Below are 60,948 nucleotides of genomic sequence, written 5' to 3'. Positions count from 1 at the left end.
AGAATGCGGCAGCTAGACTGGTGACTGGGAGCGGCCGTCGAGACCGCATAACACCTGTCTTGAAAGACCTACATTGGCTCCCAGTATGTTTCTGGGCACAATTCAAAGTGTTGGCGCTGACCTTTAAAGCCCTAAACAGCCTCGGTCCAGTATACCTGAAGGAGCATCTCCATCCCCATCATTCAGCCAGGACACTGAGGTCCAGCGCCGAGGGCCTTCTGGTGGTTCCCTTGCTGTGAGAAGCCAAGTTACAGGGAACCAGGCAGAGGGCCTTCTCGGTAGTGGCACCCACCCTGTGGAATGCCCTCCCACCAGATGTCAAAGAGAAAAACAACTACGGTATCAGACTTTCAGAAGACATCTGAAAGCTGCCCAGTTTAGGGAAGCTTTTAATGTTTGACACACCATTGTATTTTAATATTTTGTTGGAAGCCGCCCAGGTCAGAGTGGCTGGAACCGAGCCGCCCCTGATTTTGGTAGTCAGGGTGTGTGTTTATGGTATCTACTGGAGGGACAACCCCCCAACCTTTACATAGATTACAATATAAAACCAATCACAAATCCCAAAATCCCTCATTGTGAAGTGAAGCAAGCACCCTGATACTGTTCAAAACTTATACTTGCGTGGCTGCGACTGCGACCCTTCAATTCTGCTGACATCTCATTTGTTTACTTCAGCATATTTACTGCGTCTGCGCATCCCATAGCCTTAATACTGTTCTTTGCTAATACTGCAGATGTGGACAATGGCCCATTAACAATTGGAAACTCCTTAATAGGATATATCCATCTGCTTTAAAATGCTACACATGCACTTTCTCACTTTTGACCTCATGCTTGCAGGAGTCTTGCCAACAATACTGCCTGTGCTATATTTGTAGACAATCTTGTCAACTGGATGTTCATATCTTTAGCATTACATGTGGGAGATGAAAGCTGTTTGTGCTTTAATAGGGGGGCATGCTGGGTATATTACCTTTACCTGACACCCACTACCACAAAACCATCCCCCAAAACATTATACATATATCACAGAAGGAGGCAGTCTCTAGCATAAATTTGAGAGTGTTGCTTCTCTCCCGTCTGCCAGGATACCTGATCATGCCTTAAAGGTAAAGGGACCCCTGATCATTAGGTCCAGTCACGGACGACTCTGGGGTTGCGGTGCTCATCTCGCTTTACTGGCTGAGGGAGCCGGTGTACAGCTTCCGGATCATGTGGCCAGCATGACTAAGCCGCTTCTAGTGAACCAGAGCAGCGCACCAAAACACCGTTTACCTTCCCGCCGGAGCGGTACCTATTTATCTACTTGCACTTTGACGTGCTTTCGAGCTGCTAGGTTGGCAGGAGCAGGGACCCAACAATGGGAGCTCACCCCGTTGCGGGGATTCGAACTGGCAACCTTCTGATTGGCAAGCCCTAGGCTCTATGGTTTACCCATAGCACCATGCCGTCTCCCTGATAATGCCTTACTTGATTGCATTTTCTGGGAAGCCTGACCATTCCTTTGAGATGGTAAATACTTAGTTCCTGTATCTTTTATGCATATTGATATCAGTAGTGTGCTCAGCTTAACAGATACTTGCCAGACTTTATTTGAAAATAGAGGTGTAAGCCCCTACAGTCAAAAGACAATTGGAAAGTTTTTCCCATTTCCTTCCTCCTTGCAGTGAAATGTTTGAGGTCAAATTGGGACTGAGTTTATTTATTTTGTGGACTCCAAAGACCCTGATGTTGGGAAAGATTGAGGGCACTAGGAGAGGGGACGACAGTGGACGAGATGGTTGGACAGTGTTCTCGAAGCTACGAACATGAGTTTGACCAAACTGCAGGAGGCAGTGCAAGACAGGAGTGTTTGGCATGCTATGGTCCATGGGGTCACGAAGAGTCGGACACAACTAAACGACTAAACAACAACAACAAAAGCCCACCTTCTAGAACCCTAGATATACAAAGAGTCTTGTTACAAAAGGAGTATAAATTAGTATTTAAACTAGGAACCTTGCCTAAGGGTTTGAATACTGAGTTTGATTTGGGATGTTATGTATGAGTTTAATATGTATGTATATTAGTGGTAACAGAAAAGTGATGCTGCACCTTTAACCATGTGGCGATTGATTCTATATACCTGCATTGTATGTAACTGCTTGATACGAGTTTGAACACTAGCTGTGCCTGTTAATATCTTCTTTATCCTGAGTAAACTGTTTCGTATTATTGGGTAAGATATAGTATGAGATAGATGTTTTATAATCTCTTTGGTTTACCACACATTGTAATTGGAGTGTTATTTGTACTATGCAGCTCTTTGGACTGACGAAGCGTGTAGCAAAACCTGTAATATATCCGGAAAACAGGTCTTCTTTCACCCACCTGCGTTAGCGGCTTTGATTCGCCTTCCCATGACTGATCTACGGTATGTATTGTACAGTAGTACCTCGGTTTAAGTACACAATTGGTTCCGGAAGTCTGTACTTAACCTGAAGCTTACTTAACCTGAAGCGAACTTTCTCATTGAAAGTAATGGCTTGGCTCACAAACGCAGGAGGAGGAACAGACACAAGCGGAAAGCGTTCTCTGAAGCTGTTAACACAGGGAATGGGAAGCGGCGGCTCTCTTAAGGCGTTATTGGACTCCAACTCCCATCAGTCCCTCCCACCACGGCCACAGATGAGGCTTGATGGGAGTTGTAGTCCAGAATGTTCCACGTTCCCGGTGCAGCAGCTAAAACAAAGCAATAACACTTCCGGTTGTTAATCGAACGCGAGGGGCATCCCCTGCGGATAAAGGAATACTGTAGGACGAAGCAGCATAGAGGTTTCGGTGACGCAGCGGTTCCGGGATGCCCGCTGTGCTCCACCCAGCGGGTGAGAGTGTTCGAATGGAATCCGGAAATGAGGATTGTTATTATCACGTTTTCTTCGTCTTCGATTCCTTTGGCCAAGGCGGAGGGTAGCGTAGCTGCGGGTGCAACAGAGAAAGGCTTTAGCAAAAGCGGGGAGCCGCTTTGTTTCTGTGAGTGAAAATTGTTGTTGAACGCGAGAGATTTTGCAAACAAAGGCCACTCTAAAGTGGTGCCCCGTTTCTCTGAAGGCGGGTTACATGCTCGGATTTACTCAGTGCTTAGTCATGGATACCTTATTTTCTACTGGGATTGTCAGAGGGGGAAATAATCATTGGGAGCGATGACCCGCTTCCCAGTGGAATTAACGGGTTGTATCTTGCGTTAGACCCCTACAAATGTGTAAACCTAAGTTTTCATGTACTGTACATAAATTTCAGTGGGTCTACTCTGAGTAGCCCTAGGTTTCTCTGCTCTCAGGTTGTAAAGCATTACCTGTATATGAAAACATTTGCACCAAGCTATTTTCTTAAGCTAGGAGTTAACAAAACAAACGAAAGCTTCTTGATAAAGTAGCATATTTGATAATAGCTTGGTGTTCACGTTTGACATTCTAGAGTAGATTTTAGTGTAAAGACCGCATTTTCACGGAAAAAACTGCTGAAAGAATTCATGATGCAGTTCATTCAAAATTGAATGTAATTAGACTTCTAACACAGTTTCCAGAGATATTGCCAAATTATGAGACGATGCTATGCATGTTTGCTCAGAAGTAAGCCTCACTATGTTCAGTGGAGCTAACTCAGTAGTAAATGTGCTTAACCTTAGTCTTAGTCTGTTCCTACCAAAAACGACAAAGACTCCTGTAGCACAGTGTTTTTCAACCTTTTTTGGGCAAAGGCACACTTGTTTCATTAAAAAAATCACGAGGCACACCACCATTAAAAAAGTTAAAAAATTTAACTCTGGCCTCTTCTGGTGGCAGCCCCATTCTCATCAGCCCCATTTGTTTTTACAGGCTGCCCTTTGTTGACTTTAAGCCTGGGTGGCTCTTTTTAATTTTTTTCCCTTGCCACACAGTACAAACATTCTCAGGCGTTAAGCTTTCCTTGCCCTGACTGCCTCCTGTTCATCTGGGACTGCGTGGGAGCTAAATTTAAACTTGATTGATAGCTTTTAACCTAGGGGGAAGGTCAGGATGATATTTTCCTGTAAAAATATCCATTGGAACCCGCGCGACCCCCCCCCCCGGGAGCAACGGGCCTGCCCCTCCTCAGTCCAGGCCAGGCGCCTCACCTTCTGCAGGGCGCGCATGTGCTCCTTGCCGAAGAGGCCGCTCACGCCCTGGTAGACGCCGCTGGCTGCCCTCCAGAGGCTTGTCGGCCCTGCGGCCTCGCGCCAACCAAGCCCTGGGCGCCGCCAGCAAGAGGAGCGAGAGCGAGAAAAGGAGCAGCAGCAGCACCCGCCGGACGCCTCTCGCGTCCGAGGCCGTGGTGGTGGCTGTTCAGAGCTGCACTCGCCCCGCGTCGTGACCCGGCCGGCTTCCTTTCTGGCGGGTCAGTGCCCCCTAATGGCGGCACGTGACCAGGCAACATCTCGCCCTTCTCGTCGCGGCACACCAGGCAGCATCTCGTCTGCCGCGGAACAGTGGTTGAAAAACGCTGCTGTAGCACATTAACAACAAACATTAACAACAACAAACGACATAAGCTCTCATGGAGGTGCAGCTGTTGAATTTCTGCTTGTCCAACAACAGGAAGAGCTGCAGTTGGGAGCCCTTAAAGCTCTAGTTCTAGGATATGGTCTTAAAAAGACACATAAAGCCCCTGTTTTGCTGAAACAACTGGGGCTGGGCATTGCCTGAATGGGGTATGTGTGTTTGTGAGTATGCTTTCTGTGGCTCCATGGAGGAAAGGGGGCAGGATGTACATGTAATAAAATAAACAAACACATCCAAGCTTAAACAAGGGTATCAAAGGAAGACCTTGTGATTGGTCTTCCATGAGACTTGTGGAATCAGTTCCTCTTTAAGCAGGTTATGTGGTCTGTTTCTACCCCCTCGATTCTGAACTCTCTTTTTCAGACAACAAAGAGGAAGTTTCCACCTGCAAAGCATGTCAGGTTAACAGTGTAATTTCCTCTAAGAGCAGCTGTCAGCTAAATAGCCCATGTTCGTTGTAAGCACAGTGTGAGTGAGAAGCAATCATGGCTGCACTTGTGCCAAGAGGGCCTATCGGACCCCTACACTAGAAAGGATCCTGGGAACTGTAGTTTGTTAAGGGTGTTGAGAGTTGTTAGGAGACCCATGTTTTCCACAGAGCTGCAGTTATCAGAATGGTTTAACAGCCAATACCTCTTGCCAGGGAACTCTGGGAATTGTAGCTCTGTGAGGGAAACAGGTCTCGCAACAATTCTCAGCACCCTTAACCAGTGCTGGTTGTAGTGGTGAAGAGCAGTAGACTCGTAATCTGGGGAACCAGGTTCGCGTCTCCGCTCCTCCACATGCAGCTGCTGGGTGACCTTGGGCTAGTGACACTTCTCTGAAGTCTCTCAGCCCCACTCACCTCACAGAGTGTTTGTTGTGGGGGAGGAAGGGAAAGGAGATTGTTAGCCGCTTTGAGACTCCTTCGGGTAGTGATAAAGCGGGATATCAAATCCAAACTCCTCCCCTTCTTCTTCTTCTTCTTCTTCTTCTTCTTCTTCTTCTTCTTCTTCTTCTTCTTCTTCTTCTTCTTCTTCTTCTTCTTCTTCTTCTTCTTCTTCACAAACTGCCCTTCCCAGGGGGAAGCCATGACTTGAAAGTGGTGTGATACTGCTTCAAACATATAGTGCAGAAAGGGCCCAAGATAGGTGGAAGTTATGATTATTTAGGTATAAAATTGAGAAGGAGTGACGTGTGACTGGAGAAATGGATAAACTTGTTTGTATAATAGTTTGGAAGGAGCCAGCCAAGTATTTTTTGTATAGGGCACACAAACTATTGCAGAATAAGGAAGCAGCTCAGTGGTAGAGCACATGGGTTGCATACATAATATATCCAAGATCCAGTCTTTGGCATCTCCTGTTAAAAGGATCTCCCATGAGCTGCCACCAGCCAGAATAAGCAAGACTGGCTGGACAATGGTCTTAATATAAGGCAGAGTTATACATTAGTAGAATAATTCAAAGAGAGCTCCTAATGCAAAATACTGAAAGTAATAATAGCAACCATAGAAATCTGTGGACATGAGTAACTTTCGTCCATTAATTTTAGTGGGTCTACTCTTGAGTAGAACTAAGCTGGATACTCTAATACAAGCATCCCCAAACTGCGGCCCTCCAGATGTTTTGGCCTACAACTCCCATGATCTCTAGCTAACAGGACGAGTGGTCAGGAATGATGGGAATTGTAGCCCAAAACATCTGGAGGGCCAAAGTTTTGGGATGCCTGCTCTAATATATGGGTTCTGTCATCCTTAGTACTGATTGATACACTCAACTAATGGCATATATACAATGGAAATACCTGTTCTTTTGTTTTTTTAGGAATGACTTCCCATTGAGTCTGAAAGCTGTAGCTGATGAGTTTTTCTTACCAAACCCTATCTTGACACTTTCTTGTCCAAGGAAGCATTCCTGATGTGAACTTAAGCTGGGGAGGAGCTTGCTGAGAGCAGTAGAGGACATGATTTTCATAGGCTGGAGGCAGCTGATACGCTTATGTAGCAGACACATCTTCAGTACAAGTCTAAAGCAAAAGGATGGAAGCAGCTGTTCACTTTGGAAGTGCTACCACCAGAAGACTTCAGGGAGTCTCCTGGATCCAGAGATGAGACTGTTTTTGGAGGAGAACACAGAAGTCATCAGCAGTGGGAACCTGACACCAGAAATAACGTTAAGACTTCTGACTCCTCGCTGTCGATTTTGGCATAACAAGGCTGCCTTATGGCCATATGGGGACCCCTACTGGGCAATCTATTGGCCAGGAGGCCAAGGACTAGCCAGGTATAAAACACTTATCAGCTCTAGAAGACATACCTGCCACATGTTCACCCTGACTTAGGTTTACTAGTGTTTTGGAAACAGGGCCGTCTTAAGCACATCCAGCGCCGTGGCGCAAAGGTCCCTCCGGCGCTCCCCTCCCTTTCCCAAAATTTAGCCAGGGGCGGAGAGTGCTGTTGGGACTGCCTGACTACAGTCTGCTGCCCAGCGGCCGCGAAGAGCTGGGCTGGTCAGCGAGTTGCTCACGAGAGGCACGCGATGCAGACGCTGCCGAGAGGGAGGCGAGGAGGAGCAGGAGAAGCCGCGGTGGCGACTCTGGCGACCCCTGAGTCCGTGTCCCGGCCGTTGTTTTATTTCTTTAGCTAATCAGGGTCAGCCGGCGCATTTGTACACAGAGCCAAAAAGAGACGGCCGCATTGCCCCAGCAGCGCCGCGGCCAAGGGAGAGGAGGAGGTGGCGGCAGAGCCATAGGGCTTAGTGGCTCGTTGCACCCCACCAATGCTGGGGCGCCCCTGAGAGGTCTGCGCCCTGGCGCAACGAGCCACTAGCCCCTATGGGAAGGATGTCTCCGATTGGAAATAGGGTTTGCTAAGTGGGAGGTCAATCAACCAGACAAGAATCAGCTAAGAAACTCTTTATTCCTGAACAGGAAGGGTGTGCCCTGAACCTATTGGTCGCAGAGGCAGACACCAAACACATATAACACGTAGTCTTTTATGCATTGAAGTGTCGCAACTCCTAAAACATCATCAACTGTATGTTAGTCTTTGAGTTAGTCTGCAGAATTGCCTTACCTGTTCAGACAGTTAGCTTTCTATAACTGTTTCATGTCTTCCATGGCTCTTTTATTGTCTTCTTAGTTGTTTTCCTTTTAACTCACACCTCCTGCATTTCTCAATGCCATTTTCCTTACATCCATCTTCTGCTTGATTTGCGACGTATGCATTCCTTATACCACTAGCTAATTCATATTCAGTGCTAGGCTGATGCCGTAGACTTTGCTATGAATGTTGTTTTCTTTACTGTTCTTGATTTTCAAAATATACTCAGATACCTTCTCGATAACCCCGAGGTTGTCAGAGAGAAGAGAGTCCTCGATCTTGGAAGCGGTTGTGGAGCAACGGCCATAGCAGCCATGATGAGCGGCGCATCGCACGTTGTTGCCAACGACATTGATCCTGGTAAGATGCTCCATTGCACATGCAGTGCAGTCAGTCTCAGTGCATTGGGAAGAAGGGAGGACCATATACGGCTCCAGCATGTTCCAAGGTTACATGATACACAAAGAAGCCTTTGAAAGAATTGAGCATGTCCCATAGCCATTGATATGGAGGCAGGGCTACTTGATAGTGAAACAGTCAACAGCAGTGATGATCTTCCAGCTTTGTTAAAATGAGATACCCGTTTTGCAGAAGAGAAATGGTGTAAAACAGGTGTTAATTCACCCTCTCTTAAAGACTCCGGGATGAGCAGTTTCCCCTTGTCTGTCTGAAGGATAAAGAACCCTACACTGACTTATGTCTTCATTGGCTGACTTCCCTAAAGTAGCTGGCGTTCTTTTATAACTCCTTAAGATAAAAGGTAAAAAAGGTAAGACACCCCCCCCCCCGGATTGTTAAGTCCAGTCAAAAGCAACTATGGGGTTGTGATGCTCATATTGCTTTCAGGCCGAGGCGAGCAGGCGTTTGCCCACAGACAGCTTTCCGGGTCATGTGACCAGCATGACTAAACCGCTTCTGGCACAGTGGAACACTGTGACAGAAACCAAAGCGCACTTGTTTTTGTGTTTCTATACCTCCCAGATCAGGAAATCTGCTTGTTTTTCACTATTTGCTCTAACCACAGACTGTCTGGTTCTAACCACAACAACATCTGGCAAGTTATTTACTTTGTCTTCACTTCCTTTCCTTTACTCACTGGAAAATGTTGCCCTAGACTCACTCATGCTAAGCTTGCCAACTTTGGTGAAGATATACTTTGTCAATCGGATACACATATGAGCCAAAGCTATTATTTATCATGTATGTTGAACAAGTGGATTATGCATGTTCAACAACTGGAAACTTTAGGGTAGGATTTAATATCTGCTTTATTGACATTTGGTCCTGATCCAGTAGCCCAAAGGATAGCTTGTAAGGAGTGGCTGGGTGCAGGGATACCAAAGGAGGGTGTCAAAAACACCAGAGTGATCAGTTCCACTGTTTTATTAAAAGAATGGTGTAGACTTACAGCAACCCAGCCTGCCAGGTCTCCCAGTGTATAAAAACATCTCACACTTGAAAGGTGCACTTGTTTTGCACAGGCATTTCCATAGGAAACCTGACTGATGTTTGTTCCAATTCAACAGTAAACTTCAGCTTTTCCTGGGGAAAGCGGGGGGGGGGGGGAGAGAGAAAAACCAGTGGGGAAAAAGCTAAGTGTTCTTGCAAGGCAGAAAGCAAATGTAAAGGAAAACATAGCAGTCTTTTTATATGAGCAAAGCCAGAGATTGGTTTGGGGTTGAGCCAAAACTGAAGCCAAATTTCATAGTGTTATCTGGTAGTTGGAGGGAACATAGCCTTCAATACGAACACACTTCAGGGAGTAGATTCCACCCTGAACAGCTAGAAATGATACTCTCCAGAGTTCAAAGGACAACGAAAGGCAGCTGTTTTGGTTCATTGAAAACACTAAAGAGATTTGAACTTTCCCCCAACCATCATCCCCCACTTGGGGCTATTAACCATTCAACCTGCCTTACAGAATGAATAACCAGCCTGTTACCCAGTTTAGGATCCAATATAAGGAAGCAATACAGTGGGACCTCGACTTACGAAGTACTCAACATCCGACATTTCCGACTTACAAGCAGAAAAGTGGCCGCGCACTTATGATTTTTTCGACATCCGAATGGAAAACCCATTCGCGGCTAGATGCGGTTTCCTTGGCTTACGGATTTTTCCGTTTCCAATGCATTCCTATGGGAAACCGCCTTTCCTATGGGAAACTCGACTTACGAAGTTTTCAACCTACGAGTGTGCATTCGGAACAGATTAAATTCGTAAGTCGAGGTCCCACTGTATAAGAAATACAACACAAATTCCACAATTGAAACCAAACAATACTACTGTGGCTAAACGTCATCATAATCATTCCACATTTTAAATAACATACTTAAAGAGAATTCTCAAAACAATGTGCTTAAAACAACTAAGAAGCACAAAAACAAATCATATGCAAAACATTGAAATATATGAAAATGCAATATATCATATTGCAATCTTACACAGAACACATACTTCAATAGTTTACTGTGCAAAACACTATTTCTGCTCTCTGGCGGGGACGCCTTCCTCTTGCTTTCATGTACCACATTATTATCCCATAGCTAATTAAACATCTGGGCTCCATTGGGATTCTAATTCCACCCACACAATTCCTAGTCCTTTGATTCCTGTCCAGCAGTTAGTGCCGAGCCACCCAGATGCTGCAGAAGCAATAGATGTTGTTTCTTCTCACATATTCCCTCAAGTAATAGAGCGCACACATTAGTATAGGTCTAGACCTTAAACATGTATCCTAACACCTAACCAACTACAGTTATACCTCGGTTTAAGTACGATTCGGTTTGAGTACTTTCAGTTTAAGTACTCCATGGGCCCGTCTGGAACGGATTAATCCACTTTCCATTACTTTCAATGGGAAAGTTCGCTTCAGGTTAAGTATGTTTCAGGTTAAGTACGGACTTCCAGAACCAATTACACTCATACTTCGGGTTAAGTACGCTTCAGGTTGAGTACTCCGCGGACCCATCTGGAACGGATTAATCCACTTTCCATTACTTTCAATGAGAAAGTTCGCTTCAGGTTAAGTAAGCTTCAGGTTAAGTACAGACTTCCGGAACCAATTGTGTACTTAAACCGAGGTACTACTGTACAATACATACCGTAGATCAGTCATGGGAAGGCGAATCAAAGCCGCTAACGCAGGTGGGTGAAAGAAGACCTGTTTTCCGGATATATTACAGGTTTTGCTACACGCTTCGTCAGTCCAAAGAGCTGCATAGTACAAATAACACTCCAATTACAATGTGTGGTAAACCAAAGAAATTATAAAACATCTATCTCATACTATATCTTACCCAATAATACGAAACAGTTTACTCAGGATAAAGAAGATATTAACAGGCACAGCTAGTGTTCAAACTCGTATCAAGCAGTTACATACAATGCAGGTATATAGAATCAATCACCACATGGTTAAAGGTGCAGCATCACTTTTCTGTTACCACTAATATACATACATATTAAACTCATACATAACATCCCAAATCAAACTCAGTATTCAAACCCTTAGGCAAGGTTCCTAGTTTAAATACTAATTTATACTCCTTTTGTAACAAGACTCTTTGTATATCCAGGGTTCTAGAAGGTGGTTTGTTGTTGTTGTTGTTTAGTCGTTTAGTTGCGTCCGACTCTTCGTGACCCCATGGACCATAGCATGCCAAGCACTCCTGTCTTGCACTGCCTCCCGCAGTTTGGTCAAACTCATGTTTGTAGCTTCGAGAACACTGTCCAATCATCTCGTCCACTGTCGCCCCCTCTCCTAGTGCCCTCAATCTTTCCCAACATCAGGGTCTTTGGAGTCCACAAAATAAATAAACTCAGTCCCAATTTGACCTCAAACATTTCACTGCAAGGAGGAAGGAAATGGGAAAAGCTTTCCAATTGTCTTGACTGTAGGGGCTTACACCTCTATTTTCAAATAAAGTCTGGCAAGTATCTGTTAAGCTGAGCACACTACCATATCAATATGCATAAAAGATACAGGAACTAAGTATTTACCATCTCAAAGGAATGGTCAGGCTTCCCAGAAAATGCAATCAAGTAAGGCATTATCAGGGAGACGGCATGGTGCTATGGGTAAACCATAGAGCCTAGGGCTTGCCAATCAGAAGGTTGCCGGTTCGAATCCCCGCAACGGGGTGAGCTCCCGTTGTTGGGTCCCTGCTCCTGCCAACCTAGCAGCTCGAAAGCACGTCAAAGTGCAAGTAGATAAATAGGTACCGCTCCGGCGGGAAGGTAAACGGTGTTTTGGTGCGCTGCTCTGGTTCACTAGAAGCGGCTTAGTCATGCTGGCCACATGATCCGGAAGCTGTACACCGGCTCCCTCAGCCAGTAAAGCGAGATGAGCACCGCAACCCCAGAGTCGTCCGTGACTGGACCTAATGATCAGGGGTCCCTTTACCTTTAAGGCATGATCAGGTATCCTGGCAGACTTCCGGAACCAATTGTGTACTTAAACCGAGGTTCCACTGTATATCAACTATCCCACACAAGCTGAAGCCACTCTAGCTAATGGATGAGGGTCTTACCCAGTCAGGGATGTAGATGCTGCTGTTCTCAGTGGCATGGACTCTGGTCTGATGGAGGAAGGCCTCCCTGCATAAGCTAATATTGTGGTTTATATAGGATTATATCTAGCGGTCCATGCCAACTTTTAGGTGTAGGGTTGGGTCAGGTAGTCAGTCAATACACTCAGTTATGTAAATGATGTGACTTGAGCAGCCTTCACCAATCTGGTACCCCCAGATGTTTTGGACTACAACTCCCATCAGTCCCAGACATAGTACAAAATGTAAGGGTCTTGAATGTGATCAGCCCATGAATTGTGTCCCTAGTAATACTCTGCCCATAGAGTCTATAATATAGCTTGTTAAAAACAATTCTGGCAAGGAAAGTCTTGCCCAACAAAGGATACAAAAGACTAGAAAGTTGACCAGTCCAGGTGGCATTACCAAGTCAAAAATTTGGGCACTGATCTTTTCTTGTTTGTTTCCTTATTTCTCAGTTGCAGGAGCTGCCATGCTGCTGAACTGTGAATTGAACAACCTGAATCCTTTCCCTGTTCTCACAGAGAACCTCATTGGTACAGAGGTAGACAACTGGGATCTTATTATCCTAGGGGACATGTTTTACAGTGAAGCTCTTGCAGACAGCCTTCATCAGTGGCTGAAAAACCACATCCAGACTCACAGGACTAAAGTGTTAATTGGAGACCCCGGCAGGCCCTATTTTGTGTGCCACAAAATTCAGAAGCAGCTTCTGAAAGTCAGTGAGTACGACCTCACCAAATCAACTCAGCAAGAGAACAATGGGTCCACCAGTACTGTGGTTTGGGACTACCAGCCTTGACTCTCCATGGACCTCAAGTGCAGAAATACTGGACTATATTGCATGTCACTTGAACCACTAAAAGCCCCATTTTGTGGCAGTTCAAATTCTGACTGGTGCCAATACATACTATACTGCCTATATGCATTCTATAAGCATGCATACATTCTGTATATTTCAAGGACACAGCATGGTTTGTACCAGCTGAAGGTGGCATTTGCGCAGACTGGGACAGGAGTAATAAAAGAAAGCACTTTGCCTTACAATTCCCACTTTATTCAATGGAAATTATGTGTGCATGCCAATACGTGGCTGAGTTTTATTCTTTAGAAATATAAAGAAGAAAACTGTTTTCATTGAAGTCTTTTACTTGCAGAGGATGGGTGTATCAGTAGTTGCTGATGTTGATTAAAAATGTAAAAACCTATCTCACTTGTAAAAAATTGATAAACCACCTCTTTGTGACAGCTCATATGGAGCTTTGGTTACATTGGAAACTGCAAACAGATGTACTATCTGCAAGTGGTATGTGTTGTGTCCCACAGGCCTACATGCAGATCTTGGATGAGTGGTTTACTGAGACCTCGAAAGACCCAGTTGAGGGATTCCAAATGATCAGTTGTAAAGCTTTATTATTGAGAGACTTACAACGCAATACAGAGATTCTCGCTGTTGCAATTCGGGACAGACTCCGCACACATGGGGCAGGAGGTTTAAATTTTAATCTCCAGATTTAATCCTTGATCCATCTCCTACACTGTAGTGTAGACTATCTAAGCGTCAATATACTTATTTTAACAAACATGCTGGAAGTATTGTCAGCCACATTGTAGTCACTCTTTCAGTATTCACTTTCATGAACACTTTTGAAGTGTTGGAACGAGCAGATAGCGACCAGTTTCCAATATCAGTGACCCAATGTCCTTTAACAGAATGCATATCAACAACCAAATCTGCAACAGTGTGTGGAGAATTATAAGGCATGAAAAGACTGAAATGGTCTCTCAGATTGGGCAGCAATATCCAAGAGGCACTATTTAGTCATCACCTGACAAACTTGCATCAACATTTTATGAAGAAATCTCCAAATCTTGTTCATGTCTTCTAGCAAATTGTCACAGAACTCGGGCCCTATTTGATAACTTCTATAATTAATAAATACACACAATCAACACAACTTGGCTGGTTTGACAGTCAGTGCAAGGCAGCTAATACCGTACAAGTTCCGGCTAGGGCAGGCTTCCTCAGCCTCGGCTCTCCAGAGGTTTTTGGCCTACAACTCCCATGATCCCTGGCTAGCAGGACCAGTGCTCAGGGATGATGGGAATTGTAGTCTCAAAACATCTGGAGGGCCGAGGTTAAGGAAGCCTGGGCTAAGGCAATTCAGGATTTGTGTATGAATCTGTAAGAAGAATCCATAGAAAATTTGATCAAATGTAGATTGAAATACAAGAGTCTGCTTGAAAACAGGAAAGCTGAATATATGAAAACCCAGTGGCAGGAATTGGGACTAGGAGTAATGGACCAGAGGGTTGTCAGTAATGGAACAACAGAAAGTTATCAGACCAAACTCTCACCAGTTTGTTTAAGAAATGCCTTAATTGAGCTGCAGTTCCAAGTGATGCCCTCTGCAGCTGGATTTGTAAAGAAAAAGCAATTGATATGTGTTGTATATGTGATATAACATTGTGCCACCAGATAGCACTATGGAGTCCTGTTTTTCTCTACCCGTTTTCCCTGTTTAAATTTACAACTCATATAACTGAAACGCTTCTTTGATGTGTCCTGATTCAGTCTTGGATGGAAACTGCACAAGGTCCCATTCTCAGTCAGACTTTGTATTTGTGGAAGACATCACTCATTACCTTCTAGTTGCCCCTTAAATAGAGGTCACTTTCTGAAACCTTTGTTCTCACAAGCAAGCAGGTAGGCCCCAATAGAAATGATCTGGTTTCTTTTGAACGTCAGTAATAGCTTAGTTACAGGTAGGTAGCCGTGTTGGTCTGAGTCGAAGCAAAATAAAAAAATTCCTTCAGTAGCACCTTAAAGACCAACTAAGTTTATATTTTGGTATGAGCTTTCGTGTGCATGCACACTTCTTCAGATACACTAATAGCTTAGTAACACATTACTAAGTAATACATTACTCTACACATTAGCTGGAGAAAAAAATCAGGAAAAATGAGTCCGATAAAATCACTATAAATTGTTGTGATTTGGAGCTTTAATCTTGAAATCCAAGTTGAATTTGAGTTTGTTGGTGTCTCTGGTAACTCTTTCACCCTGGATGTTGCCTTATATTATGGGCATATGTTCTTTATTATTCTATTAATACTATTGCTACAAGTCTGCCATGGACTTTGGCCTGAATAATAAACTTGCGAACTGAACCTCATTCACCCACCTGTCAGATGGGGGAATAAGTGGGAAGCATCTAGGTTGCACGAATAACTCCCAACTCCCTAGGCCAGCAGCTAAGCTCCCAAAGCAAGCAGATAAGCATATGTGGGATGGCTCTGCATCAAGCACCAATACGTTTCAGGGTTATACTGACTACCATGATGGCCTTACAAATATGGTTCTTGGCAGTGACTGCTAAATTTACACAACACTGCTGAGTGATGCATGGAGAAACAAAAGGATACTTTTGATGCCGATTGGTTTACGTCTTATTAACTACAGGTAGGTAGCCATGTTGGTCTGCCGTAGTCAAAACAAAATAAAAATAATCCTTCCAGTAGCACCTTAGAGACCAACTAAGTTTGTTATTGGTATGAGCTTTTGTGTGCATGCACACTTCTTTCAGATACCTTCAGATACCTCTTTTATTAACTGTCACCCAGAGGAACCCAGAACCACTATAACTCATATATCTTTTTGGCTTCAGTTATTTAACTTAACATGCTATTATTATCTGCCTAATACACATAATGCCTGTATTATTTCATGTTATTCTGAATAAAAATCATCTCATAAAAAATGTAAAATCTACATCAGGGCAATAACCAGGACAACCAACCTGCCATAAAATAGCATGCAGGCTTTGACTTCTACAGAATGTTTTATCAGAGGAGGGTGTGTGGGATAGAGTTGGTTCCTGTCAAAGCCACAAGGATGTACGGTATATCTTCTCACAATCTCAAGAAAGAATGTGTGGTGTTGTTGTTTAGTCGTTCAGTCGTGTCCGACTCTTCGTAGGTTTTATATTAACAAAGCTAGATGTTAATTTTAGGTGGCATGCTAGGTAAAAAAGCAAAAAAACAAAAGTCAAATTGGGTAGTTTTACTTAGTACCGGTACTTGGAGTGTTCCATCAGAGAATAAAGTCCTATCTTTGGGTAGTATAAGTCCAGTTTGCAGCCAGGTGTTGAATGGTTGAATTCTGTATTATCCAAGTCATTAAAAAATGCTAGGTGCTTTTATTAAAAATATAGCTACCGTAAGTGGGATCTCCAGATTCAGAGACAGCATATCTCTGAAAGCCAGTTTGGGAGGGAGGGGGGGAAGGAAGGAACAGATGGGGAAATATTTTGCCTTCCTTCTCTGCTGGTGGGTCTCCCAGATACATCTGGCTGAACATTATGGGGAACAGGATGCTGTACTAGGGGCTCTTCTGCTAATTAAAAAAAATTCAAATTCCTAGACTAGATAACAGTATACCTTCTAGTTTTCATTACTACATTCCTCCCTGGGCCAGGACATGGTATCCTGGCTAGGAGGTGTTAGCGCAAAGCCATATGTTGACCTTTTCACCCAGAAACAGAAGCAATGAGTACTATAAACACATGCATTAATTCTTTGGAATGAAAGAAAATACATTCACAACTTGAAGATGGTAGGAGCATTTATTTCAAAACAAGAACCAGCATGCAGTAAACAAAACCTCATGTCTCAAATTATAATGGCTACCTTGAAACATAACTGACCCTCCCCAAAGTGATGGCTGAGCAGGTGACCTTACAAAATGCTTAGATGAAATAGTAGCTGTCAAGTCTTGCACCTGCTACATCACATTTTCCTGTTAGTTCTTCACTGCCACAGAACTTAACAGAACTTAACATTTGAACATAATGATTCCTGAATTACAGTTCTGACCTGTTGCTCTTATATGAACACTAACAACTTCCTATCTGTAATCCATCATGTGGAGTGGGAAAAAGAGCAACTTTCTCGTTAATCAAGAAAATCAACACAGCATTAGTGCCACTACCTTTGGCAGTTGAAACAGAAACGAAGCATGTCAGTGGGAGACAGTACACTCTACAACACCAGAGACATGCTGTTGTAGGAATGGTTCTTTCTTGAAAAAGAGATGCCACCAACAGCTAAAGAAAAAATCAATAAACAGTCCATGAAACCTGCTTAAACTTATTTGGTCCAACCAACTGTTCCAGGGCTTCTCGAGAACGATCTGCAAAACAAGGAAACAAGGATGATAAAATATATTGGACAATTCAATTTTCTATAGGATAGAAGGGCAATGGAAACGAATAATTTAGGGGGAAGAAGGAATGGGTTTCAGAGATCTATCTACAAGACCATTGTTTAAGAAATGGGCCTCCAGATCAGTAAATTGATGCTGCTATTTGCTAGATAAACGCTTTGCTGGCTCTTGTAATAAACTTATTCTTCTCTTCTGGTTAAGCAGGTTAAGACATGTTTGTTGCTGCTTTCGGTTTCTTATTTATATTCCAGTGTTTTCTGCAGACGTCCATTCATTGTTTTTACCTATAGCCCACCCTTCACTGAATGGTCCCATAGTGAGTTACCTCACAAATAAACAGCACACTGTATTAAAAACATAAAATAAAATGACCAAACTAACAAAGAGCAGAATTAACAAGACAACAGCAAAGAACAGCAATGCAGCACAAGGAGAGCACGTTATTCAACAAACAGAGCCAACAGAGAGAAGCACCTCTCACACACCACTGCCCATCAGACTACATAGAGCAGCAGCACTGCCAAGGGGGCCTCCCCTGCTGATCTTAACACTAGAGCAGGTCAATGTTGTTGTTTTGCTATTATTTCTGGGTTTTACTTAGTTGCTTTGAAACTGTTGTTCTTATTCTGATTCTGGTCTGTTTTAAACCACCTTTTTGAGGTGGAAAACACCCAATTTTGATTGAACAAAATTTACTAGCATCAAGGCAAAATAATTTTAGCAACATTGTATCCAGTAACCTTTTCCCCCAAGGAGTACTCAAGGATACACAGTACTGGCGCCTCTTTTTGTTGTTAAAAAGTGTGGCACTTACTGTAACAACTTCTTGGGAAAAAGCACTGATTGTATCTGATGCAGTTGAATTAAACAATTGCCCTGTTAAACAAGCATATCTGGACAGAATCCACACAGGCATACTGTCAAAACGTGAGTTATACAAGAATGTATTTGGCTCACATCGAAGCATACGAAGAGCAACTGTTTAAAATTGCATTTGCTGTGAACGTAATTTGTTTAACTAAGCTGTGAAGGTAGACTGATTAAGTCAGGACAATTCAAGGCTTTCTTTTTAGAACAGGAAGGATAAGCATATTGTTTCAAGATATGGAACAGGGAGTAGTGGTGTACCCTTCTGTCTCTGAAGGCTGTTAGAAAAATAGAAACATGCCTCTTATTCCCATTTTAACAAGTTTAATTGTTTTGCATTGTGGTAAGGAAAATCAGCAATAGGGCCTGTGCCAATGTCTCTGGAATCAGCCAAAATAGGTGAAAAAATGGGTGCAGGCATGGGAATATTTGCCACACTACTCATACTACTGCTATTATTTACTCGTCTGTTGGAGGACACTCATGATACAAGAGAATCGGTGAAATTCCAGTCCCTACTGCAACACCTAACCCTGAATCCACTCACTTTGACCTTGCCATAGGTCTCCCCTAGCTTCCTAGTATCATGTCATCAAGTCTTATTTATCCACCTTGAGTTCTGCACTACATAATGGTCAGAAGGTAGTGTATATATGGCACTGTTCTACTGCAGCTAAGCAGTAACAGGGTATTCCAAAATCTTCAATACAATAAATGAGAGACCACATGGAAACCATTATGAAAGCTGCTCACAGGACACATCTAATAACTGAATAATCTGGAGCCACTTGTTTTGTGCTAATATAGGTTTTTAAAGTTACTATATGTTTGTGGTATCACAGTAGTTTGTGATTATCTTGAGATCAGCCTCCAGGACCCTCAAGTTAACTTTATTTGTAATTTCTTTTAAATAATAGAATATTAGACACTCTTTAATGCCAGCTATGTAATTAATTACTTGCGGAGGGACCAGGCATCCCTCCACTTGCCTCTACCTCCAGTTCCTTCTCTTACTACTTAACCAAACATAGGATTACAGCAAACTTTCCCACAACAGTTACAACCCACTGTCCTCATTCTAGACCAGGGTTTCCCAAACTTGCGTCTCCAGCTGTTTTTGGACTACAATTCCCATCATCCCTGACCATTGGTCCTGCTAGCTATGGATGATGGGAGCTGTGGTCCAAAAACAGCTGGAGACCAAAGTTTAGGAAACCCTGGTTTAGATCAATCAGAGCTTATTTGGCTCATCTGACTAGCCCACCCTAATCATCTCATTTTAATAATACCGGTATGTAATTACACATAAACATTTACCTATGTATTATTTACTGCTCTATTACTGCTTGTCTACCAACATCTGCCTTTGACTGTGATATTAGCCCTCCTACTGACCTAAGGTTAAATTAAATTGCCATGCCTAGCATTCATTTCACCATTGCCTTGGTGTCATGGACATGGCATGGGAGTTATAGTATGAGCAACTCTGAATCCTTGGTTAAGAGCAATGTATGCTGGGAGACAGCAAAGCAGGCTGGGCCTTTAACAATACCTGCCAAGTCTCTCTCTGCTGCCCCAATTAGCTGCCTGTAAAGGAATGTGATAATTGCCTTTGGCTGAAGAAGAAACACCGGTGGTCCCTATTTCCTTGTGGTACGGATGGGAGGGGGTCCAATCAGACTATCCTGTCCACCTGAGGTCAGCCTGCCCTTGATGAGATGGGAAGGGATGAGAGAACTGGAGGTCGGCTTGCCCTTGCTGAGTTGGGAAGGGATAAGAGAACTGTCTTACTATCTGCCAGTATTAAATCAGGGTATGAAGTAAGACAGGTGAAGATAAATGGGTTACACCTGAAGTCATTGGTAGTTGCCCAACCCAACCTGACCCTTTTTACCATAACTTGGGAGTTCTAGTATTAGAACTTCGCATTTTGCCACTTGCAATTTCGCCAGAGCTTCTGCCAGTATGAAGCTGTGAGAGGGGAAGGGGGGGCCTGCGGGCTTCGCCTTCTGAAAGCTTTGTAACAAGATATATCATCTGCCGTATCCGTATGTATCCTTAGTTAGAGCAATTTGTATGCTTATGTTTATTATTTGCTATCTCTGTAACCTCACAAGAAATGTGCACTGCTATTTTTAAGTTGTATGTTTTACACTTTTTAATAAAGCCTTGAAAAGGTATATTTTGGTTTGGACCTTGAGTACTGTTCAGGGTGGGGCAACTAGTCCAGTCCCTTAACCATTTGGTCACATACTGAGTGTTGGGCTGCACAAGTGAGTGTGCCTGGGTTTGAGTAAAGAAACCAAACCAGATGAATTTCTGCCTGCTTTATTAAGAGTAGTCAGAGGCTTGCAGCCTAGTAACAAGGCGGAGAGCTATCCCTTTTAGACTCTCTGGCCAGGTGCAAGTGAGAAAGGGTGGTGGTAGCGAACTACTGGGGAATTGTTTTGACTATGGTTCACAAGAGAAGTGCCAAGTTGTGTGTTTCCCACAAGCTGTTCAAGTCAGGAAATTGCCTGGGAGGGGCAAGTAGGAGCCACCGACCATTACACTTGGTGATTATGTTGCATTTTTTCAGTGTACAAAGACATAAGTCCTGATTAAAACAGTTTTTTACCTACTAGGAGAGGATAGTGAAGGTAATTCAGAATTTAGAATTCTAACTGCTCAAAATGGAAGGAAGGAAAATGGACTAGAAGGAAAAGGGAGATTTCTCCTTCAGTTTGCAATAAAAAGCATATTTAAAATATAAAAGCTAAAAGAGCAGCAAGAATATATCAAACCAGCAAACGAATGCACAATTACATATACTGCAATATTTTAAAACCATTTTAAAGAGCAAAGCTAATTTAAAATCCAGTACACTCACAATATCAACAAACATAAAAAAAAACTTTAAACTCACTTAAAAAAATATGGGGCCACTGCTTAAAATACACTTTCTCTAGTGCCCACCAATGAGATGGATCCTGCTGGTGGGTCTGTGAGCAGTGCCTTTGAGACTGATTTTAAGGCTCATACAGGTTCACAAAATCTATTGTTGAACTTAGCTAGTAAGCAGCACTTTGAATCACCTGTTATCAGTGGGCATCCATGGAACAGAAAAATGTATATCCTTGGACAGCAAGTGAGAACAGCTTCCACGGCTATGTCAGTCAGATTCACACACCGTTCCATATGGATCTCCTATTAGGGATAATGAATACTAGTATAAGCAACTGTTGTGGACAATAATGCAGGGGCTCCTAACCTGAGGCCCATGGGCCAGAAGCGGCTCACAGAGGCCGTTTAACCAGCCCCCGAGCCGCCCCCGAACTAAGCTGCCCATTTGCTGAGTCCCCATGTGCTGTGCTAAACCAGCGATGGTGACTCTCTTCCGTGGTTCCGGAAATTGCTCCTGCGCATGCCCAGATGCCAGAAATCACTTCTGCGCATGTCCGTGGCACTGGAAATTGCTTCTGCGCATGCCCAGATGCCGGAAATCGGTTCTGCGCAAGGGCGATTTTCGGTGTCTGGGCATGCACAGACGTGATTTGCGGCATCGCACTGTGTGGTCTGGCCCACGGAGGATAGGATCTCCGCGGGAGTGATCCAACCCATGCCCAGTAAGCCTTGCTAATCCTTGCAATAATGGAAAAAACCCATATGAGAGTAAGAGCCACCCTGCTGAATCAGACCAAAGTCCCATCTTGTCTAGCAGCATTCTGTTTCTACAGTGGCCAGTTAGATGCCTATGGGAAACCCACAAGCAGGGCATCTAGTCATCTTTGACTAATAGCCACTGATTTAATCCCTTAATTCTATTAAGAAATTTAAATATACTATTTACTTATAATAATGTTTTGTACTAAACAAGTTGAAAAGTTACCTTTAAATTCTTTGAACACATTCCACTAACAAGTGCTATTACACCATCATCAGTAACCTGGATGGGACAAATCAGAATTTTTGTTGGTACACTGAATAAAATGTTAATCATGGATCATTAAGAATAGATGTTTGTAGACATGTAAATAATTAATATGATATTAATTAAAGTAGACCTTGAAGGATGACAAAATATTATCACATATTATTATAATGAGAAGGTTGGAGTGGGCTAGTAAAAAGAGTACTGTATAAAGGTTTCTATTTGATTTAGAATGATGACCATAAGTTGTCATTCCTATGGGGAAGTGGTTGTAATCATTTGATTGGCTGCTCAGAAATAATTTGTTTAATCTGAAAGTGTATAAGAAACTTTGCTTTGCATGAGGTTCTTGGAAGCCACCTCCTTGTTTTTTAGGCTGTCCCTATGTGCATTTGTATTTCAATCTTTCTATCTTTTCACTTAAAGCCTGCATCCTCTTCTTTTGAGTTTCTGGAAGGGATACTCCAGTCTAGGAACTCCTTTTAAATTTCTCCCAAAACTGTGATATGCTGGAGGAAGATCTGCTGTGTTTATAACTGCTTTTAACCTTTCTGCCATTAGATACCCATTTATGTAATTAGCTGGAAAAATAACTTTAGCACCAAATTCTGGGCAATATATATGTCTCATTCATGTATGTATGTATGTACTGGTATGTATGTATGTATGTATGTTGAAGAGCAGCAAAAGTCAAAAGAAAAGAAGCAAACAAGCAAAGAGAGGAACAGGAAGAATAGAACTTATCTGAAAATGGAGAGGATCAGTACAGAAGCATGGCGTGAAGGACGCCGGTTATTTAATAGGTTTTCTGCACTAATGTTATATGATGAATTGCTCCTTCTGATTATGCTTTATATTAATGTACTTGCATCGCTGATTGCACCTATATTTAATTACATTTCTGGATTTTAATTATGCCATGCCTTTGCCACATTGATTACTCCCTCCAATGAATCACTCCCCCCATCGGAATAAATCAATTGCTCCCCCTCCTGATTGAAATGGTTAATTGAGCCGCGAACCTGCAGATTGTGGGTTATATTGTGTGATTGCTTCCAAGATATGAACTTATAAATATTGGGTGCTTTCTTTTCTTTCACGGATTCACATATTGTTAAATATTAGCCTTGCTTAGTGCAGCCACACAGTGCCTGGTTTACTGGTCAATTCTCACTAATTTTGGCAGGGTTTCCCCTAGCCTGACTTATCTGCAGTTCCTCTTCTAGCTTCCTCTTTCACCTTATCTTCCTCTTCCCTCTTCTTCTTCTTCTTCTTCTTCTTCTTCTTCTTCTTCTTCTTCTTCTTCTTCTTCTTCTTCTTCTTCTTCTATTCAGTAGCACTACTCAACCCCACTATCTCCTGTTAACCCTGCATTAGCTGTGCATGCAGCAGCCCTTAAACCTCTGGCAGCCTCAGCAGTAGTGTTTCTGCTACAAATAATCACCACAAGCCCAAACTCTTCCTGTGTGATACTGCAGAATCCTTGTCTTACCAGTTATTATCTAGTTCAACGTGCCTCCAAAACAGGCAGAAACTCTGTCTTGTCAGGCCTCCCTGTCCCCATACTAGCAGACAGACCATGTGCCTACCAACTGTTGCATGGTTGGATGCCGAGGCAGGAGCCTGGAAGGAGGCCGCTGCCTGCCCTAAGGCGGTGGTAGGTAAGGGCCTCTGGGGCATTCCTCCTTCAAAAACCAGGGGGCGGACCAGGACCACCATGGACAACCAGGTTCCAGGAACATCTAGGCACCAGGTAAGCCCATCATCCTATGGCTCTTCTCCACAGTCGTCAATGGTTGGCTCTCACTGACTTCCCTTCTCCTCCTTCCTTGGTTCATATTACATAATTTTTCAATAACTATTCAAATCAGTTTCCACTTTTATCAATCAATGTTATTTACTCTGCTGAATTTATTTTAATTCTGCCAGCGTTTTAACCTGTGTGCAATTATTTTCCATATATTCAATAAATATTTTCCATTCTTCTTTAAATATACGTTCTTGCTCTCTTATTCTGTGGTTAAACCTGCAAGTTCTGCATATTCTAACATCTTAAGTTGCCAATTTTCTTTACGAGGGACTGCGCTCATTTCCCAATAGTCTATAAATATTCAATATTTTAGAAATCATTTCCCAATATTCTTTCACCTTTCTGAGTGTCCACCATATAGAAAAAGGTTCCTCCCACTTCTTTACATTTCCAACACGTATCTGATTCTGCTTTATACCTCTCAGCCAACCTACTACCGTAGGAATTAGGTACCACCTATGGATCATTTTTAAATTGTTCTCTTTCACAACCAGTAAATTTCAGATCATTTTTCCAAAGTTTCTCCCAAAGGACACTATATTGTGTCCTATATCCATTGCCCAGTGTGTCAATGATGCTTTAACTAGCTTGTCTCTCCCCCGCCCCCCATTCTAATAAGATATTACTGTATACATTTTAGACAAATTCTTATCCTTATTTTGTAACAATTCTTTTTCAAATTGTGAACTTTGGTCCAAAAACCCAAGATGGCATTATGATAATGTCTTTGGTTAGATCTCAACCTTTTTTGCCCTGGCTAATAATTCTTTTGAGGCCCAGAGAAGATCTAGTCCGCTTGAAGAATTATCAGTATTTGAGAAAAAAGTAAATTTGCATTCTAGTGGATGTTTAACAGGCCATAAATCAATTAAATTAAAATTGTACACTATGTAATTTTTTTTTTGTAATTTCCCTTCTTTTGAATCTATTTTCTGAATCATTCTGTCTAGTTCGAGGGAAACTTCCCCATTTAAGTCACCCATCATTATTATTTTATTATCACCCAAGACAAACAATTTCTCTTTCCTTTTTTTAAAAAAATCAGTTTTTCGATCATTAGGGGCACAAATTCCCACTACAATAATGGATTCTCCTAATCTCAGATCAATGGTCATATTTCTACTTTGTTCATCTTTTAAAATTAATTTTGATTCTAATTTAGGGTTAACATATATCAATACACTTTCTTTTTGGTTTTATCAGAAGAGATAAACTCTTGTCCCAGACCTTTGTTGGTTAATAATCTTCTGTATTGTCTTTTTGCAAACAAATAATACTTAATCTCTGCTGCGTCAATATAGGTGCATTTTGTTCCTTTTCATTTTATTATTTAGTCCATTAACATTCCATTAAAATATTATAAGATCCATTTTCTATTATTGCTAGTTTATCTTTAATATTATTTCACACAGTTCCTGTTTGTTTCTGCTCCCCTCCCACTTTGTTATCTACCTGTTCCTCCTCTTCTTTCTCTTCCTCCTCTTCTCCCTGCTGCATTCCCAGAATCTCACCAAAGTCTTTTTTATATCTACTCACAAAGGTATGTGCTTTTATCAGTTCCACACACCTCTGCTTTTTCCTTTTATTGATAAAGGAAATTCCTTCCAGGAATTCCCAACTGGCAGATAATTTTCTTTTTAAGGGTCTCCATCAAACATTTATAATCCTCTCTCTTCTTCAATGCAGGTGGCGCTGTGGGTTAAACCACAGAGCCTAGGGCTTGCCGATCAGAAGGTTGGCGGTTCAAATCCCTGCAACGGGGTGAGCTCCCATTTCTCAGTCCCAGCGCCTGCCAACCTAGCAGTTCAAAAGCACGTAAAAGTGCAAGTAGATAAATAGGTACCGCTCCAAGCGGGAAGGTAAACGGCGTTTCCATGCACTGCTCTGGTTCGCCAGAAGCGGCTTTGTCATGCTGGCTACATGACCTGGAAGCTGTACGCCAGCTCCCTCGACCAATAATGCAAGATGAGCGCCGCAACCCCAGACTCGGTCACGACTGGACCAATATGGTCGGTGTCCCTTTACCTTTACCTTTTCTTCAATAATCTTACTGGGATCTCTTTTAACATTACCGTACTTTTCCGTGTACAAGACTAGGTTTTTTTAACTGAAAAATTATGTGAAAAACTGTGGGTCGTCTTATATACCCCTATTTTCTTAAATTGGAGTCCCTAAAAATAGGGGACGTCTTATACATGGCAGTGTCTTATACACAGAAAAATACGGTATAATCCTTTCATCATCTATGTCTGGAGCACTTTATCTTTCATACTTCTGGAATTATAAAGAACTAGACAGTTGCCTAGAAGTTTTTTCTTTATGACATATGGAGATTTAACCCTAAATACACAATTAATAGCTTTATCCAAATCCTGTTTCTGCATCTCTAGCATGGCTACAAGAGCCTCATTTATTTTACCCCTAATTGCTTCGTCTGGTTGGTCTAAATCTCAAAAGCATCACTTTTTATATTAATACAATTAGTAGTTGCATTCATAAGTAGTGTGAAGTGATAGGGTCAATTCTACCACTGCATACTGGTGCAAGTATAGATCCAACCTGAGAGCCTATCTGAGAAGGATGGGTCAGCTTCTACCATGCATTCCACATCACTGAAGTCATCACAGCCACATTGAAGGATAACATTCCACTTCCTGCAAAACCTGCACTCTGACAATGTAAGTTACAAGTGTAAAATGGGTGGGAGGGAAAGGGAAATGGGAAACACTAGATTTACAAGCCAGATGACGATTTTGGCAACAAAGTTCACTGCAATTTATAGATAAGAGTCCACATTTCCTGTGGTAGGCTCAAAACATCATTTTATCTTATGCAACCACACTAAGCAAAATTAAGGTAATTGTGAAAGCAAAAGAGGCCAAAATGCACTTTTATCAAGACAGCATCTCAAAATACCAATAGCAATTTAGTGAAGTAAGAGTCAGTTCTCAAGAGTATCATTTTAATTATGCCATTCCTAAAGATATATATGCCAACAAGATATATATTTGCCAACAATCTTACTTGGGTAGATGAAAAATCCACACTGTGTAGGGATTGGCAGTTCTGTCCAAGAGCTTGCAGTGATGTATCTGTAATGCTGGAACATCCGCCTATGTTAACTATTTGCAAAAGTGGGCAGTGGAGGGCAAGGGCAAGGACTCCACTATCTGTAATGTTGCTACATCTTTTAAAAGAGACTTCACGTAAATAAGGGCATGACAAAGCCAGTGCTGCAACCCCTGTTGGATAAACAAAGCACGTCATTCTCATGTTCATCTCCAGACGTTTCAATAGAAGAGCATATTAGAAGAAATTAAAAACAACATATCAAAACACTTTGGGCATTAATATTACAAATTACAGTCAAACCTGAGGGATACTAACATCAAATATCAATTCTGCTTATAACTTTTGCATGCTGGCCACCTTGGGCATCATATTAGTATATTCATTGTACTCTACTAATAATGGTTGCAATCCAGTATACAGTAGTACCTTGGTTTACGAACTTAATCCGTTCCTGAAGTCCGTTCTTAAACCGAGGCACACTTTCCCTAATGAGGTCTCCTGCTGCTAGTGCCCTTCCACCATTCGGCTTCCATTTGTAGACTGAGGTAAAGTTCGCCAGCCGGAACACTACTTCCGGTTTTGCGGAGTTGGTAAACTGAATAGTTAACAGGGCTGTTCATAAACCGAGATACCACTGTAGAGTTGAGTGTCCTTAGGACCATTGATGGGAATGGGCATAAGTGCATTTAACTCATGTTAGCTTGTTCTCATCTAATCCTTCCTTTTCTATTTGTATGACCAGTACCTAAAATGACATTCACTTGCTTTATTTATATTCATATCCCACCTTTCTACTACAGTAGAACTCAAAGTGATACACATAGGATTCTGAGATGGTCTCCCAGACTTGGACTTCAGCAAGGTTGATGTATCATGTGCCTTTAGGCCAGAGTGGGGAACTTGTAGTCTTCCAGATGTTTATTAGACTATTAGTTTTGTTTTTGTTTTTTAGGAAAAATAAATATAAGAAGGTGTCTTATTTTCGGAGAAACATGGAAGATGCTAGGTTAGATGGGCCCTTGGCCTGAAGCAGCAAGACTCTCGCATCTCCAGTTAAAAGCTCCTCACAAAGCAGGGTTGCTATTTGCTGGGATGACATGGTTAGCTGCAGCCAGTAAGAGCAGATAGTGCTCTGAGCTAGATGGATCAATGCTCTGACTCAACACAAGGCAGCTTCCTGAGTCATGAAAAAGCTCAAAATTACAAAGAAAGAGCATGTGTACAGCCTTCAGAGCAGATGTATGGAAGAAAACCCAATCCTCTGGGTATTTATTTACTAAAAATGATAATGAGAATCCTATTTGGGGAAGAAGAAGAAAGCATGAATGAAACCTAATTTCTCTCACTGTCCTTTGAAATAAATATCACATAGAAAACAAACCTTCTGAAGTGACTGTTAGTCTGTTGCCTTTCCAAATGTTTAAGTTAATTTTCTTAAGCTGTTTGCAGTTACAAAGCTGTTGCAAGGCATTATCTGAAACATCACAGTCCCGAAGGTCGAGTGCCTCTACTGCAGGGTGCAAAACCTAAAATGAAAATATTTTTGTCAAGCTCTATGTGTAATTTTTTTTGTCAAGCTCTCCTCTTCGCACAGGGTGCAAAACCTAAAATGAAAATATTCTTGTCAAGCTCTACGTGTAATATTTTTGTCAAGCTCTCCTCTTTGCACAGGAATGGGGAAGCTTAGGCCTGAGGGCCAAATGTAACCTTCCATTCCTCTTTATCTGGCCCTTGGGACTCTACCAATAAATAATAAATTCATTTAATATTCATTCAGATTTTAATGAGCTTTTCTGTCCTTACTCACAAAAGACCCTGAAGTACTATCTGGAAAATGTATGTTTGTTACCACAGCTTTAACTTTTGCTCTATTACCTCAAATTTATTTAAAACAATAGCAGATATGCCTTGTCAGCAACAGATCAGTATTACATCTAATTTATTCCTTCCTGGAAGATCTAGCAGGTATCCCAAGCTTTTTAAGGGGTCAGCAAATAGAATCAATAAAATTACTGTGCCCTCTTTCCTTAGGCAAGTGGTTGATCATTTTGCCAGTTTATTTAACCTTATGGATTTTAATAGCTTTGCCATTAGAAACTGGCCTGTATATGGAAGATGAGTCAAGAGGTTTCAGCCATGGTTCACATTTGAGGCTAATGTAACAATTTGGAAGAGGGGTAAAAAGTTATACTATGCTGATGGCAAATGTTGCTAGATGCAACTCTACTTCATAATACAGTAGATTGTCCCTATCAAATCCAGATTCCTTCACATATCTGAACATTCTTCAAGGTAATATGAGATAATTAAACCCAGCACCAAAGAGAAGAGGAACTAGCCTAAATGGCAGGATTGGATGGTGCAGGTGTGGGTAAATGCAACTGAGCAAATGCAAGTTTTTTGTTTTGTTTTTTAAAGAAAAAAATGCAAGTTTGGTTAAAGGGAAACAATAATTAACTCTTCTGATGCTTAAGTTTGTTACTTGTTCCTAGCTCCTTATCTGTGTAGGAATTTGAAATATAGCTCAATCAGAAAACTAAAAAACAAAACAAAACTTGACATGTCTCTGAACTCAAAAGTAAAATTTAGAATGCCCCATATTATCCCCATGACCTGAAGAATGTCCCTTTCAAGATGCACACTACTTTTCTGCAATCAAATTATTTGTGTTTGTTCAATACTCATGAGAACATGATGACCTCAAATGACAACAGCAGATGAAGAACTACCGTAGGGGTGTACGATCAATAAGCTTTGGGACATCACAAATCACAGACCCATACATCCAGGACAGCATCCTCTAGGAACTGACATTAAATCACATCAACTCCACCACTTTATTGGGGCACAATATACTGTCATGTTGCTAAAATATGCAGAAATGAATAAGGAACTGGGGCAGTACACTCCAAAATAATGGCGAACAAAAAATCACACAGCCAGGAAATATGGCATTGAATTGCATCCAAGCCCAACGCTTTCCATAAATGAACTACATGGCTGAGTCTGGATTAGAACCCTGGTTTCCCAGGTCCTAGGAACAACACTCTATCAAATACACAGCCTTGGCGTTGACTATGGAAAAGACAGCAGGAATAGATGCAAATATAAATATGTATTGTTTGTAAGTCACAATGATGACAATGTGGTGAGTTGTGCTCAAAGTGCCACCTTACCGTATTGATATTTGAATCACTTATCCACCCTTGGACACTCAATGATTTGATCAGTTTATCTTTGATGTTGGGAGGCAAAGGCTTAATATCTTCCGCATATCTGGATATGTTCCTCGTTAAGCAATGAAGACTTCTGGAGGGGAGGAGGGGAAAGAACAAAGAGTAGTCATAAGATGACACACTTTCTTGGCAACTTGGGGAACAATTTGTAGCGTGGCACCTGGGAACCTTAGCACAATAACTTCTCACAGATACAAACTCAGAGTTGGAGAAAAAGAAAGTAAAATTTAGTAAAAGTAAAAAAAAAGTAAAAAAAAGAAAGTAAAATAAGGCACAGCAGGGGTAATTTCCCAAAGGAGGCTGGGCCCCAGACAATGGTGCCCTGGGGTTTTATACCTTTTTCTAGGTAACGTCAGACATTACATATTCATATATTGCTAACCAATAACCGTGGTCGCAGCCCTTCCTTTGTCCATATTGGTAAACCTCTCCTTTTTCCTGCAAAAATCAGCAATCTTTAGGTACAAAGCCATTTACGGAACTTCCTACCGTAGGTTACTGTGACATTCTGAGATGCCAAAAATCCCCTTCTTTATCAGTCAATATCCTGTGCACCCAAGTCAATATCCTGTGTGCAACCTGTGACCAGCACTGAGCTACACAAGCAGAACCTGGGTGCTTTCCACCCCACCCTATAAACAGCAGATATACAGTAGCTAAATATTCGCAAGTACAATCTATATACTGTATATATAAATGTAAACTGGCTATGTCCGTTGGTTTCCACTTTTCACCAAAACCGCTTGACCGATTGCGTTCAAATCTGGACACAATGTCATATGCGGATATGCGAGGGTTTGCATACCATTTGCATAGACAGATGTTTCACCTGGGCCAGGTAAAACCCCAAAAACCACGTGTTCCAGAACTCACAACTCAGATGAAAGTGCATGCTGGGAGCACAGGAGAGGTTGCAAAACAGCGCCCTCTAGTGACGGCTACACTGGTACTGCACCTAGGAAAGCTTCCCTTTCCACAGCATCTCGGCTCGGCTTTCCACACTGGGCCGAGTGGAGGTGGGGGCTTGCCTGGGTGGGGGATGGGGGGAGGAGGGGTGGGATAGCTCATGGGTCAGGACAGGGTGAGGCCAATCACAGGGATGAGCCGGAGGGTGGGGGGAGGAGGGGACGGGATAGGTCATGGGTCGGGACAGGGTATGCCCAGCCACAGGAATAAGCCGGGGGGTAGGGGAGGACGGAACGGCATACTTCATGCATGGGTCGGGACAGGGTAGGGACAACCACAGGGATGAGCCGGGGGTGGGGGGAGGAGGGGAGGGGATAGCTCATGGGTCGGGATAGGGTGGGGGGATGAGCCTGTGTAAACAGAACATGCGCAAAACATTTCAACAAAATGAAGGGGGACTCTGAAGGTGAGGGGAGTCTGAAGGGGGACTCTGAGGGTCCATTTAACAGACTGAGCTACAGCAACACGTGGCCGGGCTAGCTAGTAGAACATATAAGAATCATAGAGAGCTTTCAATCTAATGCACTGATCAATAAACATAATGATCATTACAGCTTTCAAGCATTCTCAAGAAGCACACCACTATAGAATATTGTGGATGAATATAAAAAGACATTTCCTGCAAATGCTTGTTGCGCTCTCGGTTCCTCTTCTTATCAAACTTCTGGGCGTCTTGCCAACTAGAACATTGTCCAGTCAACTTGACCTATCTGATGACTGAATGCCAAGAACATTCCTTCTAGCAGGTGGTTAACTGCGAACTTAGCAGTTCTATATTTCAAGAAGAACTAGATTTCAAGAAGCAGCTTTTTAGCAAGGCAGTGAGAGACACAAAGAAATATTGATTTCTGATACTGGCATCGATAAAGCTATATAATAATAATGAAGCAGATTACTAGGCCCACTTGCCACTAATTATGTACAGGAAGTACAATTTCTTAAGACTGTAACAACAGGGACTTCTCAGGGGAAGGGGGCTGTCCAGCACCTAGTACAAAATTAGGTAATGAAAAAAAAATAGATGTACACCAGAGGCGGGGACCCCATGTCCTTCTAGGTACAGTATTGTTCTATTCCCATGACTCCTGTCTATTGACTGTGATGGTTGGGGCTGGTGGGAGTCCAACATGTTGAAGTCCACCTGACATACACAAACAAGTCAAAAATATATTCACAAAGTTTACTCATATCAAAAAACATTTAACACAACAGCTTTAAATGAGTTCTAATCACAAATATATGTATATTCAGTTCTGAATGGCTTGGAGCACGTGTGCAGAATCTTTGTTGCTGAACTACAGCTCCCATCAACTACAGGAAGCATGGCCAATGGCCAGGGCTGATGGTAGTTGCAATTCAGCAACATCTGGAAGGTAAAAGTTTCTAAGGTTCCCCACATTAAGCTTAATTATTACCGAGACATTTAGTTTTAAACTGCACTTTGGGAACTCTGAGGTTCCTCGGATGCTCAAGGGCTTGAGTGAAAATGATAATTGGTTGAAAGACAGTTTGCTCAATGTGACTGAATTTCCCTGCAACGTGTAGCCAGAGTTAGAGAAATCTATAAATTATGACTTCAGGATTAAGGATAATGAACTTTGCTCTGATCAACAATAAGAGTGAAGGTGACATGGAATAAGGGTGAGGGTGACATTGCTGGTCCACATACTGCTTTAGTCACAAGAACAAAGTTGTGCAAAAGTGTTTTAACACTGCAAACTGCCAATAAGCAATATTATTGCTATGTAAAATAAATCTTAGGGCAAACAACTATTTATGTAACATGTTAAAATATTGCTTTGAACTCTTTGTAATATTCAACTGTATTTTAAAAAGTGAATCTCTGTACTGTGCATGACATTTACTGTATAACTACTATGCACTTTGTAATTCAGAGGACACTCTGGCAAATGTATGCTAAGACCTCTTTCAGCCACTTGGAATGAAGATGAGCATTAGGCATGAAACAAAAGTTGTCCTGTAGTTCGATTTCCACATCAATGTCGAGTGTGCTATAGGGTCCCAGTGCCCTGGATGAACGAGTGGGTACCCTTCAGCATGCCCCCAGAATCCTCTGCTAGTAGTCACTCTCAGTAATGCTATATAGGCAATTGAAAAGTGGTTGGAAATCTCTATATACCGTAAATAAAATAAATATGTTGTAGGATTTGATTATTTTATTATTGTACTTCGTTTTGTTTTTTAATAAATTTTGTGTTTTTAACATTATGTAAACTGTCCTGGAAAAAAACATTTGAAGAGCACATAAGCAAACAAACAATGAAAATGAATTCAGGGGTTACTCAGTATGTCAAGGATTCCTGAGATTAGACAAATTTCTAGAAATGTCTCCCAATGGCTAATAGCCAGTTGAAAGAAACCTCCTATTTAGAAACTGTGATGGTTATTTCCAATTTGCTCTGCCTATGAGTTTCTTAGAGGCATCTATCTGTCCACTGTTGTCAGCAGAGCTGGATCGCTATTCAGATCCATTACAGAATATTTTTATGTAAGCAACTGTAAATTTAATTGTTCAGAATACAAGTAACATGGGAGGTCAAAACTGCTTCCAGCACAATTTTTATCAAGTACTTTGTTTACTTCCTTTAACTATGTCTTTCTGAATCTGCCCTTGGGCATGTGGTTTCCTTAACAGTAGCTGTTTTGTTGCAAATGTTAAAGAATATGAAATTATCACAAGAACCAGGCACACACAGTACTAAAACAATATTTCTTCCCTGAGGGTTTGTGGTTTAACATGGGTATGGCAGAGAAGATAAAGATAAAAGATAGGTCTATGGGTATGCCAGATAATAATGTTAAACCTACGGTACTTTCTTGAAAAATCAGTCTGACATACGGTACTACTGAAACAATTCTGCTTGGATTCAGACAGGGTCTTCAGATGTTGCCATTTGAAAATGTATTCAGGTACTTTGGCAGGTAACGCAGTAACCAATGAGGGTTGCCAACTTCCCTCCAAAATTCTTCCTTTGCCTTTAGCAGCACAGGTGAATGCTTTCACCAGCAAGGAGAAAAGTATCTGCTTATGTCTGTGCAGACCAAAGCACTGTTAGCCATAGGTGACAGGGAGAGTAAAAAGTTGGCATCCCTAGTATGGATGATTACTCAAGTAAGTCCCAAAGAGCTCCATGGGATTTATTCCTTAATAAACTTGGTTAGGAAGGACAGACATTGTGATCTAAGGCAGTGATGGAAAACAAGTAGGGAGACCATTTTGAGAAGGCTCAGCACCACAGCCTGCTCAGAGCCTCCATCACTTGCCTGTCCTCCTCCTCTTAGTCCAATACTTCTTACATGCTGAGTAAACATGTCATGGAGATAGGGGGGGCAGGAAGGATGGGTGGGTGCCCTCCTCTAAGAGGAAAGGGCCATAATAGGAGTAGAAAATTAGAAAGTGAGATAAAAGGTTGATATTTATTATTAATAATAATAATAACAATAATAAATAAATTGAAAACTGGGAATAGAAAGTGGATATGAGAAGAAATATGTTACAGGAGGATACAGTGAATATTAATGTACCAGGGAGGAAGAATGAAAGAGGCAGGGGAGGGAATAAGGTACAAGCTGAGTGTGAAAGAACAGGAGAAGAAAATACAGGAAATGGGTGAAAGTACTTTGGAAGCCATGTAGGGGCAGGAAGGAGAAATAGAAATAGAAAAGAAAAAGTATTTTCCACTTAGAGCCACTGCATCAGCAAACTATGGGAGGTTGGATCGCAATACCTCCAAAGGAAAATGTCTATCCTCAGTTTAGGGGAGGCTGAGCTACGAAATTCCTTGCCACAAGGAAAATGCTTCAACAAATAATTTACCAATTTTCAAAACTGGATTACACATCAATAGAAAATGATGTCAGTAATTACCAGCTGATTATGACAGATTCTGTCTCTGTCTGCCACAATTTTATGATTGGTTCTGCCCGTGCACCACCATTTTGTGACTGGTGGGTCTTAGTAAACCAGTCATTTTCAGCCCTGGAGGAGAAAATTTAGGATCCTCAAGTATACATGATAACTCAAACATCAGGGCAGCAGGATTCAGTCCAACTTATGCCCAATTTATTCCCCATACAGACTTCTTAAGCTTCTGTTAAATTGCTTGTGCTATCAACAGACGCATTAGGCTGGTGTGAGAAATATGTTGCCTTTTCATTGTTTCCCAAGGGATAAGGATGCTTTTATTAATGTTTCTTATTATAAGAATGTTTTTATTAATGGATCCTATTAAGACACACCTACCACAATCTAACTTGGCCATTTTTTTAACAGGATGTATCTAAGCAACTCTTTGCCTTTTCATTACTTCATTTTTAAGGTATGCTTTTATCTGCTTTTTCATAAAAATCTAAAGGTCTAAAGAGCAGCTGCCTGCTAATTTGATAGTTTATAGCTGATAAGGTATGTAACCACAAGGGACTCCACAGAATAAGGAATGATGTTTTTCCTTCAATAAAATTCTACTACTTCACCAATTTTGCCCAGAGCTTATTTAAAGGATTCTGAGACCTAAGTCTTAGGAACCAGTTATTATTTTTTAATCTCTTAGGAACCAGTTATTATTTTTAAAATCTCTTAACAGCTAGAAAATCAGCTGGTGAAGTTTTTCCAGGTATGAGATAAATGCAGGGTCACTCCAGAAAGTCTTGGAGCGCAATGATTTATTTATTTTTATTAAAAGCACAGCTATAATGGTCCCACTGCGAAGCTGGTGACACTTTTCAATAGAAGAACAGCCAGGTTTGTTTATGTAATATATTTTTCTATCCCACCTTTCCTCCAAGGGGCTCAAGGTGATGTACATGGCTCTCCCTCCCTCCTCATCGGATTTGTATTGGGCTGCTCCCTAGCCCAAGGGCTCTAACCACTACTCTAGACTACCTTGTACCCAAGGCAAGGTACGGTAGAATTTCAGCAGGCTTGCTTGTCGACCAAGCCGCACCTGCTGAAACGGCCTCTTCCGCGCAGCTATTTAAAACTGCTCTCTGCACACGCTCAGGGGCACGCTTCTCCTCGTTGATTTGTTGGCACATCCCAGGGGCAGAATCCGGACAAAGGGCAGCAAATAGGTTGGCGAAGAGGCGGGGAGGATATAAAAAGGGTGACGTCGGAGATGGGGGTGAAATAAGGTGGTTTTCCTGGTGCCGGGGGAGGTTCATGGCGGGTGGGGGGACGCACGAGGGAAGACCCCGCTCGCCCCGCTGGCCACTCACAAGTCGAGGAGGGACCTAACGGCCCCGGCGCTTTCGCTGAGGTAACTCATCGCTAGGCCCCGGCAGCTCGCTCTCGCTTTTCCTCTCAGGCCGGGGGATGTCCGGCGTCAGGGACCGTCCTTCAATTCCTCGCATTGCACGAACGCAACGCCCTCTATGCTTCAGCCCTTTCCCCTGCGACGGAACTCGAATGAGCGAAGGGGGAGTTCGGAATTCGCAGAGCGACCCTAAGTTGAGAGCAGAGCACTTTGGGAAATGTAGTCTTCGGCCTGCGGTACTGAGGCCTTCTGAGGTGGTTGGGCGTCGGAAGGGAAGGAGTTGTCGTAAGTTCTAAACGGGGGTTTAGCTTAGTCTCAAGCCCAGCTGAGGTGAAGCAACGTCAAAATAGACCAAAATAATCCTATACGTATCTACTTCTTCATCATTTCATTTCGTTTCACTTTCAATTTTACTCCCATGCTGTCCGTTGTATAGTAGTTAAAACCATGCGCAAGGCGGCTTACAGCAGGCATCCCCAAACTTCGGCCCTCTAGATGTTTTGGACTACAATCCCCATCATCCCTGACCACTGGTCCTGTTAGCTAGGGATCATGGGAGTTGTAGGCCAAAACATCTGGAGGGCCACAGTTTGGGGATGCCTGGCTTACAGCATGGAAACAATTTGCATGCAGTAAGTTAATTGTAGAGTTGGAAAAGAGCCCAAGGGCAGTGTAGCTGTAGGACCTAAGTCCCACCCGGGTATTAGGAGAAATGGAACCAACACAAAGAGGCAACATGCCAGGCAGGATACAACAAGATTTATTTGTTCAGCATATGCTAACCAAATGGTGCAGTGCAATCAGCTCGCAACCTGCACACTGAATTGTGGATTTACAATACTTTTATACAGTCAAAAGCAGGCCAACACCTTATTTCCTTAACTACAAAAACACATGTATTCCAAATGCCATACACCCTTCTCCCTTATCTGGTCCTGTGAACCCAGCTTGTACTCCCCTCCTCCTTTACTGGGCGTGTAGAGAAAGGCAGGCATTTGATAACAGTTTGCAAGCTACACGCCCATGGGGCCCCCTGCCTGTGTCTCACTTCATGCCCCTCTATACAATGTGCTGTGTATTTGAATACAACTATTTTCATATCAATTATGTGTGTCTTAAATAAAAGTACTGGCCCTTCATAGCAATCAAGCCCCAGCAATGTAACCATAAAAAATAAATAAAACACATCAAGAAGTGCAACCAAATTTGAACCATTTCTACATAAATTATCGTAAGATCTTTAAAAACAATAAAATTAAATACAACAGTATTGTTACTTGGCTAAAAGGCAGGTGCAATGCAAATATTCAGGCTCACAATTAGATGTCTTGAAGTGTAATCAGTTAAGCAAGATTGAAAAGAGGAAGGGAATCCTTAATAGCTTGTAGCAGAAGGAATTTCAGCAAGTGTGGTTTGAAAGATACCTGTGTAGGAGGCATATAGGTCTACCGTCTGACTCCATCTGGCCGAGGCCGCGTGGTCACGTACAAGAAAATAATCTTGCTGAAATTGCTAAAACCCATTGCTAAACCACAGTGAATCGGCAATCACGATTCCCAGCATGACCTGACCACATGTAGACAGAACACAGCCAAGTTATGAAACATGTCTGTAAAAGAGGATATGGATAAGGGTATAAGAGGAGGCAGCAATCTCTGTGAAGGTGTGCCTGCTGTGAATATCACGCAGCACCATTTTGCTTTGCCTGGCTTTGCAAAATAAAAGCTTTTTCTCTTGAAATAACCCGGTGTCGCTTGACTCCTTCCTCCTCAGAGGCAGCTCAGTGAACTTGGTCTGAGGGCAGGAAAGAAGGCTACACCGGTACTTCTACAGGTGAAACTTGAAAAATTAGAATATCGTCAAAAAGTTCATTTATTTCCGTAATTCAACTTAAAAGGTGAAACCAATATAGGAGACATGCAAAGCGAGATATGTCAAGCCTTTATTTGTTGTAATTGTGATGATTATGGCGTACAGCTGAAGAAAAACCCAAATTCACAATCTCAGAAAATTAGAATATTAAATGAAACCAATAAAACAAGGATTGCAAATAGAACAATACTGGACCTCTGAAAAGTAGAAGCCTGCATATGTACCCAGTATATGGTTTGGGCCCCTTTTGCATCAATTACTGCCTCAATGTGCCGTGGCATGGATGCTATCAGCCTGTGGCACTGCTGAGGTGTTGTGGAAGACCAGGATGCTTCAGTAGCGGCCTTCAGCTCTTCTGCATTGCTCGGTCTCATGTCTCTCATCTTTCTCTTGGCAATGCCCCATAGATTCTCTATGGGGTTCAGGTCAGGCGAGTTCGCTGGCCAATCAAGCACAGTAATCCCATGGGCATTGAACAAGGTTTAGGTACTTTTGGCAGTGTGGGCAGATGCAAGTCCTGCTGGAAAATGAAGTCAGGATCCCCATAAAGCTCATCTGCGGAAGGAAGCACGAAGTGCTCCAAAATCTCCTGGTAGACTGCTGCGTTGACTCTGGACTTAATGAAGCACAGTGGACCAACACCAGCAGATGACATGGCTCCTCAAATCAACACAGATTGTGGCAACTTCACACTGGACTTCAAGCATCTGGCATTGTGTACCTCTCCATTCTTCCTCCAGACTCTGGGTCCTTGGATTCCAAATGAGATGCAAAAGTGGCTCTCATCAGAAAAGAGGACTTGGGACCACTGAGCAACAGACCAGTTATTTTTTTATTTAGCCCAGGTAAGATGCTACTGACGTTTCTTGTTCAGGAGCGGCTTGACAAAAGGAATACAACATTTGAAGCCCATCTCCAGGATCTGTCTGTGTGTGGTGGCTCTTGGAGATGATGGACCTTGGACCTTAGTCCACCTTGGACCTTCGGAGCAAGGACCCAACACAAAGAGGCAACACACCAGGCAGGGTACAATAGGATTTTTTTGGTTCGCATATGCAAAGCAAAGGTGCAGCGCAATAAGCCTGCAATCTGCACACCCACTGGCGGGTGCACGATCCTTTTATACACAGTTACAAACAAGCATCACCTGCTTTCCCCGAAAGCACACGATTTCCAGGAATCCGAAACTTACTGCTGCCTAGCTCAGGCACGTGATTTCCCCGAAAGCACCTGATTTCCAGGAATGCGAAACTTAAAGGAATTTGAAACTTATTGCTAACTACTGCTGATTCTAGCTCAGGGGTCCCCAAACTAAGGCCCGGGGGCTGGATGCAGCCCAATTGCCTTCTAAATCTGGCCCACAGATGGTCCGGGAATCAGCATGTTTTTATATGTGTAGAATGTGTCCTTTTATTTAAAATGCACCTCTGGGTTATTTGTGGGGCCTGCCTGGTGATTTTACATGAGTAGAATGTGTGCTTTTATTTATTTAAAATGCATCTCTGGGTTATTTGTGCAGCATAGGAATTCTCCAGAGGCGATTTCTGATCAGCGTGAACCAGCACTCTTACCTGGGAGGACAGGAAGCCTGTCACAGGAGTTATATTTTGCAGCAATTTTCCCCACCTACTCTGCACCCCTTGGAAAAGACCCTGATGTTGGGAAAGATTGAGGGCACTAGGAGAAGGGGACGACAGAGGACGAGATGGTTGGACAGTGTTCTCGAAGCTACGAACATGAGTTTGACCAAACTGCGGGAGGCAGTGCAAGACAGGAGTGCCTGGCGTGCTATGGTCCATGGGGTCACGAAGAGTCGGACACGACTAAACGACTAAACAAACAAACACTCTGCACCCCACAGCATCTTGAAATAGGACAGGAACTGTTACCTGGTGAAGGGCCAGTACTTTTATTTAAGACACACCTAATTGATATGAAAATACACAGCACATTGTATAAAGGGGCTTAAAGTGAGAAAAAGGCAGGGGCCCCATGGGCGTGTAGCTTGCAAACTGTTATCAAATGCCTGCCTTTCTCTACACGCCCAGTAAAGGAGGAGGGGAGTACAAGCTGGGTTCACAGGACCAGATAAGGGAGAAGGGTGTATGGCATTTGGAAAACATGTGTTTTTGTAGTTAAGGAAATAAGGTGTTGGCCTGTTTTTGACTGTATAAAAGTATTGTAAATCCACAATTCAGTGTGCAGGTTGCGAGCTGATTGCACTGCACCATTTGCTTAGCATATGCTGAGCAAATAAATCTTGTCGTATCCTGCCTGGCATGTTGCCTCTTTGTGTGGTTCCATTGCTCCTAATACCCGGGTGGGACTTAGGTCCTACATTTCTGGGGGCTTGTCCGGGATTTGTACAGGACATTTGGACCCACACAAGGGCAGGTCCGACCTCCCCGGTCCGGTTGGAGGCCGCGGAGCCGCTGCTTGATGTTTCAGCGCGCACCAGCTGCTTGTGGCTGGGAAACTGAAAGCAAGTATCCGTGATCGCTGCCGTGCCGTGGATGAGCGGAGTGACAAGGAATGGAGCCGGCTGAAGGAAAGAGACTGTCTCAACCCCGCAGGACGGGTGAGTAAGGGACCCCGCAGCAGAGGTAGGGGCAAGAGGCCTGATCAGCCTCGTGGAAGTGGTCTAGTAGGCACGCAGTAGAGGTAAGACGTGACCGAACCATCCTTCCATAAGGGACGGAGTAAAACGCGTAAAGGTAAACGCGTAAGGTAAAAATAAATAAATAAATAAAAATAAAAATAAAGAAATGAATTAAAAAAAAGGGAAGGTAAAAGGGAACCAGGTTAGGTTGGGAGGCTGTTTGTGTGAGGCGCCTATATGCATGGAGTGTGAAAGAGTGGGGGACCGTAGAGAAAACCCAAAACTGAGCGTGGGTCTCTGCCTTGGCAGAGACCGGACTGGGCAGTAGTGCGTTTCCTGCGTGTGGGCGACCACCCAGGCCACGAAACCCAGGTGCGAGTGTGTGAGTGCAGTGAATAACTGAGGTGAAGGGAAAATGGGGGGAGGCTCATCAACCCCAGTGTATAAGAGTTTAATGGAACAAGCAAATTCCTTAAAATGAAGGAAAGATATATATATATATGGTTATATGTTACATGTTGTCTGTTATGTGTGTTTGTTAAGTATATGTGAGTCTGTTCCTTGTCTCTGTCAAAAGGCCAGACAGAAACCCATAAATAATTAGAGAAAAATCCAGCCTGAGAGTCTGTATGTTAGAGATCTTTGTTTTTTCTTGAAGTAAATAAGAGCTGTACTCAAGACTGAAAATGTTCAAGGGATTTGTTTAAATTTGGCCATAATATCCACAGATAGTTATAATCGCAAGCTTGCTCTAAAAATTTTAGTTTAAAGAAGCCATGTTGGACCTGATCAATCTTAAACATGGCAATGTAAGAATGAGGTGTGCAAAGGTTTTGTTATTTGAAAAGGGCTCCAAAATAGAGTCTTCCTCTAAGTGGTAGAAAGGAAAGGAAAGAATTCCTGTACGTGTTAAACTGTGTTCTGAGAGGGGGATTGCCCCCCCCTTGCAATTAAAGAGGAAAGAAATTTGGAGCTTATGGGGAATGTTTAGTTGGAATTGAGTTTATGAGAGAGCTAATTTACCGTCATGTTCTATTCTACTTTGAAATGTGCTGTGACTTTAGCCTAATGTTTTTAATACGGCATGCCTTCTAGGAAAATATTATTAAAGGTGGAGGCTCCATAGCCAGCAATTGTCTACCTAAATCCAGTTTTAGCTTTGGTTCAGTTGGGCAGAAGGGCTCCTACAGTTTCTGTGAGAGCAGCCAGGATTTACTAATAAGTAAACTTACTCCCAAGTAAGCTTCCTTTCATGGGGAAGCTGAAAGGGAGGGGGAAAAGTATTGCTAGGAACTCCATTTGGTGTGAAAAGTACTCACCCCTTTTCAGTTTCTGTATGTGCTTATTTAACCCTTAAGTTACTCCTATCCTTTACGTTAGGCGTACCATGCAAATGAGGATGATTCTTCTCTAGAAAATTCACCCAACTTGGGTATCTTATGTGTTATAAGCATCCCTTAGACTTTTTAGTTTAAGGAAGTAACTTCCGTCTTGAACTGTTTATCTTAAGGGTTGTTAAAGGCTTCTATATAAATATTGGTATTTTTATCTTCCCCTGGGATTCCTTTCCCAGTTTTATGTCTGTATTTAAATGTATGTGTCTCTCTGGTAGCACAAATCTTGCTGTGAACCCTGTATTTTAGAGCAGTGGTTCCCAATCAGCTAATTACTGAGGACCCCCTATTTTTCAAAAGCCAAGCCACGGACCCCCTACTTTTAAATTTTTTGATAACTCTATGGTAGTTACCTCTGCAAAGCAAGTTTTTGAACAAAATGTGGGGTAGCTCCTAATAAGCAATGGATTTTAGGGATACTAAAAAAACAGACTAGGGCTGGGTGATAGCTGGTTTTCAACATCATGGTATATCAGCAGCTTAGCATCATGATATCCTGATAAACCATGATGTGTGCCCCCCCCAAATATGGACCAGGCGGTGGTAGGGGGTGGGGGAAAGTCTAATAGAAACCTCACCCCTCGCTGGCTCATGCTGGAGGCAAGGTGGGGGTTAAACTTCCCACTTGAGGGGAATGCAACTGCATGCCTCTCAATGGAGAACTGGGACAGAGCTTGCATTTCCCCAGCTGAGCAGCCGCAATCCCACACCTGCTTGCGTGCAGAGGGACTCAGGAGGCAGCAGTTTCACCCATGATACACCGCTGAGTGAAGCTGTAGTTGCAGTCTGTCCCTCATGCTGGTCCTGGGCAATGTATCAGCCAGGCCTAGTGGGGTTGAGGGAAGGAGCAGCCACAGAGGTCGGATGAGGGGGGAGAAAGCAGAGTCACTTCCACCGCATGGTTTGAGTGGAAGGGGATGAGGGGGTACCGCTACTTCAAGCCGCCATCAGCAGGGAAGCGAGCGGTGGCGGCCAGTGAAGATGCATGCCCACTGTGGCTGCTGCTGCTGCTGCTTTTCTTGCTGATTAAGAAAGGCTGCTTTGCCTCAGTGAGAAGGGAAGGTAGTGCCATGGTGCCTTGAAGTGAGGATGATCTGTCAGTATGAGGGGAAGGCAGGGTTTCGCAATCGGTTGCCCTGTTTCCCCTCAGCCTGAGGAGTGAAACATTGCTATGTATTGGCAGGTCAAAATTTTTTATTGTGACAGGAGCAGGGCCGGGGGAAGGCGAGCCAGAAACAGAGTAAGCCAAGATGGCGTTAAAAGTGTTTTCTTGGAATGTGAATGGGCTAAATTCATGCTTTAAAAGAAGGAAGATATATCATGTGGTAAAAAAGCAGAATTTGGACATAATTTGTTTACAAGAGACGCATGTAATTAGGACTCACAGGAAAATTCTGCAAAATAAATCATTGGGTCAAGAATTTATATCTTCTGATAAAGTTAAGAAAAGAGGCATAGTCATTTATGTAAAGGAAAAATATAACCCTAAACTGTTGTTCAAGGATGAAGCAGGGAGATACATTGCGGTGGAAATATCTATGCAAGGCGAAAAGTGTTTGATACTGGGAATATACGCACCAAATGAAGCTAAATCAGAATTTTTCAAAAATATACATACAGCGCTGTTGGACTATTTAAATTATAAGATTATAATGATGGGGGACTTTAATGGAGTTGTATCAACTATGATGGATAGAACACAAAGACAAAAGTTATCTAACGATGGAAGGCTTCCAAAGACTTTTTTTGACCTAGTGGATAGTTTAGACTTGGTAGATGTATGGAGGCTGAGAAATCCGTTGGAGAAAGAGTTCACCTTCTTTTCGGACTCGCAAAAGTCAGGAAGTAGATTGGATCATACCGTGTTTCCCCTTTTTTAAGACGTAGTCATTATATAAGCCATAGCAGGATTTCTAAGCAATTGCGCGATACAAGCCATACCCCGAAAATAAGACATACTGATAAACCCTTCACCCACTAGCAATAACCCCCCTCCTGCCAGCCAACTCCCCCCTTAAAAATCTCTCCCCATTTTGCTGTCGCTCCACAGACACGTATTTCCTTTAAAAGCTTGTAAAAATGCACCGAACAGCCGTAGCTGCTGGCTGCCGAAGCCTTGTGATTTCTCTTCCCGGTTTCTGAGAGCATTTTTTTAAATAAAAAGATCCAAAAATAATTTTTTTAGCCAAGCTGTGTAAGCTCTACTTGGTGAAGGGGAGAAAAGTGGGGTGGGGAGGAGATGAAGGCACGAGGAAGAAAAGAGGGGCGATTGAAGAATGCAAAGGCTGTTTTCCCTTTTAGGGAGAGACCTCCGTGCGCGCGTCTGTCTCTCTCCCCCCCCCCTGCGTGTCTCTCTCTCTCTCTCTCTCTCTCTCTCTCTCTCTCACACACACACACACACACACACACACACACACACAGCCCACCTCTCGCTTCCCCCCACCTTTCCCTAAATTCCCTTCCATTCAATGCACGTTGATTTCCTCTTAACGGGAATCTCCCGTGTCTGATTGTTGTCTCATTGCTTTTACCGGGCATAAAGCAGCCTTTTAAAAATCCTGCTGCAGTTTTCTTTCTACCTTATGCTGCTTGGTTGTCTGTGGAGCTGCCCCTTTAAGGATTTGTAAGTAGTCTGGATCGCAGTCCTTGCCTTGGGGACTTTTATTTATTTATTAAGGACTTTTTCCTTCGCTGTTTGCGAGCTGCTAAAAGGAGCTGCTAAACGCTGCTTTACACAAAAGTTAAACTGCCGGTCCTAACAACACGTGCTTCCTCACCTCGCTGGCTCAATTGCTTCTCAATTGCTACCATTTACCAAGTCAGCAATCTTAATTGCTGCTTAGCTGGCTTCTTTGTTCTCAGCAGGTAGCTTCTTTGCTATCAGTGATAGCACTGCAAAGTGCTATGTTGTTGGAACTTCAGACAGTCTTGCAGTCTTGGGCAGCTGGCTGGTAGAGATCCTTACTTGCTTTAGGTATAGGCTACTGCTAGGACTGTATCACACAGATAGATTCCATTATACTGGTTTAGATTTAAGAAGCTCCAGTGTAGCAGATTGCTATTAAGTGAGTCCCCACCTTGGAGGAGAGAGAGAGCAGCCCTTCGCGAACATCCCAGGGCCGGGGAGAGAGGGCTGCACCAGGGACGCACACACCTCCCTTCCCTCAGACTCGTAATAAAAATACCGGTACCAGTAAGACATCCCACCAAAAATAAGCCACCCTGTGGTTTTTTGAGAAAAAAAAGTAATAAGACGGTGTCTTAAAAAGGGGGAAACACGGTATATGGATTACAAGGGACCTGTGTCCAAGAGTGACGAAAAGCGAGATAAGCCCCAGAACTTATTCAGACCACAACGCTGTATTAATGGAGTTAAAGCAACATCTGCAGGGTTCGTTTAGATGGAGAATGAATGACTCTCTGCTGAGAAATGAGCAGATAAACAATAAGGCCCAGAAGACATTGAAGGACTATTTTGAATTAAATTTAAATAAAGGATCGGATATTTGAGTGGTTTGGGATGCAAGTAAAGCGGTAATGAGAGGATTTTTGATCCAACAGAATGCAATTTGGAAAAAGGCAAGAAATGAGAAGAAAGACAATATTTTGGACAAGCTGAAAGAGAAAGAAAAAAAGTTGAGAACAAATCCGAAAAGTCAGGAAATTCAAAAAGAGATAAAAGCCTTGCAAGTACAGTATTCCCAAATAATAAATGAAGAAATTGAATGGAAAATTAGAAGAATGAAGCAAAGATCATTCGAATCGGCTAATAAATGTGGGAAACTGTTGGCCTGGCAATTGAAGAAAAGGCAAAAAGAGAGTACAATCATAAAGATTACAGATGAAGGAAAATCTATTGAGAACCCTGCAGAGATAAGGAAATGCTTCACAAAATATTACAAACAACTTTATAAAAGGGAAAAAGAAGATAAAGACGGTATAGAGAAATTTATAAAGGAAAATGGATTGCAGAAAATCCCAGTTCAACAAAAGAACCTACTGAATGAGTTGATTACAAGACAAGAGGTCGAAATAGCAATTCAAGAACTGAAAAATGATAAGGCCCCAGGACCTGATGGACTGACCTCCAAATATTATAAAACATTAAAAAATTGGTTGATTCAACCATTAATGGAGGTAGCAAATGAGATTTTAGGGGGGGCAGGGCACCAGAGACTTGGAAAGACGCTTTTATCTCTCTGATACCAAAACCAGATGTGGATAGGACTCAGGTAAAGAATTATAGACCAATCTCATTATTGAATGTAGATTATAAGATTTATGCTGGCATCTTGGCAGCAAGATTGAAAAGGGTGTTGAAGGACTTGATACATAAGGACCAGGCAGGATTTCTGCCTGGGAGGCATATGAAGGACAATATAAGAAACATAGTAGACATCTTGGAAAGATTGGAAGTGAAAATTAATACTAAAGCAATGTTAATTTTTGTGGATGCTGAAAAGGCTTTCGATAATATTTCTTGGACCTTTATGAAACAAAATCTTGTTAAAATGGAGGTTGGCCAAAATTTTGTTAATGGAATCAATGGTATCTATTCTGAGCAAAGAGCGAAAATTATTGTAAATAATGTGGTTTCGGAAGAGATAAGAATTGAGAAAGGAACAAGACAAGGGTGCCCACTTTCCCCCCTATTATTCATTTCTGTCTTGGAGGTCTTATTAAATATGATAAGGAGTGATGAAGGAGTTAAAGGAATTACAGTAGGTACAAAGCAATATAAGTTAAAGGCCTTTGCAGATGATTTAGTATTAACCCTGCAGGATCCTGAACACAGTGCTGGAAGAGTGTTGCAGATAATACAAGAATTTGGTAAAGGGGCAGGTTTTAAGTTAAATAAAGGGAAAACTAAAGTATTAGAAAAGAATTTGACGATGCAAGAGAGACAAAGAGTAGAGGACTGCACAGGACTGAAATGTGTGAAAAAGGTGAAATACCTAGGAGTAAATATGACTGCAAAGAATTTGAATCTTTATAAGGATAATTATGAGAAGTTATGGAACGAAATTAAAAGAGATTTGGAGATATGGTCAAGGTTGAAATTGTCCTTAATGGGAAGAATAGCAACTGTTAAAATGAATGTACTGCCGAGAATGTTGTTTTTATTTCAGGCCCTCCCGATAGTGGACAAGATGAAATGTTTTCAAGAGTGGCAAAAGACATTGTCTAAATTTGTCTGGCAAGGGAAGAAACCTAGGATTAAATATAAACTTTTGACAGATGTAAAAGAAAGAGGAGGATTCTCATTGCCAGACTTAAAGATTTATTTTGAAGCTGCAGCCTTTTGTTGGCTGAAGGAATGGTTTCTGTTAGATAACGATGATTTGTTAGATTTGGAAGGCCACGATAATGCATTCGGGTGGCACGCGTATTTATGGTATGATAAGGTAAAGTTGCATAAAGGCTTTAAAAACCATATAATCAGGAAATCATTGTTCAATGTATGGATTAGATATAAAGATTTGTTGGAAAGGAAAACTCCTAGGTGGATTTCGCCGCTTGAGGCAAAGAAACCTAAAAGGACAAATATGGACGAGAATAGGCTGAAATACAAAGACATTTTGATAGAGGTGGAAAATCAATTTAAGTTAAGGCCATATGAACAATTGAAAGATAGGTTAAGTGATTGGTTTCAGTATGTGCAGATAAATGAAGCATTCAAGTTAGATAAAAAAATAGGATTCCAATCAGAAAAATCGAAATTAGAAACAGAGCTAATAGAGGCAGACAGCAAGAATTTGTCCAGAATGTATAATTTGTTGTTAGAATGGCATTTGAAAGATGAGCAAACAAAATCGGTTATGATTGAATGGGCTAAGGATTTGGGTCATAATGTAATGATATCGGACTGGGAAAAATTGTGGAAGAAAGGTATGAAGTTTACGGCATGTACTGTTTTGAAGGAGAATCTAATGAAAATGATGTATAGATGGTATTTGACGCCGGTTAAGTTAGCAAAAATGTACCACAAAAGTGATAACAAATGTTGGAAATGTAAAGAGGATGTTGGATCATTCTATCATATGTGGTGGACATGCCCTAAGGTAAAAGGCTTCTGGGAAATGATCTATAATGAAATGAAAAAGATTTATAAAAATACATTTTTGAAAAAAACGGAAGCCTTTTTACTTGGAATAGTGGGGGAAGAAATTCCCAAAAATGATGTTACTTTGTTTATGTATGCCACCACAGCTGCGAGGATTCTAATTGCAAAATATTGGAAAAAAGAGGAATTGCCTTCGTTACAGGAATGGCAAATGAAAATGCTGGACTTTAATAAATTGGCAGAACTGACAGGAAGACTTCGGGATCAAACAAGTGACAAAGTTGAAAAAGAATGGAGGAGGTTTAAAATATATGTAGGGAATTATTTTTAAAAAGAAGAAGTTTGAATATCCAGGGAAATAAAGAAGTAAAGGCAATAGGGATAAAAAGAGGAGTGTAAAATGAAGGAAATTTGGTATATGGTAGAAAGATGAGTATAAGAAAAATTAAAAGGATTATATGATGAAAGTAAAAAAGATGAAATAGAAACTGCTACAGATGTATTTAAAAAGGAAAATCAGATAGAGGGGAAGTAGGGAAGCCAAAAAGACAATGAGTATAAAAAAAAAACTGATTGAAGATGATATGTTTTGTTTTGTTTTGTTTGTATTGATGTATTTTTGTATTTTTGTGTTTTTTGAAATTTTGTGTTTTATAAAATGCTTAATAAAAAATATCTTTAAAAAATTTTTTTTTATTGTGATGGATTTCAAAACTGATTCTGGCCAATCTATTGAAAAACCACACAGCGCTATAACAGACCATAAAATTTGTGCTATTACCATGCAAAAATGTCAAAAAAATTAGTTGGGGGGGAGGCAAGGGATGGGGCCATGTACCACCTGGGTGTACTCCGTGGACCCCCAGGGGTCTCCGGACCCCTAATTGGGAAGCATTGTTTTAGAGGGTCAGATTGGATGACCTTAGGTTCCTTCCAATTCTGTTAGTTTATGGCTAGGTGGAAGGCAACGTGTCTGCAAGCCTACAAATTTCTTGCTGAGTAGGGGAGTTAAATGGTGGATTGTATGTTGTATGTGCAGTGAAGGTGCTAGGTAGGTAGAAGGAGAAAGAGAGAATGTGTCTGCAAGCAAGGAAAAGTGAGTTTAAATTCTGGTGGTGTAGTATAATGGGCTGAATCTGGTCAAGCATTGGTTTTCAGAGTTTGGAATGGAATTTAAGAAATGGTGTTTAGAAAGAAGTGGAGTTGGTATATCATGCATTGAGATGAGTATCCAAAGAGTTTTCACCATGTTGTCAGCAATTTTTGTGAGCTGCAAAGTTTAGGCACACACGAATTCATAATTAGGCTTTGGCATAAGGGAGGCAGAGAATTTAGTCTGCCCATGGCTGTAATTATTAAATATATGAATTCTGGTCATTTCACTCGTACATAAGGGAGTGGATGATTTTCTATTAATAACCAGAAATAGAGCACACAAATAATAATAATCCACATTTGTGTAATTTTGGAATAGAAATCTGTACCCCAAAACTTGTAGAAAAAGGAGGCAAAATAAATCCCAATTTCCTTTGCCTGGGGTATATGTCTGTTTGGTGCAAGAAACAAGAAATAGTGTAGCAAATTATATTAGGACTCCAAACTAGGAAAATGGATATAAACTGGCTTTGGAAATTTTTTGCTAGGTTTCTGTTTTTTTTGTTTGAAATCTAACCCTATTTTTAAAATCTATTCCTCACCTTTCCCTTCCTTTATTCAAATGATAATTTAGCCAAGAGCATTTTAAATGGTACAATAGATTTGCTGAAATATGAACTCTGTACATGCACAGAGGCTATGTCAGCTTGAAGAGAAAGAGAAAGGAGCAAAATGAAGTTTTAATTAAGAGGTTGCCAAGTTCCAAAATCTAACATGCCAAATTCTTTCCACAGGTATAAATATCAGATACTCCTACTATAAATCTGTCTAATAATAATATTCCCTTTCAAACAGGATGAATGAAGGGGAAAAATACAGGATGGGTGATGCCTGGCTTGAGAGCAGTGCATGTAAAAAGGATCTGGGAGTCTTGGTGGACCACAGACTTGACATGGGTCAGCAGTGTGATGCAGCAGCTAAAAAGGGGGCCGATGCAATTCTGAGCTGCATAAATAGGAGTATAGCATCTAGATCAGGGGAAGTAATGGTGCCACTGTATTCTGCTCTGGTCAGAACCTCACCTGGGGTGCTGTGTCTGGTTCTGGGCACCACAGTTCAGGAGGGATACTGACAAGCTGGAACAGTGTCCAAAAGAGGGCAACCAAAGTGGTCAAAGGCCTGGAAACGATGCCTTATGAGGAACAGCTTGGGGAGCTGGGAGTGTTTGGCCTGGAGAAGAGAGGGTTAGGGGGTGATGTAATAGCCATGTTCAAATATATAAGGGGGTGTCGTGTGGAGGAGGGAGAAAGGTTGTTTTCTGCTGCTCTGGAGGGGCAGACATGGAGCAGTGGATTGGACTGCAGGAAAGAGGATTCTACCTAGACATTGGGAGGAACTTCCTGATAGTGGGAGCTGTTCGGCAGTGGAGTTTGCTGCCAGGGAGTGTGGTGGAGTCTCATTCTTTGGAGGTCTTTAAGCAGAGGCTTGACAGGCATATGTCAAGAATGCTTTGATGGTGTTTCCTGCTTGGCAGTGGGTTGGACTGGATGGCCCTTGTGGTCTCTTCCAGCTCTGTGAATCTATGATTCAAGGATACACGAACCTCAAAGAGAATTCAGAAGCATATAAGGAACTTGTGTCCTAATTAACAAAAATTTTGTCCTTGTTTCTTCCACAGCCAAACTAGGTGAAGTAAATTAAACAGACAGCTTCCTCCCAAGAAGAAATTTCTATAATATTCTCCCTTTTTCTTGATTGTCATTATTATTTTCTAACTAATTATGTCTTTAGACCCCAACCCCCTGCAGGTCTATTTTCAAAGGATGTTTTACAGGAAATCAAATCTCCTCACCAGCTAAGCAGCCTGCCAATGCACCACAACAATTTCTTCTCATAAAAGACTTGAGGAACTGAGTAATTGTATTATGAAGAACATTTTATCTCTTTGATCACAATCTAAGAAGGAAAGAACCTAGAAAACTATAACATTTCATCAAGGGTTAGAAAGCCCTTGTGCCCAAAAGGTTGGAGATACATGCAAAAGCAGCAAAAATTATCTCAAGTTCACCTGATTGCCTCAAGATATACAAATGGTGTAGAATTAATAATTTGTATGTTTTATGTATTATGGAGCATAATTGTGTAGGAATGCTGAAATGTGTTGAATGGGACTGACAAAGGGGGAATTGTTGGGTGTAATAGTTTCTGTGTTTAATATTCTTTGTATAACGTATTATTGCTTACACCCCAATGGAGGATTCTCATGCATTTAATTACTTTAATAGATCAGTCCATTAGATTCGATCAATTTATGACCTCATTTCTTTCTCCCACCTGGAACTCTGCAGTGTACCAGCCTTCTCTACACCTTTTAGATTGTTTTAATTCATTTTATCAAGGAGAAGCTTCAGGATTCATGAAAGCCCAGATAACAGGAGAATTATATATGCCTTGATTTAGCAGGAATGATCCCATACAGGGTGTATCTGAAGAAGTGTGCATGCACACGAAAGCTCATACCAAAATATAAACTTAGTTGGTCTTTAAGGTGCTACTGAAGGAATTTTTTATTTTATTTTGCCCATACAGGGTTAAATTGACAATTGGACAGCAGCCCTTTCCAGAAAGGTTTGGAAAGTTAATGGGGCTAAATGACTTAGTTCTGATTGGACATGTATCCCAGGTGTAATGAACTTTCTTTGGTCCCCTTAGAACAACTGAGCAACTTTCCTATATAGTGCAAGACCAAACGCCAGATAATGATGCATCCCATAGAAAGGTCAAGGCAAGGACATCTCTCTCACGACATGTTCAAAACCTGTCCAAAACCTATGGCAAGGCGAAAATGGTCAAAGGGAAGCCCTTTAAGGGATCCCCCAGGAATTGTTGCTATGGAATGCTGAAGGTCAAGAGACCAGAGTAAGCTAGATTGACACCTGGGAACATACACACACACACACAAAAAAGCAAAAACAAACAGCATTTTCAGTTGCTGGTGGACCTTCCTGTTAAATAAGCATAGCCCACTATTGAGAAAAAAAAATGTTTTACCCAAGGTGCTAGAATTCCACAAGTAATATAGTATCGCAATAGCAGTATCCAGAGCATGTGCCCTCTGTGCCAAAAAAACAATCCAAGGGCAGAGGTGCTGCCCCCACTGGGAATCCGGAGTGGAGGGTTCATCCCTATGGAAGAAGTGGTAGTAGATTTCACTACCACCAGCTAGAGGCTTCAGCCATTTTTAAGAGGCTGGCTCCCCTGGGTTGGAACCACATTATTGGATCCCATAGCCATTTTTTAATGTGTTCTTTGCTTAGTCCCATGTATTTGCTGATTGATCGAACAACCATGCCCCACATAATGGCCCTGTATCAAGGTATCCCTCCAGATGACGAGATTCCTCTCTTGGAGTGAAATCTGTCACAAAAAGAAAGGGGGAAATGAAGGGCCAGTACTTTTATTTAAGACACACCTAATTGATATGAAAATACACAGCACATTGTATAAAGGGGCTTAAAGTGAGAAAAAGGCAGGGGCCCCATGGGCGTGTAGCTTGCAAACTGTTATCAAATGCCTGCCTTTCTCTACACGCCCAGTAAAGGAGGAGGGGAGTACAAGCTGGGTTCACAGGACCAGATAAGGGAGAAGGGTGTATTGCATTTGGAAAACATGTGTTTTTGTAGTTAAGGAAATAAGGTGTTGGCCTGTTTTTGACTGTATAAAAGTATTGTAAATCCACAATTCAGTGTGCAGGTTGCGAGCTGATTGCACTGCACCATTTACTTAGCATATGCTGAGCAAATAAATCTTGTCGTATCCTGCCTGGCATGTTGCCTCTTTGTGTGGTTCCATTGCTCCTAATACCCGGGTGGGACTTAGGTCCTACACTGGTTCATACAGATGAGGTAAGGAGGATTCTTGATGGAGCTATCAATTAAAATGTAGTTTAATAGTAAGGAGCTGAAAGAGTAAAACTCTTAAAACTCTCTTGGTATTTCGTATCCCTTTTGTAGCCTAGCATAAGTGTATGAAATTTAGATAACCTCTTTCCAGTGCTGAATAGTTTGTTTAAAATGCTAGGGTTCATTATTGTTTCACATGATGTGTACCACTTTAAAAGCCAGGGTGCATATCCTGACCTAGTTTTTACAGCTGTGTAGCAGTGTAGCAGGTGCTGATAAGTCACTGTGATTAGCTGTGTCAGCAATTGTGAATGATATATAATGTGCAGTATGTTCCTTACTCTGCCCTGGTGGATGGATGGGTGATGATTATAGACACTATGTAAGATGTAGGTTGGAGGAGTTTTGTTATTAAACCATGCAAATATATTTTTGCATCTCTTTAGTGTTTCCATCTGTGTGGTCTACTCTGCACGCATTCTGTGGCATGTTTCAATGCCCAGTATTCAGTAGAGCAATGTTTACAGATAGTATCTACAGTACCAATATTACAGCATTGTAAAGGAATACAGGTGTTGCAGGTATTCCCAGTCAATAAAGACAGACAAGGGTTCTTTCCAAGGAAGGTCAAATTTATTCACGTGCGCAGGGGCTACAGCAAGAATATTTCTCAAAGGCTGCGCCCCGAGCCAGTTTTGGGGGTTCTTATAGTGAGCAACAAAGAGCTTTACAATATTACTCAACCAGGCAGAAAAGCGTAACTTTACTCCAGCAGGCAAAGAAACGGAACTTTTAGCCTCCCCCCTTCGTCCTCTCTGCCCCAAACTGCGAGCATGTGCAGATTTCTTGCTGAAACTGCAAGCGTGCAAGTTTAAAAACAGACACCCGTTAACTCATTTTCTTGTGACTGATTTTCTGGCATAGATTGGTTTACACAGCACTTTTGGCTCATCTCCACAGTGGGGGCTATTGGGAGAGATAGATTCCATTCGGACCCTCCCTCACAGGGTACCAGCAATGGGAAGCAATTGTATGTAATCATGTTGTGGCAAGAATTTGCCCAGGTGAGCAAGGGCGTACCCACCACGGGGCAAGTTAGGGCAGCTGCCCTACTCTAGAAGCAGGGCTGGTGGGCAGAGGCGGAGCACAGCCCGGCGGAGCGCGAGTTCGCCATTCCCGCCGCACCGCACCGCGCCGCACCCTCCCTCCAGCTCCCCGTCGCGCCCTCAGGCAAGGCCAAGCACGGCGGGGAACCAGGGAGCGCGGCGCGGTGGGCGGGAATGCCGAACTCGCGCTCCGCTGGGCTGGGCTCCGCCTCTGCCCACCAGCCCTGCTTCTAGGGAGGGGCACAGCCCGGCGGAGCGCGAGTTCGCCGTTTCCGCCCGCCGCACTGCGCCCTCCCTCCAGCTCCCCGTCGCGCCCTCTGGCAAGGCCAAGCGCGGCGGGGAACCAGAGAGCGCAGCGCAGTGGGCGGGAACGCTGAACTCGCGCTCCGCTCGGCTGGGCTCCGCCTCCGCCCACCAGCCCTGCTTCTAGGGAGGGGCACAGCCCGGCGGAGCGCGAGTTCACCGTTCCCGCCCATTTTGTGGCCCCTCCCCTTCCGTGCCTTGGCCCCTCCCCTTGCCCCCCCCTAGTTTTGATCCTGGGTACGCCCATGCAGGTGAGGGAATAAAAACTCAAAGAAAGACACAATCAAGAAAAATAAATTAAAAAATTGTCCAGTATCACCTTAGAGACCAACTAAGTTTGTTCTGGGTATAAGCTTTCCTGTGCATTCACACAATAACTCATGATCAGCAGGCCAACTGCACATTGTTTAACTTTAGACTAAAAGACCTGACCCTGAGAGATGAGAGGAACTCCTTATTTTTCCACTGGTCAATTGACACTTAGCAGATACTCTAAGTAGGGAGTTAACTTGATCTTTTATAGCCCATTCCACATCTCCTTCTCAGGTGCCACAGGTTTCTCTTTTCGTGTGTAAATCAGAGTTAATCAGATATCATCTTGGCCTTTCCTTACAGCCAGAGGCAATTAAATCACACCCTTAGAGACAGAGAGAGTGGGGGAGACAGGCTCAACTTAAAGGAATCGGACCTAATTTCCCAGAAAGCCAAAGGATTTTCTTTCCCATCAGGCCACACTGGAACATGAACCAAAGTTTGAACATTCTAATAATCCTAACTTCACTACAAACACAACAGAGACCGACTCTTTAAAATAGTACAACATACACAAGTAAGTGTAGGTTTAGGACAGTGTTTTTCAACCTTTTTTGGGCAAAGGCACACTTGTTCCATGAAAAAAAATCACGAGGCACACCACCATTAAAAAAGTTTGAAAAATTGAGAAACGCTGGCCTAGGGGAGGGGAATGTCTGTGCCACTAGCTGTGGGGAGCCTCCTTTTACAGCGGCAGTATATCCCCAATAATTTAGGTGCCAGGGGTTAAAGAAGTGGAGACAAGGCATTTTCATAAGAACCTAAGAAGAGCCCGCTGGATCAGGCCAGTGGCCCACCTAGTCCAGCATCCTGCCCTCACAATGGCCATCCAGAGGCCCCATTGGGAAACCCACAAGCAGGATTCAGGCACAAGACCACTTTTCCCCTCCTGTAGTTTCTGGCACCTGGCATCCAGAAACACTGCTGCTTCCAAATGTGGCAGGGCAGAGGAGAGCCCTCAGCAGGTTGCCCTCTCCTCCACGAAACCCACCGATGTTGGTGGTCATCACTGCCTCCTGTGGGAGGGAGTTCCTAAGTTTAACAATGTACTGCAGTTAGGAAGTCCGTCCTTTTACCTTCACTTCCAGTGCCAGGACCTCTGACCTGCTCTGCGTGCCCTTCCCACGTGCATTGCAAGGTTTGCTCCCTTAAGGGAGAGGATCTAGGGGAGAAAGGGGGTGCTTCCCTCCTGCACCCCCACCCTAGCCCCCCACCACCCCTTGTCTCTCCTCCTCTGCACCTTTCCAACACCCTCCACCCACCCAAGGTCCCTTTTATTATTGAACCTGGTGGTCATCTGCTCACCCTACTGAAAGCTGCAAAGGAGCCATTCTGCCCCCTCCAGCGAGGAAGATGAGTCCATTACTGACCTCCCCTTCCGCCCGCCCCACTAGCGTTATTAAGCCTCTCTAGGAATTGGATTATTTGGATTTAACCATTATAGATCCACTTGAAATTCCCTTCCCCCCCCCCCGCAAGTGGTGCCTCCCGGGCCGAATTTCAGGGCAAGAAATTACCTTTACCTTTTCACGCAGCTTGCTACATTTGTACGTAAGTGAAGAAAGAATGCACATATTGAGTCAGCAAGAGGAGCGAGAGCGAGACAAGCAGCAGCAGCACCCGCCGGCCGCCTCTCACGTCTGAGGCCGTGGTGGTGGCTGTTGAGAGCTGCGCTCGCCCCGCGTCGTGACCCGGCCGGCTTCCTTTCCGGCGGGTTAGTGCTTTATAATGGCGGCCGCCAGGCACGTGACAAGGCAGCAAATCGCCCTTCTCAACAGCGGTTGAGAAACGCTGGTTTAGGAAACGTAAGTCCTAACTATAAATCTATGGTAGTAGATAATCAGTATAATGCTATCTCAGCACAAACCGAAACCACACTAGTTTAATGATAAAATCAAACTAATGAGTCAGGGGTGTAAGTGACCAATCAGGAAATTGTTGCACTCATAACAGGGATTTCTATCAGGAAATAGAGATATTGGTTTCACTTCCTTTATTGAAGATGGTTGATGAGGTTTTATGTTTAGAATGATTAATCCAGTGTTTCTCAAACTTGGGTCCACAGCTGTTGTTAAGACTATAACTCCCATCATTCCTGACCATTAGTCATGCTAGCTAGGAATGATGGGAGATGTAGCCCAAGAACCACCCAAGCTGATTTATGCAATTACAGATAGAGAGATTTAATGCACTCAGAACCTTCAGCTCTCCAGATGTTCCTTGACTAAGCTCTGACCTTGAACTATGCTGGCAGGGGCTGATGGGAGACCAGTCATAAATGGAGAGCCAGGAGTTTCTTACCTTTTCGTCTAGAATGTGCCTAAGCAGTGGTATCACTGGAGACAAAGGGATGCTTTAGGTTTGAAATGCTGTTAACCTTCCCTACACGTAGAATTTGGTATGAACCTACTGTTTTGACTGGAATGGAGCTCCACTGGGGCTTTCTAGATTCCTAAGGCTTTCTTGAGAAGACCTCACAAGAATGCAAAAGTGCAGCCTTAACAGCAAGAACATTGCTCATATTATCACATGCCAACCCAGTCTCCAAGGGCTGAGAAATTCTAGGGGTTCCACATGCTTACTTAGGGTTCAGTTTCCTTGGAATGAGGGTCAGCTGAGACTGTAGTGTCTTTAGGATATATACAATAGTTTATTTACACACACATATATAACCTGAACTCACCGCATTAACACTCCCAGAAGATCTTGCTTCTCCATCAGTCACAGCATTTTCCAGAACAAATCAAACAGGTCTCTGTTTCTCAGCTTCTTAACCTACCACCTGTTTTGAGCTCACACACAACTCCTCTGGCTATTGTCCTTGTCCTCCAGCAGCTTGTAATCCTTCTGGGTAAAGGTAAAGGGACCCCTGACCGTTGGGTCCAGTCGCTGATGGCTCTGGGGTTGCGGCGCTCATCTTGCTTTACTGGCCAAGGGAGCCGGCATACAGCTTTTGGGTCATGTGGCCAGCATAACTAAGCCACTTCAGGTGAACCAGAGCAGCGCACGGAAATGCCGTTTACCTATTTATCTACTTGCCATGGTACCTATTTATCAACTTGCCGTGGTACCTATTTATCTACTTGCATGATGGAAGACATCCATCATGTCATAATGTCTCAGAGTCCCAAGATGTATTGCAAGAAAAGGATATCTAAGTTGGGTGCTTTCCACACAGGATGTCTGGGATGGATAAAACTTTATTCGCATTATCCAATGGCCATAGCAACAATAAAACATTACAGTGTACACAGAAAAGGAAATTTGATATAAGAGCACAATTTAAAGTCCTGAATCAGCAGTCAGTTAGAGGCCCTTATTCTGATTGCCCCTGCTATGAACCTAGCAAGCTTTGCTGTTATCTGCTCATTTTGATCTGATAGAAGAAAGGACATTGTGGCAGTGGCTGAGCGCCCTGGGATGGTTAGTACGAGTGGGGTGATGATCTCCTTCCTCAGGTCTTTGTAGAGAGTGCAAGACAGGAGGGCGTGTGCCACTGTTTCGGTGCTACCGTCTCCACAGGGGCAAAGATGTTTCTCAGGTGGGATCTTTTGGAATCAACCCTCAAATACAGCAGATGGCGAAACATCCAGTCTTGCAAGTGTAAAAGCACGTCTGTATTTTGGGATAAGAAGTTTGTGCAGATATGGGGCCAGAGAATCAAAATGGAAAGGTGGAAAACGAACATACCAAGGGCAGAATTTCCTTATTGTGGCCAGGTGATGCTTGATATCTTTTAGACGTTGGCCAATTAGACTGTTTGCTTTGGTAGGGTCCATAGTGAGTAGGTGTTGCAGGGATAGGCAGGCCACAAGAGTGGAGTTTTTGATAGACGGTTTTAAGCCAGGCACTTTTATGGGAGTCTTGAAGTTCTAGGGATAGTAAACTGGGGTGGGTGGGTTGAGTTTAGGTGGAGCCAGAAGTTTAAAGTTATTTACCAAGTCTGTACTTGTACTGAATAATAATAATAATAATAATAATAATAATAATAATAATAATAATAATAATAATTTATTTATACCCCACCCATCTGGCCGGGTTCCCCCAGCCACTCTGGGCGGCTTCCAACAAAACACTAAAATACAGAAATCCATCAAACATTAAAAGCTTCCCTAAACAGGGCTGCCTTGAGATGCCTTCTAAAGGTCTGGTAATTGTTGTTCTCTTTGACCTCTAGTGGGAGGGCATTCCACAGGGTGGGTGCCACTACCGAGAAGGCCCTCTGCCTGGTTCCCTGTAACTTGGCTTCTCGTAGCGAAGGAACCGCCAGAAGGCCCTCGGCGCTGGACCTTAGTGTCCGGGCAGAACGATGGGGGTGGAGACGCTCCTTCAGGTATACTGGACCGAGGCCGTTTAGGGCTTTAAAGGTCAACACCAACACTTTGAATTGTGCTCGGAAACGTACTGGGAGCCAATGTAGGTCTTTCAGGACCGGTGTTATGTGGTCTCGGCGGCCGCTCCCAGTCACCAGTCTAGCTGCCGCATTCTGGGTTAGTTGTAGTTTCCGGGTGACCTTCAAAGGTAGCCCCACGTAGAGCGCATTGCAGTAGTCAAAGCGAGAGATAACTAGAGCATGCACCACTCTGGAGAGACAGTCAGCGGGCAGGTAGGGACTCAGCCTGCGTACTGAAGGGAGTCTTGCCTCCAGTCACAATGATGCGTTTGGGATGCATGGCGGTATAGAAAAAAAAATTGCCTTAGAAACTTTGATTGAACAGCTTCCAAAGTGCTAAGGTGTTTACCAGTCCAAATCTGAGCCCTGTATAGTAACTGTGCTAGGGGTTTAGCTTGGAAGACTTCTAGAGCTGATGGTATATCTTTGTCACGCTTTGTATAGAAAAAAATGAGTCGAAGTATTGGCACTTTGGGATGCTTTATCTTTTGCACATTTTTGGTGTGCTCCCATTGACCCCGTGGACTGGAAGATAAGGCCCAAATATTTGAAAGCTTTGACCTATTCGATTGGCTGATTGTCCATACGCCAACTGTGGGGCTATATTTTCTTGAGAAAACAATAACTATGATTTTCTGATAGTTTACGACCAGGTGTTCTCTCTGGCAATACACTGAGATTCTCTTATCAGTCTTTTTAGGCCTACTTTTGTTTGGGATAAGAGGACCACATCATCAGCATACAGAGATTGGTTTTGAGGCCAGTTTAGGGGCATGGAACTCTGGAGACGTTAGACACTGGGCCATGTTGTTTATGTATAGGTTAAAGCACGGGTGTCAAACACAAGGCCCGGGGGCCAAATCCGGCCCGCCAGACCTCGTTATGTGGCCCGCCGAGCGCCCCAGCCAGCGGGACCCAGCAGCAGGACCTTGCTGCTGAAGCGCCGCGCTGACAAAGCGCCGACAAACAGCTGGGGCTGGGGGGGGGATTAGAAAGGCGGCCGGAGCAGCGCTGCGTGGAGCGCCCCAAGCCACAGCAGGAGAAGGAGGAGGCAGCTTGCCGGGTCAGCGCCCGGCAGCGCCGCACGGAGAGTCCCAAGCCTCTGCAACGCAGCAATGCTCTGTAGCACTTTGAATCCTCCTCCTCCTGCCACGGCTCGGCGCCTGGAAACGGCTGCTGCTGCTGCTGCTGAAGCACAGACAAAGCACCCAGCAGTGCCGCGTGGAGGAGGAGGAGGATTCAAAGTGCTACAGAGCACTACTGCGTCCCAGAGGCTCGGGACTCTCCACACGGCACTGCCGGGCACCGACCCGGCAAGCCGCCTCCTCCTCCTCCTCTTGCCTCACCTCCTCCTCC

The 60,948-nt window shown here is 42.9% G+C and overlaps 2 protein-coding genes and 1 long non-coding RNA gene across 5 annotated transcripts; 2 read left to right on the top strand and 1 right to left on the bottom strand.

The window, feature by feature from the left end:
* Nucleotides 1-2,719: 2,719 nt before the first annotated feature.
* Nucleotides 2,720-13,402, top strand: ETFBKMT (electron transfer flavoprotein subunit beta lysine methyltransferase). Of its 2 annotated transcripts, none has more exons than XM_035127986.3 (4): nt 2,720-2,867; nt 6,368-6,826; nt 7,874-8,004; nt 12,653-13,402. In XM_035127986.3, the coding sequence occupies exons 2-4, from the start codon at nt 6,507-6,509 to the stop codon at nt 12,994-12,996; spliced, it is 795 nt and encodes a 264-aa protein (XP_034983877.1). In that variant the 5' UTR covers nt 2,720-2,867; nt 6,368-6,506; the 3' UTR covers nt 12,997-13,402. The 2 variants fall into 2 exon arrangements, with proteins under 2 accessions (XP_034983877.1, XP_034983876.1); XM_035127985.3 differs by having other exon boundaries at nt 2,749-3,015.
* A 3,403-nt stretch (nt 13,403-16,805) lies between these two features.
* On the bottom strand, nt 16,806-36,645 carry AMN1 (antagonist of mitotic exit network 1 homolog). Of its 2 annotated transcripts, none has more exons than XM_035127987.3 (7): nt 36,515-36,645; nt 30,254-30,386; nt 28,459-28,603; nt 27,030-27,247; nt 22,154-22,210; nt 21,360-21,471; nt 16,806-17,385 (listed from the first exon to the last, which is right to left on the bottom strand). In XM_035127987.3, the coding sequence occupies exons 1-7, from the start codon at nt 36,562-36,564 to the stop codon at nt 17,312-17,314; spliced, it is 789 nt and encodes a 262-aa protein (XP_034983878.1). In that variant the 5' UTR covers nt 36,565-36,645; the 3' UTR covers nt 16,806-17,311. The 2 variants fall into 2 exon arrangements, with proteins under 2 accessions (XP_034983878.1, XP_088508389.1); XM_088652263.1 differs by lacking the exon at nt 36,515-36,645 and adding an exon at nt 32,307-32,415.
* Nucleotides 36,646-53,323: 16,678 nt separating this feature from the next.
* Nucleotides 53,324-55,202, top strand: LOC148684638 (uncharacterized). The gene is made up of 2 exons (XR_015945898.1): nt 53,324-54,542; nt 55,139-55,202. It is a non-coding gene; the product is annotated as an uncharacterized LOC148684638 (long non-coding RNA).
* Nucleotides 55,203-60,948: the final 5,746 nt, after the last annotated feature.

This window comes from Zootoca vivipara, chromosome 9 (assembly GCF_965207765.1).
Source record: "Zootoca vivipara chromosome 9, rZooViv2.hap1.1, whole genome shotgun sequence".
NCBI lineage: Eukaryota > Metazoa > Chordata > Lepidosauria > Squamata > Lacertidae > Zootoca > Zootoca vivipara.
Note: the sequence above shows the minus strand (reverse complement) of the source record. Positions and strands in the feature narration are given on the sequence as shown.

What these genes read in the sequence shown, in the direction of transcription:
- ETFBKMT (XM_035127986.3), top strand. Translation starts at nt 6,507, where the DNA reads ATGATTTTCATAGGCTGGAGGCAGCTGATACGCTTATGTAGCAGACAC. An exon ending in GGAGGCCAAGGACTAGCCAG is followed by an intron (nt 6,827 to 7,873) that starts GTATAAAACACT and finishes AAATATACTCAG; the next exon opens with ATACCTTCTCGATAACCCCG. An exon ending in TGCCAACGACATTGATCCTG is followed by an intron (nt 8,005 to 12,652) that starts GTAAGATGCTCC and finishes CTTATTTCTCAG; the next exon opens with TTGCAGGAGCTGCCATGCTG.
- AMN1 (XM_035127987.3), bottom strand. Translation starts at nt 36,564, where the DNA reads ATGAGTTACCTCAGCGAAAGCGCCGGGGCCGTTAGGTCCCTCCTCGAC. An exon ending in GTTAGGTCCCTCCTCGACTT is followed by an intron (nt 30,387 to 36,514) that starts GTGAGTGGCCAG and finishes CCTCCCCTCCAG; the next exon opens with AAGTCTTCATTGCTTAACGA. An exon ending in ACTAACAGTCACTTCAGAAG is followed by an intron (nt 27,248 to 28,458) that starts GTTTGTTTTCTA and finishes TTTATCCAACAG; the next exon opens with GGGTTGCAGCACTGGCTTTG.